The sequence below is a fragment of the Rattus norvegicus genome, chromosome 9 (genome assembly GCF_036323735.1).
Source record: "Rattus norvegicus strain BN/NHsdMcwi chromosome 9, GRCr8, whole genome shotgun sequence".
NCBI classification, from domain to species: domain Eukaryota; kingdom Metazoa; phylum Chordata; class Mammalia; order Rodentia; family Muridae; genus Rattus; species Rattus norvegicus.
The window spans coordinates 81,893,065-81,964,562 of NC_086027.1; the positions used below are offsets into that span (position 1 = coordinate 81,893,065).

Here is a 71,498-nt window from a genome sequence, read left to right on the forward strand (position 1 = left end):
CAAGGAAAGGCTGATGACCCTGTTTCTGGGCTTGTTCAGAAGGGTCTCCCCTGAGCTTTCAGAGGCTGCTTTTGTAGTGGCCTGAGTCACTGGTCCCATATTAATAAATCACCCAGCTACAAAGGGGTCTCTGTGGGTAAAGAACATGGGCTGAGGCTGGGCAGTGGTTGTGCACATTTCATGCAGATCTCTGAGTTCGAGACCAGCCTGGCCTACAGAGCAAGCTCCAGGCAGCCAGGGCGACACGTTGGCTCTGTCTCAAGAAAAGAACAGATCTTGGGCCGAGAAAATGAAAACCGAGTCAGGGTACAGGGTGGGGGAGCTAATTTTTTAAGCCGTGTGTAGCAGGCAGGACTCTAGCGTGATGTTTTGTTTGCACCGGAAGCCCCAGTGAAGTCCAGGGACTCTCCTCACTCATGCTCTGGCCATGGGACATGGGAAAGGCAACCATTTTCCTCCCCACTGCAAGGCTGAGCTTGACTTCAGTCTGCACCTGGGCCCTCTGGCTGTGGTGAGCCTCTCTAGTGGGTTGGCTCAGTCCCACCAGACTCATCTAGCACATCTGGAGATGGTGAGGGACACCAGGGACCTTGGGCAGGTGCCAGAAAGTTAGATTCCTAGAGAACACCCCCTGTCAGGAAAAGAGTTACTTCAGGGTGGATGGAACAGGGGGTGTCCTGCTGCCTCCAGATACACTAATTCATCTAAGTCCCATGATACCACGCACAAATGCAGTTAGCAGTTTTCATTTTACAGATGAGGCAAAGGTTTCCAGAAGGCCTTGTTGCTCAGAATCAAGATTGCTGTTCGTCCTGCATTTACCCCCTGCGCCTAGTGGGGACAGTTTAATCTTCAAGGAACAAGGTCGGGGAGGCTGCTGGGAAGCACAGTATCAGAGGGATGTTTCAGGGACACCCGTGTGCTACTGGCCCTCAGAGAACCACCTTGCTCAGGTTCTTTCCAAAACATTTTATGGAAGGCCCTTGATGCCCCCACAACCTGCTCTGCTCATTACTAGTGCCCTGTTCGCTGAAAGAGGGAGCTGGCTGGGCTGGGCTATTATTTAACGTGTCCCCTGATCACTCACTAGAGACCCAAGCCTCTGAGGTTTAAGCCTGACCATTGTTAAACACTGAGGCAATACTGCCCACATGTGGCAGCATGTGGAACTGCAGCCAAACTCATTTCAGCTTTTCAATTAGATAAAGGGAGGCCCAGGAACCCAGAATAAGGCAAATGGAGGTGCTCCCTCATAGGAAGGATTCTCAAACTTTCCCACAGACTTCCCGAATTAGGGGATGTGGGGGCAGGGACTGAGAACGTTATGTATATCTCTTGTGTGATTTCTAGGGAAGAACGATGACCTAATTCACAGGGCTTGGAACTATTAAATATACGAGGCCTCTTGTTCTTACTAAGAACTTCAAGGCAGTAATAAGAAAGTGAATCAAAGACAGTGAGTCAAAGCTGGGAGCTCCAGGTGATGTCACAGATATATGTCTACAAGGCTGGCCCTCCTCTGTGCCCTCTGGACTTGCAGACACCCTGCCGTAGCTGACACGTCTGCTAAGTGTATATTTGGTACACTGGGAACACTGGGAGAACTCGCTTGTTCCTCATTACTAATTGTATGACTTTGTGCCCATTTCTAACTTCTTTTTTTTTTTTTTCTTTTTTTCGGGGCTGGGTACCGAACCCAGGACCTTGCGCTTCCTAGGCAAACGCTCTACCACTGAGCCAAATCCCCAACCCCCCATTTCTAACTTCTACACACCCTTTAAAACCTCATCTTTAAGTCCTGGGATGATGTCTATCTGAAAGAACAGCTTTCAGGGTAGAAGACCATTTCTGCCACACAGTGTTGGTTAAACGTAGTAATGGCCGCATCCTAAATTGAGTGATGCAGTGCTTGTGTGTGGAGCTGAAAGAGACAGTGGCCTTTGTCCTGCAGTATCTACATTTCAGTGTTATAAATGGCCCCACAGTCAATGCTTGACCAACTGATTGCATGATGCGACAGAGGCATGCCCTCCAGCAGTTGGTACTGGAAGGCAATGAGGAGCTGCCATTGTGCTGTCTTGGAAGACATCTTGGGGTGGTAATGGAGAGTTGTGATGAAGAAATAGAAATTAGGGCTGGAGAGATGGCTCGGCGGTTAGAGCACTGACTGTTCTTCCAGAGGTCCTGAGTTCGAATCCCAGCAACCACATGGTGGCTCACAACCATGTGCAATGAGATCTGATGCCCTCTTCTGGTGTGTCTGAAGACAGCTACAGTGTAGTTATATATATATATATGTATATATATAATATATTTAAAGATATATGTTCTTTAAAAAAAGAAATAGAAATTAAAGAAAAGGAGCGTTCGTGCATGCATGCATGTGCATGTGCATGCATGCGTGTGTGTGTTTTCTAATGAGTTGGGTTCAGAAAGAGGGAGCAGCACATGGAAGGCCTTCAAGCCTAAGGTGCGCCCTGAGCCTGGAGACCTGCACACGGCTGAGGACGTGTGTCATTCATAGGGTGCAGGTGGCAGAGGGGCAGCTGAAGAGGAACGTTGTCGGGGAATCTATCCAGAGGGATGTGAGTGCGTTGCTGAAGGATTTGGACTTTGGGCTGGAGGTTGCAAGATAATTTAGGCCAAGAGTGGTAAGACTAGATATGTGTTCGGAAATCGAACTGTGGGACGTCCACCTGAGAGAAGGAAGCATAGAGAGGAGGGGTGGAGTTGAATGTGTCAGGCAGAACTGAACGCGATCCAAACGAGGGCGAGGGACGTGGTGAGAATGGTTGAGTCCACAACTCTCAGGGAGCAGCTGACTGCTGGGAGCATTGGATGGAGAGCTAAGTGGGGAGTCTGGACTGATACCTAGGGGTCTGGCACGGATCGCTGGGTGGATGTGATGACAGCATCGGAGACGAGGAAGTTCTGAGACTCAGGCTGTGGCTCAAGTGGTTTGAGGCAAAAGGAAGAAGTCAATATGGTAACAAAGCCACACAGTCTTGGACCAGCTGCCTGTCATACACCGAGAATGGGAGAGAGAATAGATTCCAGGTTCTGGTCCAGTCTGTAAGTGTCCAGTAGGTTGCATGATCTGAATGTGCCATGTGGGTTATATCTCCTGAACATGAATTGTGCGGAGTAGCCAAGATGCAGAATGGCCACAGGTTGTGAGCAGAAGTTAGAAGATCGAGGCTTATGACGGTCACATAAAGACCTGCAGAGCCAGGAGGAATGTGGGGCGGGCTAGGTTCATGTGGCTCTGGGGAGATGAGCCCCAAGGACAAACGGCTGGGAGGAAAACCCCGGCTCCTACTCCCTTCAGACATTGCATGGGCTATAGTAATCATACGATGAGCAGTTTCTGACGGAGAAGCCGAAAGACTCTTCCAGGTGTTTTAGGAGCAAGCCGCCCACAGTGCCCTCCTCTGCTCAGCCTGCTCCCTTTCAAAGCACCCGCTTCCTCTCTGCCTCACTGCCTACACCTTCCACACTTCATTGTGACCTAAAACATGGTGTTTAGGTCTCTGACTCTGTGACCTGGAGGGCTGAGAAGCCTTGGGGAAGACTGTTGAGGACCAGTGGCCAATGAGAAACAAGGCCCCACTTACCACATGACCGCAAGGTCTGGCCTCAGGCTCTCCTGAGAGCCTCAGCATTGAGTGGTGGTGGTGGGAGCAGAATGGATGATCAATTATCTTCATCTCCCAGGCTGTGTGGGACCTCCTAGACGTGTGTGTGTGTGTGTGTGTGTGTGTGTGTGTGTGTGTGTGTGTGTGTGGTGACAGACTTAAATGGCAGAGTTTGAGACTGAACATGGGCCATGGAGAACTAAGTAGAGAAACCCAAGGGCTGCAAGGGAAGGCTACAGGGAAACCGAGGCAAAGGGTGTGATTGAATTTGAGCAGTCAAATTCAGACTTTGCCCTTCCTTGGGCATAAACAGAGGCAGAGGAGCCTGGGAGGGGCCAGAGGTTTCCACGCATCAAGAACGTGTAAAGGACTAAGGTACATTCTAGAACATTCTCCTTAGCATTCCCTCCAAGCAGAAGAGACTCATGATTTGTCCAAGGGTGGTTTAGACGACTGTGATCACTAATGGTGGGAGATTAAGTTACAGCTATGGTAGAACACATGCGTGCTCATGCTTTTGTGTGCTTTATGTAGAATTTGGTCTCTGGAGTCTTTCAACAGCTCTGCAGGGCTGTGCCCATGGTGCAGATACAGAAAGCCGAAGGAGTGAAGGGTCTGCTGGAGTCGGGGGACACTGGTGACCTTCCTCCTTTCAGGGACCCCCCTGGAGGACACATACCGGTTTGGATCCTTTCTCCTTCCCCTCCTGTTGGCAGCCTGAGTGCTCACAGAGCCCTCTGCCCCAGGAGGAAGGCGATGCAAGCTAACTGAATGCATAATTTTATTAAATAAATGCTTTGTCACGACAAAAGACAAAGATCAGGGAGTAACATAAATTATGAGTTGAATAAATAGAATACAGCAATCTTCACCTTGTAATAAAATGTGAGATCTTGCAGGTTTTTCTTTTTTATTTCCTTAAGTACAAAATGCTAAAGAGGAGCTGAGCCCTCCACATTGGGGTGATTTTTTTTCCCACATTTCGTTTTTTGTTTTTTTCCCACAAACTGGTTTGCTATTGAATTTTTTTTTCAATCCGTTTCACCAGCAAAAAGTATAAGCATTTTTTTTTTTAAAGTCGAAAACAAAAAAGAAGAGAGAACAGAGCTATGGTGCCTGAACGCAACACTACAAAGAGCTAATAGTAATAATGTGCTGTGAATATTGCTGTCGTAAAAAAACAAACAAACAAAACAAAAGCCAAAAACAACCGGTAGGCGTCTCGGAATCTGAAGGAGTCTTGTCTGAACTGTGCTATCCGTGTGACAGGCTATCTGTGTGACAATGACGGTCGGAGATGGGGACTGAGGCTGGTGACTAGGGACCAGAGAAGTGGGGTGAATGGATGCGGGGTGACGAGGGATCCCCCCCTCCCCTCTGACCCTCTACCTTCCTTTTCCCCATCCAGAAAGACTTAGAGAGGAGGTCAGAGCCTGTGAAGTGGTGAAAGTCTATACTCCATTAAAAAAACACCAAGAAAGTCTGCTCAAAGAAATAAGAACGGGGAAGAGAGGGTGGAGTAACAAGAGTGCAGGAAACACTGCACTTTAGTGGTTTAAAAATAAAGACAGTACAACCCCTAGGCTCCTTGGTAGAGGCTGATGAAACCTCTTTCCCTTCTACTGTGCTTTAAATCGTAACCTCCATTCTCTTGAAAGCCAGAGGGCTACAGGGTCTCTTCTCCTTGGCTCACTCCTCTCTCTGGCTGTAATTTTTCACCTAGAGTCCTCAAGGGTTCTGAGCAGAAGGACTGCTGCCCTGCCTGGGATGGGCAGGTGGTTTGGAGGTTGCTGTGGCAACCCTTGGTGGTGGGAGAAGGATGGTGAGGATGTTACCATGGTGATAACTCATGGTAGGAAGAGGGTCTTGGAAGGAGAAGAGGAGTGAGCACAGATGGCCTCCTCAGTCTCCTGTGGGGCAGCTGTTCCCAAGCCTTGTCTGCTTAGGCCTGGCCGTCAGAGGAACATAGAGTCTTTTATTCTCCAGGTTCCCTGCTTTGTTCTGGCTGGTCAAGACTGGCTGGGGTGGAGAACAGGTCCTGGTTAGGCCTCTCTCAGTTACCTGGCAGTAGATGGAGAAGAGAGCTATCTTTTCCACTGCTTGAGTGAGGCATTTGTCAAAAAGGGGTGGGAAGAAGCCCTTCATGGGAGGTGGAGGTGGGGACAGGCAACACTTAGACCTACGGCTGTGGATAAACCCAACATAGAGGCCTCTAGTGGAGCTAAAGGCTAGTCTTGATCCAAGAAGCTTCTTACGCAGGGCATGATGGGACCATTGCAAGCCTGCCTTCTCTCCCCATAACATGGACAAGGGCATCCCTCTTCTCTCGATGACCCCATTTCCATGGTCTCTATATCCTGGGTTCAGTCAGACCTCCCGTTTGGAAGGCTTAGTCCCATCTGACTGTTAAAGGCAAGCTTCCTCTAGGAAAAGACTTGCTGTCTTAGACATGCCTCTCCGTATAAGCAGCGGGGAGACTCACAATCTTGGGGGAGGTAGGCTGAACTGGGGAAGGCTAAGTGTCTATACAATGTCCTCTATCTGTGGCTCAAAACAAAGAGCCCATGTAAGGGGCAGAGGCTCATTCAAGGTCCAGCAAGTAGTGGGGTGAAGATACCACCCCTCACAGGAGTTAGCTCCAGGCCTGGGAGGGGTAGTAGGTAGGCAGTTCCTGGCTCAGTCTTTTCTTGGGGGTAACAGTACCCCAGTATCCACTTGGCAAATCTCAGTCTGATGACTGCTCAAGATCCAGAGGAAAAATGGCAGAAAGAAGAAGACTCATGGAAAAGGTTTAGGATACTGGCCTAAGATACACAAGTTCAGGTTGGGGGCTGGGGATGTCGTGCAGGGTGATGGTTAAAACTGACCCTGCAGGTCTGGTAAGTCCTTATATTGCCAACTCCATCAGGCCCTTTGTCTTGTGAAGATCAACTGCCTCCTTTATTCCCAGCCAACTGTCCTGTCCAGGCAATAGGAGACAACCCCTCCTAGCTCCGTAGCCATCCATGTCCTATGAGTTGACATACGTTTGTTTCTTTGCTGTCCCTTTTTGTTGCTCCACGTGCCTGTGTTGGAGGGGACCTCTACTATGGCATGCCATCAAAAAAGAGGAAAGAGCTGTGTCCACAGCCAAAGGGGGGCCTCCTGTACCAATGTCCTAGTCCCCTCTCCTGGCAGGCAATCTTCAGTCTTCAAAGACAGTCCTAAGCCCTTTGTGAAACACCTCTTTGGTGAAGAAGCCAGTGGTCAATGAGATTTTTCTCTTGGATCAAATTCTCTGAAGATCTAGGCCTGAGCTGTCCTGGGCTTTCTACCATCCTCTGTCCCAGGGAGGATGCTTGAGTTGGGCAGAATCAATGAAGCGCTTGAAAGATTCTTTGGCCTCAGTCCCTCCTTGGAGGGCTGAAGTTGGACTGAAATTGTGCTGTCTTTCACAGGCGTCCTCTTCACCCTTCAATACCCATTCAGGCTATTGATCCTTGTTTCCAACCATGCGTCTCCAGTCTGCATCTTGCCTCAATTACCCACCATCTGGGCTCTGTGACTTGAGCTGAGCTCATTTCTACCTCAGAGCCCCTTTCCCCCCATTTTCCTTTCAAATTCCAGAGAGCTGATTAGCTGGGAGACACCAAGGAAAATTCTATGGGTATTTCTCTCTTTCTTGTCTCTTTCTTGTTCTCCCCCAAGAGTTCATCCTTGCTATATCTTCTATGTCTCTCTGTGGAAGGCGCTCCCCACCCTCTACTTCCTCCTCCTCTGTCATCTCTCATGGCAGTTTCTCTCTGATCTGTCAGTCTGGCATCTGAGGGAGACTTCCAAAATGCAATTCAAAAAAATGCAGATAGAGTAAAAGGCCTGGGCAGGCCAGTGGGTTGAAGATGGGTCTGGTGGGTTTATGTGGTGTGGTGTGAGACAGTTACTTTCCAAAGGTTGGAAGGCTGAAATGGACTGCACAGTTGATGCACCCTTGGGTGCTGGCAGCTACCTGGCTTGGTGGGTACATTTAAACACAGGCTGGGAATCAGGAGAAGATCCAAATGTGCCCCACTAAAGAGCCACATCTGTAGTTCATGAGAAAGGCTGCCAGAAGCAGGCCAAAGCAGGCGTTCTGGGTTGTAGTAGTGAAATATGGATTTCTCAGAACGAGGAAGATCTTCAGGGCCCTAAAAAAAAAACTACTTCAAAGAGGTAATGCAAAAACTTTGAAAGAAAGGGAAGGGGGAATAAAAGTAAAGAAAATAGATTTATATGCCTATATAAGTCTACATGGAGCCTTGTAGGTAAGTACAAACCCCTTCGTTTTCTCCGCCTATCCTCCTCCTCCACAGAGGCTGCCGGGCCAGCTTTGAGTCTAGTGGAATCAAGGGCCAAAGCCACATGCTTCTGAATACTTGTCACCCTGGAAAATCAAGTCTTTCCAGTGTTGGGGGTGGGGCATACTGATTTCTTAAAAAAAAAAAATTCCAACAAGAGTAAAATTTGTACACATTCTGAGTTCACTCTTCTGCTCAGGGGGAAAAACCTATCTGCAATCACTTGGTTTCCTTTGTTTTCAGAGGGATGGAATGCATTTTCATCTTTATAAATTTGGGGAAGAAACCACCCTGCACTTGGGTAAGAGGAGAGGAGGGTGAGGGGTCTAGCCATCCACACTGCTGGCCGGAGGAAGCAACAGACCCCAGAGAGGCACTGACACACCTTGTTCCTTTTCTCCCCACGATTAAACTGGGTGTCACTGAATGCCACATTTTTGAGTGTCCCAACCTTTCTCTGACCCCAGGCTAGAGTTGAAAGCAAAGGGCAGATCCAGCCCTGGTTGTGAAGCCCTGTCTGCCTTGCCGTTTCTCTCTTCTCTCTGTAATCCCATCTGTCCTTCCTTCTCCTCTACTCCAATGCTTTCTTTCCATTCCTCGCTCCTTCTTGCCCCTTCTCTTCTTCCCTTCTCTGTCCGTTCAACTTGCTTCAAATAGGAATACGTTTCCGGGGTCGGGATGGGGAGTGTCTCCTTAGCCCTTGCTAGAGATTCCGAGGTCCTCAGTTTCCTCAAATATATATGTATATATATTTCCCCTAAATGAGATGAAATGAGTGACGTCCTGGGGTGGAGGGAGGCGCTGGCTGGAGTTGGGGCTGGGGGGTAGGAAAGGGGGAGGAAGGGAGGGGACGCGTCACTCAACGTTACTGCTGTCGAAGGCGTGGCACTGAAAGTCCCCATCGACGTACTCCATGCCCGGCAGCTTCATCCCATACTTGTCCACACACCAGCAGATGCCACGTTTGCGGCCACGAGAAGGCTTGCACTGGGAAAGAGGCAAGGGGCAGTGAGACAGCTGTACCCTGAGGCTCTCTTCTTGTTTGACTTCTCCCCCCAACCCCACCACCGTGCTTGAGGGTGACAAGGGGTACACCTTTAGCCAACTCTTGGGGTTTGCTGACTCCATTTCATGGGAGGACCCAAAGAAAACTGTTCAGGCATCCTGCCCTGGGGTAGGTCCCGCAACATCCCTTTCGTTATTCACTTTGGGATTACGAATAATCTCCCGTTTTCCAGGGATCCTCAGGATAAGACCTTGGCCATCAAAATAGGAAAGGCCACTCCGTGGCTCTACCATGTGCCAGATGCAGTTTCACATGGATCATGTGGTGGGAATTGCTCGAAGAGCCTTGACAAGATAACCACGTATTTCTCCCCACCAGTGTAGCTGAGACCGCTAGTCCCCATTTTACACGAGAAACTAAAGGCACAGGAGCTTTAAGTAATTGGGCCAAGGGTTGGTTACACAGATAGAAATGGCAGGGTCAAGATACACCCCAGGGGCCATAGCTTGTAACTGTTAACTGAGATTAGGGGTCCCTTATATATACCGTCAGAGTCAACCAATTAGAGCAGTTGGACTCTACTCCAGACCTGCCAATCAGAAAGCCTAGAGGTAAAGCCTGGTACAGGGGCACGTACCTGCTTTCTCTTGTAGAATCCTTTGCGGTCACAGTTGGGCAGGTACACGGCACGGGGCACCATGCGTGGGCTGGCTTTGAACTCCTGGAGGGAAGCTTCCATGTGTCTGCGGCAGGGGCCCTGTGAACACAGGAGGGATGAGAGGCATGGCCCGGGTGGAAATCACTAGGCGGTGGCCTCTGATGGTTCATGTGTGGCATCCAAAGGGACCCGGGAGAAAATCTATCACATTCATCTACTTAGGATGCACGTGGTTAGGTAGAGAGCCCTGGGTCACTCGCCCTTAGATTTTCTACCCTTCCAAGCAATGAAGACACACAGGTTCCATTCTCTAGATCTCCTCTGGGGACTGGCCATCGCTCTAGGGGTCACATACCTGGTGCATGCTTATAGTTATACTAGGCACCTTCTTTGAAGGAGAACTACCTGTTTCCACTAACTTGGATCAGCCCTCAGCCCACATAAATAAACTCAAGGTCTCAAAAGCATCCTTCCAAATTCTCAGCTGAGACGCCATGAGCGATAGGTTCTTTGATAGGTCTAGCTTATGCATCCTCTATAGCCACAATGCTCAGACGTAGGGGGAAATCAGATTGGGATGGTGGCCAGGGCCGGGAGACGAGAAGCCCCGAGACTCACTTGGTCAGATTCCTGTCTCATCTCAGGTGCAGGGATGACTCGGGGGTGGGCAGTGTTCTCCGCGCCCCCCACAAACTTAGACTGGGTCAGCTTCTTTCTGCGATCCTTCTTCACAGCCTCGGCCTTCAGCTCGGAAATGCGAGTGTGCTTGGGCCGGAAGACCTTCGGGGAGTAGGTCTCCTCAGCCATCTCGGAGGTGGTGGGTTCCTCATGCTCCCGAGAGTCTCTCTCTGTGGGGAGAAGGAGGCCGAGAATCAGCTTCTGAAGCCAGAGAGCAGTAGATAGAGACAGGAACTGGGAGGATTGGGATCAGAGGAGTCACGGGATGCTAAGAGAGATCCAATGAGGTCTAAGAAAGCAAGAGGGAGGCGGGGATAATCTTGACCACGCTTCACTAGTGCGCAAGGGAAGGCAGGCTAGAGAAGGAGGCAGCAGGAGGCTCAAAGCAGGTGAAGGTTATGTAAAACAGCTTGCGGGCCAGTGGTGGGCTCCGGAGATGAAGTGGCTAGAGACAGAAGGGTTGAGCTGTCAGGACCTGGAGAGCTGGGCCAAGGGAAGAAATCAGGGCACAGTCCAGACATAGGCAAGAATAGCCAAGTGTGTCTGTCCTCTTAAAAAGGTCTTTTTACTTTCAGAACAGCTGGGCCGAGGGGTGAGAGATGTTTGGTACTGGGTATCCAGGGAAAGGAGCAGCAGAGGGTGAGAACCATGGTGAGGGCTGGGAGATAGAGAGGCAGAAATGTGGGCCCTGCAGAGGAACAAAACAGATGGAAGAGAGGGGCCTCATCCTTCCGTATTAGCTCCCAACTGGCTCTGTGCTGTGCTCTGGACCCTAGGAGGCTCCGAGTTACTCAGCTCTGAGAGGGGCCGACAGCTGGCTGGGGCCAGACCAGTTATATATAGGAGCAACTTGGTGACAGTCTATACTTAACTGACTTATGACTTAAAAAAAAAAAGAAGTAGGACTTTGTTCATGTGTCTGTTAACGCCACCTGCCTAACCAGTCTCAGTACACATTTCCAGTAAGTTCTTTCTCATAGATGCCCACCTGTTTCCTCTCAGCCCCTGACCATACAACCTCCATAGATGACGAGTGGGGAGACCTTAGATTGCTATCTCCATGCAGTGTGCTTCAGGTGACCCACATCAAGACCAGATATAGGGGCAGAAAGGGTTGGAGGACCAGACCCCATCACCTTTCCTGTTCAAATACTCAAAAGAGGGGGCTTTGGGATACCCAAAATTAATTGAGCAGGGTAAAGGAAAATCCCTCAGATACCCAGATATGGTGGCAGTTGAGTATCTCAGATGTGAGAGATAAAAGGAGAGAATTCAAAGAAGTTGAGATGAGGGGGAATTTGTGAGGAAAGAGAAGACTTTGTGGAATGTCTTCAAGCTCCCAGCCCAAATAAAGGTCTGGTGTGAGTGAGCGGAGGCATCTGGAGATTAGGCCTAACCTGGTTACAAGAGCCAACGGCATCAAACACCCAAGCATTTGTTCCTCTGGGACTTGTGAAGCTTACTGAACCAGGCGTTGCTTCCCACTAGGAGGAAGCCTCTAGGGCTGATTTCATCGATCCCGATGGGCTTGGGTGTATATCCACAGAAGAGGAAGAGAGACAAGTACTGGAAAGGAAGAGGAGGGGCCAGGAGTACGTGTCAGTGTTGGGGCTAGCTCTCCCTGCGTCAAACCTCTTGGCTGTGGACTTGGAGGATGCCTGACTAATTCTGTGTGGATAGAACAGTAGAATCTGATTTTTTTCCTTAAGGGATTTTTGCAAACTCTGGGCCTCACTAAGCAAAGTCTAGGCTCCCGAGGTACCCGCCTCCCTAATTTGTAGGCTTCTTGCTTGTGAAGGACAGGTTTAAAGCTTCCCAATTCTTGGTGTTGTTCACCTCCGTGAAAGCTAGAAACCCATTACTTGGGCAGAGGGAGAGTCAAGTATCAGAGATACTAATCAGGGTCTTGTGGTCATCTGGAGGCTTCAGAGAGACAGTGGGACCTTGGAGGTGAGCCAGAGCAGAGTCAGGACGATTAAGGAGATGGAAAGCAGGCCTCAAAACAGAATTCCAGTTAACTTTGCTCAGCTGCCTTGTGGCCGAATCATAAACAGGACTTCAGTTTTTGGAAGGTTTGGCTTTTGGATAAAACAAGAGGCCACAAGTCCCCTGGCTACCCCTGAGTCATTTCCCCAAAAGAAAGTAAACGGCAGCTGCTGACAGGATTGAGGTGGGGTACTGGGGAACACTCCAGGACCGGAACACCGGAAACCTGCTTGTTTTAGAAACAGGCAGGGCTATACCTCCAGGCGGCCAGTAGGTGGCGCAGGAGACCAAAGGCACTCAACTTGTGCAACGTTAAAATCTGGCACTTGGATGTCTTCCCCTTCCTACTAGTTTAAGAATCACATCAATCCTTCCCCCGTTTTTGTGTGCTTCCAGCGTGCATTAAGAAGGTAGGGGTGGGGCAAGAAGGAGCTGTTCAGGAGTGGAGGACTGTGGGGGCAAGCCTTAGTTGTTGTGTGTGGCAGAGTTGCTTTGTCATCATGTGACTGGAAAGAAGAAAAACGCATCCCAATACCCTCCTCCCTCTAGATGAGCCTGGAAAGGAATCTGCAGAAGATAAGAAGTGTGGGGTGTTTTTGGTCAAGGACTTTCACTGCAGCAATAAAAACCCTAAGACAGGGGTGCTATATTCTGGTATTTACTCTGGTGTAAGTTCTGAGTCTACCCTGGCTCTAGCTTTGTAATGTGCCTACTCTGTCACAGGAGTCAACACTAGTCACCCTCCCTTCCCATCACTCCAGGACCATGGGGTACATCAGCCTCTCCCTGGGAGCATGCACAGCTTTATGGTTGCAAAGACTCCCTAGTTTTGCAGACGGCATCACAACATCATGCACATACCCAAGCTCAGCCTCTCTAAGTCCACAGTCTGGAGGCTGATGCTTTCCTGCAGACGTCTGACTCTTTACCAACACATGGAGACACATGTTCTTAGGATGCCTTCCCATTCAACCTTGCTTCCTAGTCCTTCCAACAGATGAATCCGGAAAGGACCTGTTGCTACCCGAACTACCACCTTCCAGCCTGGGCTTTTTGTCATTCTAGTACCATGAATAACTTGGTCCTTCCATTCTATTGGACTCTTGCTTGACTTGACCTCACAAACAGAAGTCTGGGGGAGTGTTAGCTGTGATGACTTCTCTTCCAGAAGAAAACCAGCTGTGCTTGGAGATCATGGCCCCTAGGCCACCTACAATCTGAGAAGTTGAGTCGAGAAGTGTTTCTGTAATCTAAATGGGGCAACTTACAGTTTAATGGATGCTGGGGGAGGCCATGTCAGCCATGCTCCTGCCCCAGAGCATGATCACCTTGCTATAGGAAGGCACTGGGAGGTGAAGAGCCAAGCAGTGCCTGAAGAAGGTGCCCCTGGTGTGTGAGGCTTCTGTTTGGCTGAGGCTGTGCCGTCCATGAGCCAAAGTGACTATTTAAATGAACAAATACAAAAAAAAAAAAAAAAAAGCCAACCCAGAGGTCATAATTTCCAGTTCTCCACAGATGCACTGTGCTGGACAGTGCAGATATAGAACACTTTCATCACCACAGTAAGTTCTACTAGATAGCCCTGGCCCAGGACACCGATCAGGACAAAAATAGCCAGGCTAAATGCTCTGCCCGTCCCTTGTCTGGTCTTGTTTCCCAGCCAACAGGCAGCCTTCTGCTCCTTGCTGCAGTACTAGGCTTGGGGGAAAGTCAGAACTGGCTGCTCAATGAACCCCCAAAGTGTAAGTCGCGCTCCCCAAGTCTCATGGCTTCCCAGCTGCAGATGGATGCTAATTAGCTCAGTTGTACCTTGTGGGCTCATTTGCATCTATAGAGAGGGAGGAGGAGTTTCCCCTGGCCTTCTTGCTGGCCCACAGCAGCATCTGCCTGGCCCCAAGCCCACTCCTGAAGATCCCTGAAGACACCATTTTCTTTTCCACTGTAGTCAGCAGTGGAGGGAGTGTCCAGGGATTTTAACAACCAGGAGGAGGAGCTGACTTTTCAAGATGAAAACAAATGTGGACAACTGCAACCTAAGGTGGGGGGAGGGCCAGAAGGGCTCATTTAACTTCACAAAGCTTAACTTTAAATTTTGAAATAAGCTTAAAAGATAATTTGCTCACTGGAATGTTTTAAGTATGTTTGGCACAGCATTCCATAAACTTTATGACACATATACATATATGTCATATATGTATATATGTTATGTATACAGTGACTAAATTGAGATTTTCTGTAAAGGTAGAAAGATGCCATGGATTTAAAAGACAGCGGGTGAAAGAAAGTGGATGATTCAGTATCATTCTTTGGGTACATGTTGAGATGATCATATTTTCTGGTTAACATACACTACTAAGTTCATTTCCTCCGCTTCTTCTTAACCTTTAGAAATGTTGGCTGCTAGAAAAAGAAAAGTATAAAAGTTGTGGTCTCTGGAAAATTAAACATTATGTTTGTGACTTGTATTATATTTCGGTTGGATGAGCTAGTCTAAAGATTCCTGAAGGAGACACACCTTTCGTGGGGAGCAGAGAGATGTTAGAGCTCTGATGTATAGAGAGTTTAGAGGGCAAATAACTGGAGCCCATGTAAGTTCACAGACGGGCAGGGATATTGTATGAGGCCCTGTTCTGAGTACAGTTTCACTGAAGGCCTTCCTTCGGTTTTGGAAGGGACAGGCCATTGATCTGACTAACAGTTTAGGTTGAGGGCTAAAGTGTAGGAAAACCTGTTTGGTTGAGCCTAAAGGCTCAGCTGGTAGGCCCTTCTGGGAAGATAGGCTTGCATTATTTGCTTGCTTCCTCAGCCTCTGGGGCGGGTTAGGATGAGTCTGGGCATAACCTCTGATTAACCTGAACTATAACGTCTCAGCCAAAGGCAGGCCTGCTGAAAAGCCTAGGATTTCCCCGTATGCTCACAAGCCAGTGGCTCTTGAGATTTTCTCATGAGACTTTATGGCAGATGGTCTCTCCTCTTTCTTTCTGATGTAGAAAGAACAGTTACTTCTGTCAATCTATTCTATCCCAGGTCTCATCATCCAGTTTGCCAACCCCGGGGAAGACCTGTGCCATGGAGACAGGTTACCGTGGGCAGTAGACCACTGACTGAAATGCTATGTTCTCCAGAGAGACAGGAAGCAGGGCAACCACAGGGCTGCAAGGGCCTGCCTGCCGCATTAGGAGAACTCCTTGTGTTTAGGAAATGAGGTTTGGCCCATAGACATGGAGACTGTGCTGAAAGCCATCCCTTCAAACCCTCCTTGCTCCCTTTCTCTGACCAAACCACTGGCCTGAGCCAGCTCTCTGTAAGAGTATGTAGAAAAGGAAGAGAAGAAGGCAGGAGAACAAGAGGGTACTGGGGGTCCTACTTTTGGGACACTTCACTACTCTGGTTCAATAGAGCACCCCTAAGTGGAGGGTTTTCTCTTCAATTTCAGTACACCTACCACTGGAGGGTAGCATTAGTCAATGTTGGCCTGGAGTCTGGGTTGCAAGGTTAGACCAGGCCTAGGCAAGAGCCCTAGTGACTACTGAAAAAGCCAGAGATGGCAGAACTAGCAGGGCAGAGTGCCTCAACCCCTAGGGGAAAGCCAAGTTCAAGTCCCGACCACCACAGATCTTGTCCTGGGCAAGAGGCTTCCTGTTACAGGTCCCAGTGTCTTTATCTGTCAAGTGGGACCCTTGACCATGATGGTAACCATGGATTCCTTCCAGCTTTAAGGATCTTTGAACACTCTAGAGACAATTCCTGGAGAGATGCTAGGTCACAGCTAAGACACGTGACTAGGCAGGGACGTCCACTTCTCCAGACAAACAAATGTCTGGTTACTCATCTGGATTTATGTTTATAAGAAATACATATGTGGAATCATAATAGAAATCATGGCTGGGGGAGGGAAGCGGGCATAAGCACCAGATTCCTTGGCTATTTGCTTGTTTTTGCAGACATGTGACTAGTCTCACTGTCTTGAATAGCCTACCCAGCTTGGAATTTAAGGATAGCCTTTGAGAATTGCTATTTTCGCCTAACTGGCAAAAGTGCAAATTTACAAGGAACAAAACCCCTCCCACTTGCCCGCTGTGGCTCCCGGTAACCACTCCCCTCCCCTCTCTGCTATGGGATGTCTCTTGTTCATACTTGATTATGTACAGAGTCCCTCCACCTTCTGAATGTGGTGGCTTGGAGGGTATAATCTCTTCTTTAAATTTTAATTTTTCTCCACATTAAATACCTTAAGGTTTTACAGGCATTGGCTGCTCAAAGTAAAACTTTTTTTTTTTTTTTTTTTTTGTAAATCTTCCCTTTTGTTCCTCCTCCATGAATTAAGAGCAGGGCCGGGTTGGCAGGGAATTGCTTCCGGATCCTCGGTTCTAACCAGCTCAGTGACTCTGACTGGAGGGTCACTCTGCCTGTGCAGCTGCAGGTGGCCGCTTGCTTAAAGCGCGAGGGCAAAGGCAGAGCTGCTCAGATTTAAAACTCCGCCCTCAGGGGCTGCCTCAGAGTTGGGGCGTGGACATGAGGGAGGGGAGGGGAGGGGAGGATAGTGGAGGCAGAAAAAAAAGAAGAGACTTGGAAAGAAAAGCAGCTTCACTGGGCCAGCTGTGCTGCCGCCTCTAAGCCTTGCTGACGCAGCAGAAAAGTTGGGGGCAAAGGCAAGAAACGTCTAGTTAAAGCACCACCCCTGTCGCCCAGCTCCGGTTTTGGTTGGCTTCAGCATAGCCCTCACTCACAGGCTTGCTTCAAAGGGAGGGCGTGAGGTGGGAAAGTCATCTGGCTCCTTCAATTTTTCATAATCTTGTTCAATCCAGACATGAATTTGGCCAAAAAGTCTTACTCTGGATTAAGTTCAGCGTGGCATTTGGATCGGGCTTGGAGCCGAAGCCAGCCTGAAGGAGGCCAAAGCCATCAAAGAAGCAAAGGCTGAATTAATTTTCATTTACATAATGTCCCCCCTTCCCTTGCTTCTCCAGTAGCACATTTTATGTTGATTTTTGCCTTGTTTCTCAATGACAGGATCGACACTCACAACCCTCTGCTCCCCACATCTCAGATTTCAGGTCTCCGCTAGCCCGGGAGTTACTCCCCAGAGCCTCCAGGAGGCTCCCACCTCTGAAACCACAGGCCATTTTCTAGAGAATGCCCTCAACAAATTTTAGGCCTTTTTTGACTCACTGAGGCTCACCTTTCTTTATTGTTCTTGGCCCTAGAAACCCTTGTCTCCCTAGTCCCCTTAGCCTCACACACACTGCCCTCCGTTTCTATATCTATCGCTGGCCCCTGCACTGGCCAAAAGAAAATGCAGAGCCAGGCGCACTCCAAGCCCAGGACGACATCTAGGCGACTCCCTCTCCAGTTGCCAAGCAACGCACCCAGCAAAACCCTAGCCTGCCTGCTTACACCCCCCTCTCCCGAAGCTTTGGCGGCCAGCCACCTCTTCTTCGCTCCTCACTTCTCAATCTTGAAACTCACTGTACTGGGGGGTGTTATATAATGCAATAATATGAATATATGCTATATATTTGGGGTTGCATACTAAATGCACAGTATATGTATATTATAGCTTCCATTCACGGGGGAGAAAAGGATTTTCCAAGCTCACAATATTCAGATTTCAATGGTGGGGGAGGGGGCCTGGGAACAAGAATTTCTCCTAAAGGAGACCACCTCCTCTCTTCGTTATCCATTTTCCTTTCCGTAAGAATGACGTCACCGTTAGCTTTTTTTGGGGGCGGGGGATTTAACTAATGGCTCTCGGGTTGAAGGATCTTCTCCGAGAGCCGGCTCCCATTCGGGAGGAAGGTATTAACCTTTGCCACTGTGGACAGCAGCCAGGGCGCAATTGCAAGCCACTGGGCACCTGCCTGAGGCGGGCTGGGGTGGGACTGAGGGCAAGGAGAGGGGGTTGCTTCGGGTTGAAGAGGCTGCAGAGAATTCTAAAGCAATCTGGAGAGGGACAAAAAATCGTGCGTACGTGTGTGCATGTATGTGCACGCGCGTGTGTGCACTGGGTCCGCTTGGGAAGTTGGATGCTGCCTCTTTGCTGGCCCAGCATTTGCGCGCGCGCGCGCGCGTGCGTGCGTGTGCATTAAGCGCACACCTTCTATCCCAGATACTCCCTATCTATCGCTTGGCTGGGCAAATAAAAGTGGGCCGGGATACTGAGGAGTCATAACTTGCATAATTCGGCTGTGATTAGATTGCTAGCCACCCCTTTTGTCTCCAAGCCATGTAGCTATATAATGGATTCCTACGGTTTCGGTAGGCAGAAATGTAATAGAAATAAGCGCGAAAATTGATCTTTAGGGGCTTCCGCAGTTTGTACTCCTCCATCCCCCTCATGGGTGACAGCTCAAATCTACAGTTTCCGAGGAGAGAGGCTGAGCTCACGCAAGCTCTGCTGCCTACTAATGGGCACTCACGCACCCTCCCACGAGGTGAAATCCATAGGTCTTTAGTTTGCGTTCAAAAAAAATTACAACCCTACCTCACGTTGGAGTAATGGAGGACGACAGGTGGTGAGAAGGGCTTTATCTTTGTAAGGAACCAAATAAAACATGTAGCCAAGTCTAAAGACCTCTAGGAGAGAGTCAATAGCTTTTAATCTCTCCTAGCCCAGATTTTGTGCATTGTTGGTTAAGCTTAAATAAATATATAATATATAATATAATAAAAATATGTAATAAGGTAACTCCCCAAAGAACCCTAGCTCGAGGCAAAACTGTTCTGATTGAACAAGAAGCTCTGTCAATCATTTAAACCACACTCCAGGCACAGAGAATTTGGAGGCGGGGCAAGAGGGGGCAGGGCAAGCGGAGGGGTGGTTCCCAGAGCGTAGTCTTCTTGTCTCCACCCCTTGAATTTTGCATTCTGTGTTTCCAGGGCCTCTTACGCACTTAGCCACACTCACTTTTAGTCTGGTTTAAGTGATTGGTGGAGGGTGAGGGTGCTAGGGTGGGGTGGAGTGGGGAAAAAGGGAGGAGAGATGGAGAGGGCCAGCATCCAGTGGGAACTTGAGGCTGTCTTCATCCCACATCCCTCTTCACCTCTCAAACCTATGTCCATCTTTTATCCTAAGTAAAATCTGAATTCAGGAGGGGAAAAAAAGCATTAAATTCAGGGACGAATATTCGGCACAGAACACCAAACTCTTTCAGCCCATACCCCACGCGCTACCCCAGCACTCCTGAAGTATTCTTTCTCTTCCTGGGAGGAAAAAAAAGAGACATTTTACAGTCTAACGTGTTTTATCATCGATCATAGTCAATCATATTAATTCAAAAGCAGCAAGTGTACATGGGGGTGAGCTCTCAATACCGTCACCCAAAAGACATTAGTTGTCAAAGATGTGGGGTGTGTGTGTGAGTGTACGCGCGCGCGCGCGCGCGCGCGCGCGCCCCTGAGCAAGTAGGAATGGAGGGAGAGGTAAATCTGGAGGCACTGAGATGGGGGTTGGGGTGAGGCTTGGAGGGAATCAAGGTAGAATTAGCTCTGAAGATGGATAACGCATCTCTAGATTCCAATTAGAATGACCTTTAACACAAAAGAATCTTTAAAGTTTAGGGAGAAAAGTATGGGGGCGGGGTGGAGAAGGGAGTTGATAATTTAACCTGTTCTTTTTCAGAGTGGATTCTAGGGATTTGGACTTTGAGACTCAGAAGGAGCTCGGAGTCAGGATTGCCACGAGTTAGGAGTGGGGGAGGGTCAGGCTGGGGTGGAGATTGAAAGGAGATGGAGTGTAAACTGGTACAGGCCGAGTTAGGCAGCAGCTTAGGATAGCAGGCTCTGCCAGGGATTCAAGTCTGAGGTGCAAGGACCCACCCCATCTACTCCCAGGAGCTACCAGGGTCTAAGCCACTGGCGTGCGCAAAGCGCTCGAGTTCCCAATCTATCCCGGGTCCCCACCCATCCAAGGTGCCTCCCTCCCCAGCTCGCGTGTGGTGCAACTGGAATCCCGGTAGCGCTCACCTATCTTGGTTTGCTCGCCGTAGCTCTTTTCGTTGAGGCAAACCCCGCGGCCGTGCAGCAGGGCGTGCAGCGGCTTCTCCTCATCCTGCCGGGGGAGACAGCGCAAACCCTGGGCGCAGCGCTCAGTGTAGACGCCACACGACTGTCCCTCCGCCAGGGCGCAAGTCATGCAGCAGCCACAGCCGGGCTCTTTGACCAGCTCACAGCCCAGAGGGCTGGGGGGACACATGGACAGAGCTTTCTCGTCGCAGGGTTCACAATGCACGAAAGAGCCCAGGCCTTGAGCCGGCACGGCACAGGCGGCCAGCAGCAGGAGGACCACGCTGATCACCATTTTTTCCGAGTCTGGCTTTACCTCGGGGCGGGGCAGGAGAGCGAGAGTGTGTGGAGAAAGGGGCCAAGAGGGAGCCTGGAGATTTTTTTTTTTTAAAAAATATCTCTTGCAGGTAAAGCAGGTGCTGTCCTCCAAACACTTGCAAAATATGAGGCAAGGAGGATTCAGGTGCCTGCACGCAAGTCCCAATTGCAAGGATTAAAGACTTGCAACAGGTTGGGGGTGAAAAAAAAAGAGGCGCGCCAGGTGCACGCAGTGAGTGGAGACCCAGGCGGGATCGGGGCAGAATTGGAGGGGTGATGAAGAGAAACACAGAATCGCTCACCCCAAAGCTACAGAAATAATGATCTTGGAGGCCTTGAAACGGGGAGAGGTGAAGGAAAAAAAATGGATTTGGCTTAATTTTTTTTTTTTTTGCCTTTGCTTAAAACCTAAAACGCACCCCCACTTCTCTCAGCTGCCAGCTGCGCCGCTGCGCAGAACAGGTAAGAGGCGTCGGCGGCGCCAAGAAGATCGGGAAAATGTTGAAATCAAGGGAGAGGAAAAAAGAAAAAGGCAAAAACTCAGACCTCACCAAACCTGGACCCCAACACCTCTTTTCTCCTGCTCTGCCACCACCTCTTCGAAACCCGCAGGAAGTCCGGAGAAGGGTGCAGACCGAGGAGGGGGATAACAAAAAGGAACAAAAAAGGGGGGAAAAAAAGCCCAAACAGCTTTGCAGCTCTTTCCTAGCTCTTTTAAAACCCCCGGCAGAAGTTTCCAAAGAGACTGCGGGCTCTGGTCGAGCAGGCGCTTTTAAATAGACGGCCCCTGGCTGCCAGCCAGTTGTAGCTGCAATTTGAGCTCCCCAACACCCAACCCATGCAAGGATGCCAGGGAGCTTTGCAGCGCAAACTCACACGGGGTGGGGGTGGGGAGAGGCCTTCTAGACACGGGGGCTCCCCTTCGCTCCCTGCACAGCGCCCTCCTCCCCACGGAATGTACGGAAAGGGCTTGGGGGTACGGGGCGAGCTACAGAGGAGAAGAGGGAGAAAGTAGAGGGAGGGGTGGATGGCTGTAATCGTCAGGAGCTGGGTGAACACAATGGGGCGAGTGGGTTTTCTGGACAACTAGCCCGGACACTGGCTGTTAGGAGTCACATTTTCTTATTAGCCGTGTATACCCTACCCAAGAAGTCATTTCCAACTTAAGAAAAAAAAGTGTCTAAATGACTATTGAAGGTTTGCCTGTCTGTGTGTTTGTGTTTGGGGGACAAGTAGTGTACAGTAGCTGGTGAGGGGCGTTGAGATGAATTTAAAGGAGAAAAGGAGGGTGTGTGTGCACACACACCCCTCCCCCCATCAGAAGTCCGGACAGAGGGATTATGGCACGGGCTTGTCGTTGTTGTTCTGGTGGGATACTGATTTTGGTTATACTCAATGGTCATTTTCTTTCACCTACATAGATGACTAGGGAAGCTCGTGTGTGTGTGTGTGTGTGTGTGTGTGTGTGTGTGTGTGTGTGTGTGCACTGTGTACTTTCAAGAAAGGATAACCCCCCCCTTCTGCCCCAGCTTTGTTGGGAGCAGTGACTGAGTCCCTGGAGAAAATGCTGTGGGTGGTCAATTTTATCTGGTGACATAGACACCTTCAATGTCCTTTTAAATGGAAGGAAGGTAGACTAAAGTGATAACCTTCTTGGGGTTGACAACAGGGCAGGCAGATCCTGGAGCGAACAGGTACCTGACTGCAGGAGACCTTGTTTTAAGATTAATGTGTGCAGAGGTATTTGAGACGGCAGGACCCTGGGGCCTCCACATGAGAAGTCCTCACCCAGGACTTCATGCCTCACAAATCCCCAGACCGCTGGTCAGCACTTGGGACCATTCTCCCCGTAGGAAAATGAAAGAAAACTTAATTTTTGAAAGAAGGAATATGATGGCTTTAGCTCTTTTTGTTTGTTTTGAAAATTAAGTTGACCTGATAGGTGGTCTGTAGACTGCCCACCCATGTAAAAAAGACATGACCAAGAGCATGATGGTGTCTGGGGAGTTCTTGCCCTTCTTGGAGTCTCTTCTGCCCTTGCTAAGTGCTCTGTTCTTTTAGGAAAAGGGGCTGCATTTCATGACTTTTGCCACTAGACTGCACCCTTATCTATGATAAGAATTCTTGCTGGAGGACTGCTTTTGAGAAACTATTTCCCTGGCTGGCTCCGTTGGGATCATCTCACCCGGTGGTGTTCTCATTCCCGATCCTGATCAGAGTGTCAGTTCTCTGTGTGCCAATAGGCACATTTTTTAAGCAAACCCAAAGTTTAAAGTTGTGCTTTTACACTCATTGCCAACGCAGTTTTATTGTGTTGGTGGCTAGGAGAGGGAGGAAGAGCAGTGTGCACCAATGTAACAAAAAGGCGGGCGGGGGCCGGGGGATGGTTGGCTCCCAGAACCTATCTCTACTGTCAGAAGGCCTGGGAAAGCAGGGAGCAAATGAATGTTAAAAAATAGGTTGCGGTATTTTAGAAGGAAAAGAGAGCAAGTGTTATTTTCTCATTTGAGTCAAGTTCAGGTGGGAAGTGGTAGAAAGAGGCGTGGCGTGGGGATGGGTTCAGCTCACCCTGGTGTAGCATTTGCAATGGGAAAACTAGGTCTTCTGTCCAGTTCCTCAAAAGTTGCTCAGTTCTCTCAAAATATGGCCTATAGTAGTCGATTTTTTTTTCTTTTGCTAGCTGACTTCTCATGGCTGGAGAGTACCCCGTGTGTAAGGACCAGTAAAAGAGGAGATGGTTTGTAGGGAAGAGAGGGGGGCAGAGAGAAGAAAAGTGAGAGAGGATGGGGAATTGGTCCTTGAAAGGTGATAGTGAGGTCATGGGGAGAGATCAGTGAAAGACTGTGTATGTTAAGCAACCATGTTGATCTCTACTTCCAAAAGGGCAGAAGGAACTCAGAGACAGGAACACAGGGTGAACACAAAAGAAAGTACAGGCTCCTCCAATCCTGGCATTGTCTGCAAGGATTTTTGTCCAAAGATCTGTGACTAGAGAGGTGAGTTTTATGGTGAACAATCTACATGTGACGTTTAGTGACAAGCATTCTGGGTGTTGGGGCATAAGGGCTTCCCATGATTCCATTCTTTCCATTCTATTTGAAAAGCTCCGGGCTCTTTACGATAACCTTCAGAAGATGGGGGGTGGGGGACTTGATATCAACAGAGTTTCATTGAGATGGCTTTCTCTGGACACATTCAAACCTGGTCCCATGCCCAGACACCTCCTTTCCCACTGGCTTAGCTTTGCTGCCATGAGTGTATTGTGTGTGTGACAAGCCTTTGGACACAATGGTCTTAGTGATGCTTGAAATTAAGTATCATCTACCATGTTCCACCTCCCGGGAGATCACTCTTTCCTTTGACAAAAAGGACCTGCAGCTTCAAGAACTGCAAACGAATGAAAGATTTGTGCTGTTTATCTGGACAGTGTTCAAAGGGCACAGGGCACGTTCTAGTTCAGGAAGCTTACCAGACCTCCATAAGCTGGCTGCTTCTCGAAGGTTTTGGAATGATTTCCAGGGCAAGGGTCGGGAGAAGCAAGTCTAACTACTGTCTAAGAGAGGCTTCTTTATGGCGTTGGCTCCAGTCTCAAGATCTGGTCATTGGCTTTTTGCCCCCTAGATACATGCATACAGAGAGACCAGGACATGTCAGGCAGACTAACGCCACTGTCTCATCTGAATCCTACACTCCGATACTCAAAAAAAACAGGCACCTACTCTTCACATCCTTCCACAGTAACAGGACAGAGTCAGGGCGGAGAGCAGCTCAAGGCTGCCTCGGTGCAGTGTCATCACTGAAGGCTAGGTGGCAGAACAGATACATCACTGAAATTACGCCTCCGCCTCCTTTCACGCAGGGGAAGAAGAAGCAGAGGAGTTTTAACAATGGGATTAGGTGCATGGGAGAGGCATAGGCTTGACAGAGGGGCACACTTGTGACCCCACACCCTGTGAGTTCACTTTTATGCTGTCCAGCCTGCCCACTCTTCCTGGTGCTGGTACCATACATGCTCGAGTTATTAAATCATCCTTCTAGCAGTTAGTTGTTCCTCAAGATTTACCCTGGAGACCAGGTTCCCCCAGCCCTAAAACTTCGCCCATGCGTAATTAGGATTTGATCTTCATTAAAGAGCCCAACACGGTCTCCCTTTAGCATGTTTTAAAATGTTAGTTCGTCTATTTCACACAGTCCAGACATAGCTCAGAACCTCTTGCTGTCGTGGCTCGGGGACTTTCTCAAGAATAACTCGGTGTTGCACAGAACTTCTCAGGGGCTCCGCCCTCTCCCATCGTCTTCTGCCAGACGCAGCCTCTCTCCTCAGATAGCTCTGTGTTCCTTTGCACAGCCGAGTCGTAGGTTTTATATGACATTTCTTATAGAAAGGAGGATGGTTTTGAGGGTCAAACCATGTGCTGCTTTTAAGTTCAAGTTTTATAAGCGAGGCTCGCTGCAGCGGGCAACTTAACTGGAGTTGAAATTGACCCAGAGGCTGACTGTTATGAAAGAGCAGAAGCCAGCTGTGACTCAGAGTGATTTGTGTCCCTGTATGAGCAGTCTATGCATCCATGGCTTTACGAATTAAAGTTTAGGAGGTTCTGGAGCCGATCCAGGCAGATAGGGGCCGAACAGAGCTCCATAAATATAGTTTGGGCCTGGAGCCCTCCTGTCTTCTCAGACCACAGGATCTGGCATGTTTCTACAATAGGCAGCTCAGAAGCCCTGTTAATTTCGGAAAATGAGATTAACAAGGAAAAGTGATCCGTTGTGACTTCGAAGACAGGGTGGGGAGGTCCAGCTCTAGCGGAGAGAGAGAAGTGGGTAGGGAAATGGAGTAAGAGGAGAGAGACAGAGGGTTAACTGCTTGAAACAGGTTTAATGAGAGTGAGCTATGAAAAGGCCAAATAAAATCAGAGAGTCTGGTGGAGGCTAGGTTCGTCAGAGTTCAGCGGGGAGAGTGCGGAAAGATCAGCACACCGGGCAAATTTGTGTGAACCTGGAGAAGGTGGCCTCTCTTTTAGTTATTAGAAAATGGTTACAAGATAACAGATTTTGGAGTCTTAAACATAAATTCTGGGAAGATGTCTTAGCAGTTACCAGCATGAGCTCCTCTTACAGTGGTCTAAATTGGATTCCCAGCGCTCATATCTGGTGACTCCACTTCCACAGGATCTAGCGCCCTCTTCTGGTCTCTCCAGACATCACAAACATATGCACCCCCTATCCATTTGTAATGAAAATAAGAATAAGTCTTTAAATAAAATAAATTCTCTTATTGTTAGACTAAAAACTGTATACACTCTAAATTTGCCCAAATATGTTAAAGTCTTAGTTCCCAACCAAAAATCACTTAACTTTTAAAGAAAACTCAAGTCAGCAACTCAGCCAGAAAAAACATCAAACATTCTAGCACAATACAATCTGAAGATTGTATTATTTCCTCATTTGATGCTGAGAAAAGTTGGTAGGAAAATATTGTTTTGGTTTTTCTTATAATAAAATCATTTTGCTTCTGTAAGAGAAGACTGTGCGTGTACAGTAAAGTCAGTGTGCTTAACTCGGAACTCACGATAGTCTTAAATTCAAAGCCCTGTCAAAGCCTTCAAAAATGCAAATAAAATCAACCAAAGCACCCAACCCGACAAAACAAGTGACAAAACTAATTAATCTGTTGGTTGGTGTTAGGCTGAGGTCTTGCTGGAAAGTACGTATCAATATTTGTGATTGCAATTTAGCTGTTACGATGTAAAGTTTTTGAGTACACAATGATTAATGTCCTGATGGATAATTAAATCCTCATCACTCCTTAAGCAACACTGGAGTCCTGCCTTCTACAGTGGTTAGCTCTTTGCTTGTTGTTGTTGTTTTTCCAGACAGGGTTTCTCTGTGTAGCCTGGCTGTCCTGAGACTTGCTCTGTAGACCAGGCTGCCCTTGAATTCAGAGAGCTGCCTGTCTCTGGCTCCTGAGTGCTGGGATCAGAGGTGTACTCTCCCACTACCTGGTTTCACACTGGTTAGTTTTAAAGTCAGTTTGCAATGCAAAATTTGGGTATAGTCAAAATTCCTACCTGGAAATTTCTTAAGTGAGAGAAACAGAGCCAGCGTTCTTACAACCTGACTCTGTCACACAGCGGTCACGTGTGCCTTTCCTGCTACCTCAGGATACTGACAATGTGAGTGGGGAGTGAGACTTGGCTTTGCTATTTTGTTAGAAGGAAATGTTCTACAGCAAGATTAGAAGGTGGGAGCATCCAAGGTGATCTAAGGTGCATTCAGTCTTCAGGCTCACTAAAAAAACGAAACAAAAATGCCCATCCTTATGCAACTTGCAAAGAATGCACCCCTGGGCTTCTCCATCTGGGTCATGTCCCCAAACACATGGTGGAACTGAATGTGGGAACTGTGGAAGATGTGGCGATAGTCAAAGATTTCCAAAAGTGCAATGATTAAAAATTAACTCAGAATCAAATGTGTAATGAATGCAATGTGCCTCTGGTGGTACTCCTCATGTTGCATCATGGGACTTTACCGCAGCTCTTCTGAACATACAGCATGCAAACTTTACACGGAACATACCATATTGGCACACACACCAGTGCACACTGCATGAAACACATCGGCTCAGAGTGTTAAGCTGACTTTACTGTGCACACAGTTTTCTTCTCTTACAGAAGCACGATGGTTTAATTATGGAGAACAAAGACTTTTAGTGTTTTCCTACCATGTTTCCTCCTTATCCAATGAGTGTATATTCAGATTGTGTTGTCTTAGAATACTTTATTTTAAAAATGACTGAGTTTTTGGCCTGTGTTGCCTTTAAAAAAATTGTTAAGTGGGTTTTGGGTCGGGATTAGGAATTTCCATCAGTTTCCGAAATGGCTGTAAACACACTGTTTATCATGTATTAATATGGAGTGGTGCTCTTAGCATTTACAGTTGTAAAGTAAAAATATTGCAGATTCCAGGTGTTCTTCACTATCAAGGGCTAAGATTTAATTCTTTATGTAAAAACTTTATGTAAAAAAAGGAGCAAACATCATTTCTACGTAGAGTTTCTTTTGTCTTTTTAAAAAGTTATTTTATTTTATGCACATTGATGACTTGACTGCATGTATGTCTTTGTGAGGATGTCAGATCCCCTGGAACAGGAGCTATAGACAAACACTTGTGAGCCCATGTGGGTGCTGAGAATTGAACCCGGGTCCTCTGGAAGAGCAGCCAGTGCTCTTAATCACTGAGCCATCTCTCCAGCCCCTACTTTTGTCTTCTATTACATTTTATTTCATGTGTGTGTGTGTGTGTGTGTGTGTGTGTGTGTGTGTGTGTGTGTGTGTGTGTGTGTGTAATTCGCAGAGTACCTGTGGGAGTCAGAAGACAACTTGTAGGAATTGGTTCTCTTTACTCTGTGGGCACCAGGGATAGAATTTAGGTCATCAGCCTTGGCAGCAAACACCTTTACCTGCTGGATCATTTCACCAGCCCACTTTGTCCTCCATAAATGATAAATCATGTCCATACCAAACAGCTGTTTTCAGATTACTTTCTCATGGTTTATTATCAGATATTTGATTTGTATACTTATTTTATATACCCATACACTCAGGCAAAAAGAGGCCACCAGGATGAAAAGTTTAAAAAACTCTGCTGTGCATTGAGATGGGGAGACACAGCTCGTATCTTAACCCAGAACTTATCTCCAACTGATAACCACTAATAAAGGAAAAATTAGTTTCTCCAGTGGAATTTCACTGAGTATACAAACCTTGCTTAAGGGCAGGCCCCATGCCCAGCAGTAGGTGGTATTTTTGGAGGTTTATTGTCTCATACAGCTTTGTCTGGCCTATTTTTCTTTAACCTTACAGGTCTTTTGCATATATATCATGGTTTTCAATTTTGTGTTTTCTATGGGATTTCTCTGTGTGTGAATATGTGTGTATATGTGTTTCTTAGTCCCTTTCTTTGATTGTTTCCCTCCCTATTTAAAAAGTTTGTCCTGTTCTAGTTTGTTTTATTGGTTATTACTATTATTATCATTATTATTATTTAGATGACTATTTTCAAAAGAGGGGAGCAAGAAAAGCATGGATTTGGGTGGGCAGGGAGGTGGGGAGGATCTGGGAAAAGTTGGGTGAGAGGGTGGGAAAGAAACTACTATAGACCATGTTGAGAAACAATGGTCTAATTGCTTGGTGACTAATCTGATTAACCAAGATCGGCATCATGCACATATTCCATGATTTCTTTTTTGGTCCATAGTCATCAATATCTTTGTCTTTAACAACACAATGAGTGAAAGACTCAAAGTTAGGCTCACAGCTTCTTAGATCCCTGAGCTTCCCAGAACTTCAGGATGCCTATCTATAGATCTTTGGCTCCAACTTCTGGCCTACTGATGGGACTGTGACGTATTCAACTTAATTAGGCAGAGAATAGCTTTTGAACCATTTTGGACCTGTTTCTCTGGGAGCTCATTTTAGGCTAGTCACTGCCAAGCTGAGATGTGGACTCTGCACAGTTGAGAGAGACATTGTGGACAAAACCACAAACTAAACACAGGTATCTAACATGATTAGACTGAGTTGTTATGAACTCTATCTATCTATCTATCTATCTATCTATCTATCTATCTATCTATCCATCATCTATCTATCATCTATCTATCTATCTATCTATCTATCTATCTATCTATCTATCTATCCATCCACCCTCTATCTATCCCTATCTATCTATCTATCTATCTATCTATCTATCTATCTATCTATCCATTCATCTACCTATCATTTTTGTGTGTGTATCACATATAGATGAGACACCAGGGGACCAGAAAAGTTGGCTACCAGTTTGATGGTGAATGTGTTTGTTTATAAACCCATTCACTAGAAACTTACGTTCCTGTAGACTTGGAACAGATAAATAAAACAATTGTCCACCAAGCACACATCATCCAACTAACTATAGATATCTATCCATCCATCATCCATCCATCCATCCATCCATCCATCCATCCATCCATCCAAGGATGGAAAAGGTGAGAGGAGAAAGGAAGGTGGGCTTTCCCCTGAGCCTTAAACTTTGAATATCATTGTCCTTTTTGGTTAAAGCATCTCAACTTTAAGGAAGATGAAACTGGCAACAAAACTACATTATTTATTTACAAATTTTAAAGACATACTTTCTATTGTTAGAATGAAATATATATACACACTATAAGGGCCAGGGAGATAGTTCACGTGGTAAAGAACTTGTTTTGTAAGTATAGGGACCTAAAAAGTTGGGTCTTGTGCCACATGTCTATAATCCCAGTGATAGTAAAATGGAAAGTGTGGGCAGGCAGATCCCTGGACGTTCATTCACCATTATTTAGTCTCCTCTCCGTGGGGAGGTTCTAAGCTAATGATAGACCCTAGCTTAAAAGATGGAAGACACTGAATAGTATATAAAATTATTTTCCGACTTCCATATGCATATGCACATATCTTTATAGCTGTAGACACACATGCACTCTCTTATATAGAAATATTATGAATACACACACACACACACACACACACACACACACACACACACACACAAACTTCAAGACATGCTTGGGTTCACCAGAGTGAATTCAAGTTCAGCCTGGGCAACTTAATGAGACCTCACCTCATCCTCTGGTGGAATGATTTCCCAATGTATTGGAAATACCACATTTTGTTTATTCACTAAGCAGCTGGAGGAAATGTAGACTATTTTTGTTTTTGCCTTTTGGTGTTCAGTTACTCTGCTGCTATGGGGCTGAAGAGATGGCTCAGCAGTTAAGAGAACTTTCAGTTCTTGCAGAAGACCTGGGTTCAGTTCAGCATCCACATGGTGGCTTACAACCATCTCCAGTTCCAGGAGACTGGTGCTCTCCTCTGACCTCCACTGGTAACAGGAAAGCACATGGTGCACATATATACATGCTAGAAAAACACTCATACACATAAATAAAAGTAAATAAATAATAAATAATAAAAAACCCACGAAAAACTCATGCTGCTACAAACATTTATATACAAAGTCCTGTGTGGATATGCATTTTTATTTCTCTTGAGTGACAGTCCTATTGCTGGTTCATAGGGTAACTAATTCTATGTTTAACTGAGGAGTCATCTCACTGGTACTGACTGGTTTGCCGCCAGAAGCAGCACCTCCATGTCTTTCCTGAAGCAATATATACCAGGACTCCAATTTTCCATGTTTGCCAACACATTATCTTATTTTTCATTACCATCCTCCTACTGGGTGTGGCACAGTATAGTATTGTGGTTTGATTTGTACTTGTGTGCTAAGAATCTTTTTATGTATTGAACATTCTTTGGAAAGAAGTTTGCCTAGATCTGTTATCCTTTTAAAACTGGGTTACTTGTCTTTTGTTTTTGAGTGATATGTGGGTTCTTTTTGGTTATATTTCTTCATCTTTCTGCTGACTTTTGTTTGACATAAAAAAAAAAGACTTCCTGAGGACCCATCAACCCTTTTGAGTAACTCAAAAGTCTACTGCTTAGGGATTCACATTTTGTTTGTGAATTCTACCACCTTTGCCATGTAAGGTAGCATGAGCTCAGAAGCCTTGTCCTATGTCTCTTGGCATGGTCTGGGTTAGAAGCAGCCTACAGGTCCCACCAGCACTCACAGGGAAGGGATTGTACAAGAGCTTGAGTCCTCAGGGGTTATCTTAGAGTTCTGTCTTTCACAGTGCTCAATAGGGCAACTCCATTTTCATTCTCGGGTAGGCCATCAGTAAAGTAATAGGGCTGACCTGGAAGAGAGATGGTCTCAATTACGAAACAGACTACGACAAGGCAGAAACACAAAGATGAGGGAAGAACATGGGTAAGAAAGAGATACTGAATTGCTCTTCGTGATTCTTTAGTTCCGTAGTTACATAAAAGTCCAAGGAGGCCACCAGCAAACCAACTAAAGTTTTTCCTGAGTTCATGTTGGCACTGGGCACTTTGCACTCTACTTTGTGTTACCCAGGATACATAAGTGAGTGTGGTACCCGGCTGCAGGACACTACAGTTTTCTATGGAAGAATGGATACAAAGCAGCATCTCCTAAGACAGATGCAAATAGCTTGCCATTTGTGAGCTTCTCAAGATACTTTGAATGGTGTCCTATTTCTCTGGTCACTTAGGCTCCTCACCTGATCTCACGACTGTCCTAGAGAATATGACCAACTCCAGAGATGAAGGTACAGATCGTCTCTGTAGGATGTGCGTTGACATTGGCTGACATCTGGTCAACCTCACAGTAATAATAAAGCCACTCAGAGCAACGGTGCAGAAGAGAGGCTTGACGGGTCTCATGAAAAATTAGGTTTTCCACTTCTGACTTCCAGGGGTTATTTGCAGTGTGAGGGAAGTGAGGCAAGTGGGGAAAGACATTCAGGAAAATTGATGAGGAGTGTTTGGGCCAGAGCCTTTTGGAATCAGTTCTTGTCCCGAGGCTGGCCCAGACCGGTCCAGCTTACCCTGATGCCTTTGAAGTGTGTTACCTGGATGAGGAGCTAAGCCATCTTGGCAGGGCAGGGAGGGAGGCTGTGTGGTCTGGCAGAAAGCAGAGCACAGGGGCAAAGGGACTGAGCTCCAATCTGTGGCTGACTCACAGCACCTCTGGCCAGGCACTGCATGGTTGGGTCCAGCTGGAAAATGGGGAAGAGGCCCAAGTCAGGATCTCACTGAGAAATCCAGATGTCCTTCATGAGAACAAACAGGGCAGCTCTCCGTTCTTTCTCTGGTCTCCTTTTTCTCCAGGCATGTGGATCTAGGCCTCCGTGAGAGAGTGTGTGGGTATTCCATTTATTTTTCTCTTCATCGTGACTCCTCTTCAGGGCCTGAGTTTGATCTCTTGCTGTCTCTCTGTCTTTGAGAATGACTATCCTGAGCCCTCTGTGACCCTGCCATCAACTTCATCATCTTGCCTTTAACTTTCTTAAAGATCAAGTGAAACTTGGGTTTCCTTATCTTCTGTGTAAAGTGTCTGGGCCAGCGTTTGCTCCTCTTCCTTGGAAATAGAAATGTTGGGGCAATGAGAGAATTGAAGATACTCATCTGGCTCTGGAGTCTTCAAACTAAGGGTTTTTGTTGCTGGAATAACTACAGAGTTGCTCGCTCCCCCCTCCTTCCTTCTCTCTCTCCTTTTCTTCCTCCCTTCCTTCCTTCCTTCTCTCTCTCCCTTCCTCCCTTCCTTCCTCCCTTCCTTCCTCCCTTCTTCCCTTCCTCCCTTCCTTCCTCCCTCCCTTCCTCCCATCCTTCCTCCCTTCCTTCCTCCCTTCCTCCCTCCCTTCCTTCCTCCCTTCCTCCCATCCTTCCTTCCTTCCTTCCTCCCTCCCTTCCTTCCTTCCTCCCTCCCTTCCTTCCTCCCTTCCTTCCTTCCTTCTTCCCTTCCTTCCTTCCTTCCTCCCTTCCTTCCTTCCTTCCTTCCTCCCTTCCTTCCTTCCTCCCTTCCTCCCTTCCTTCCTTCCTTCCTCCCTTCCTTCCTTCCTTCCTTCCTCCCTTCCTTCCTTCCTTCCTCCCTTCCTTCCTTCCTCCCTTCCTCCCTTCCTTCCTTCCTTCCTTCCTTCCTTCCTTCCTTCCTTCAACAGGTGCTTCCTGTATTGGAACAAAGGGGACACAGTCCAGTCCTTTAAAGTAAGTGCTTTGCTATGGCCTTGGATTTTTTTCCCCTGTACTACCCTGTGTCTCCACCTACTGTTCTCAGATTGGCGAGATTTCTTCTCTTGCACTTTTTCATTTTCTGACATTCCTTTCCCTTCCCATCCCTCCTTCTGAAGAGTGATCTGCAGAGTAGACTGCCCTTTAAGGCCACATTTCTTTGGACTCTGTCTGCAGAGGAAAAGCCTTGTTCAACTGCTGACTTTGATCCTGGCCCACAGATAGTTGAGGCCAGAGCTGGGCCAGAGTTACCCCTGCAACGACCTTCATGCTATTTGGGACTTCAGGCTTTGTTTTTTTTTTTTTTTTGTCTTAACCTGTAAAACAGGAATAATTTAGCTTACAGTGCAGACTTGGAGGGCTTACAAAGCAGGACAGTACATGCCAGATGCTTAGCACACAGCACAGTAAGTGGATAGGGAATAGGGACTTCTGACCTAAAGTTCTAATTCTTCATGGGTGGTAATGCTGCTTGCCCTCTTAGTGTACTCTCTGAACTAGCTGCATTTCTGTTCTTTGTCACCCAAAGAAACTTTATTCAAACATCTTCCTAGGTTTTCTGAGTTTGAGTAGTGTCTGGTTATCACGGTCTTCTTTCCATCATTGATTTGTCTTCACTGAATGGCCATTCTCATGGCCACACATTAAGTACTTGTTTTTCTGTTCATTTCCATGTTAGACATGTATCATTTATAGCAATCTCCCAGGGTGTCAAACACTGCTACTCATATTGTACTCCGAACACTTCTATTTTTCTTTTTTCCCAGGGAGCCTTGTGGCTTCATCTATTTTCTTTAAACCACCTGGGTTCTAGGAATGCTGAGATCATTTTCACCTCCTGACTCGAAAGACTCTGAACTTTCCAGTGGAGAGGCCTGGGGACCTTCCAACTTGATTTCATTTCAGTTTTTTCTCAATAGTAGGTGTTGACCCAAGGACTTCATACATACTGGGCAGAAGTCCTAACCCTAAGCCAACAAGCACTTTATCACTAAGCCATATGCCTGGCTCCTCATTTGTATTCCCATGGTGCTTGGGATGGAACCCACAGGCTTGGCCATGCCAGAAAAGTGCTCTACCAGTGAACTATGCTTCCTGTGTTCATAAGCTACTTGAAAGTTTTAAGCCATATCTTGTTCATGTAAGACACTGATGTTTTGGGTCTTTATCCTACCCTTTTGAGAAGTCATGAGACATTCATAGGCATCATCTCTTTTGTATGCTCAACAATACCTGGATGGTTAAGTGAATTCATTTGGTCCACCTTGAAACGGAAGCCAAAAAGGCTGGTTGCAATGGTAAATCACTAAGACAAGTTAGCTTTGGGGACCTGGAGGAAATGCATCCTTCCTTGACCTTTCTAGGCTCACGGCCAAGCTGTCATAGGCACCTGAGTTCTGGGGAGAGTTCATTTCAGAATGAGTCAAAAAATTGAGAGAGACTTGTTCACACATGCTCAGCAGGGGAGGAGCCTGGAGGAAGATGCTTCTAGGAGTTCTCTCAGGGAGCTGGGAGATCTTTCTTTCAGGCAAGAGAGATCACTAGCTTAGAGAGCACAGTCTTCCAAGTTGTCTTTGGGGGATAGGGTTTCCAGATTTTCTGAGACTATCTTTCTATGGCTATTGTCAATTTTTACTGAGTACAAGGTTGGGGGGCATTTGTAATAGGCAGAAAACACTCCTCTGGGAATGAACCGAACAGCATTGTACAGGAAATCTCTGTGGTGTTACCCTAGAAACTAGAAAAAAAATCAGAGCTATTTCTTTGATATTTTTTTTCCTAGCACCTGGGATTTAAACATCTTAGATGAGCCACTAGTGTCAGCTCTTCTGAACCCAAACTTCCTCTCCCAGGACTGAAGCAAAGGGAGACTTTAGAATGGGTAAGATAATAATAACCATTTAGGATGTTAAAGACCTTTGACATTTTGTGGGTTTGAGCATCTCTTCTTCCTCATCTTTGAGTCATGGACCACATTCCTGAGTGAGATTTGCAGCCAGGCAGATGGTTGGAGATCTGAAAAGAGTCTTTTGTTCCTTAGGTAGCTGGGGTAAATTTCAGATGACTGTGGAAACAGGAACGATTCAACCGCTCAAGGTTAGATTTAGAGGGAAGTGTTCATTGCTGTGGGACTAAGTGAGAATTCTCTATGGGGTACCTAGAGCTAGATGCCTTAGGGATAGGAAAGCCAGGTAAAATGTAGACTGCCTAATTAAATTTGATATTTAGACAAAAACCAGATTTTAGCATATACCTGTCTCATTCAATGTTTGTGACATACTTAAATAAAAATTATTTGTTGTTTATAAAAACTTCAAATCAAACTGGGTATCCTGTATTTTGTTTGTCGACTCTGGCACCCCTTCCTGGAGTCTTGGAATCTTCTTGTTTCCATGGAGATGAGATGTGCATACACTTGCACATGGGAAGAAAGATACCGAGGCAGATGGGCAGGGTGTGTCAGTTGCTCATCTGTGTCATGAAGAGAAGCCAAGGCTGGGTTAGAGGTCATTTTGGTGTTTCTAGTTTTTCTATTTTGAATGATTGTACAATTACCAACTTTGTATTTCCAAACCTTTCTCAAGCCCCAGAGGATTGTTGGAGAATTCCAACATCCATCCAAAATTTGACTGATTACTCTTAATTAAATTCCCCACTAGGTCATTTGGAAAAATGTACAAGGCAAGAGTCTTAGAGAAGTGTGCACCCCACCCCCACTTCTTCTTCTGATTCCAGACTGCTCTCATCGCACTCTTTCTCCTCTTTGGAGAGAGAATATGAGGAGAGAACTGCAAGAACTTAGACATAATTGGAGGAAAGTAAATCACATCTCAGAGGCTCTAACTCCAGTGCGAGAGGGCAATCCAGTCACGGCTTCATGAGTGTGGCAAGCGAAGGTTTTGGGCTGGGACTTATTGAAGGCTGGCAGGGTCAGTTCTTGGTAGGAGGAAGGATGGAAGACTTACCAGAGTGGAGTATAGCTGGCTCTGGGTTGTGAAAGGGGGTGTGGGAAGAAGACCTTTTAGCTGCTGGCTGAGTCCTGGAGGACAGAGGAAAGGGGTCAGCATTACAAGTTGCAATGGAGTCTGAACAGTTGGCCAGAGTTCTTTGATTGGCTTGGAATGGTGGCATCTGGATCTTTCTGTTTAAGACACATCCCCTAGTATTTTTGATGCTAGTGGTCAGAGGACTTGCCCAGAGTTAAGTAGTGTCAATTGAGGGACAAGAGTGAGGCAGGCTGGCTACAGTTTTCTAATTATAGTGAGCTCTTCATGTTTGAAAGGTAGGACTCCTACTTTGGAACCAAATGTTCCTGCATTACCCAGAGAAGAGACCTCCCCTTCTTTTCTTTGCTAACTTGTCTGGGGACTTGTGGGTCCCAGCTCTAGTTCTAATAGCACAATATTCCAGGAAAAGGCCATGTAGACTAAAGAGAAGCTGTCCCAGTCCGTGGATGTGGTCAAGCTGGAGGACTCATGCAGAAAGTCAGGCTTTCTTTTGCTTTCTTTGTGCCTCTATCTTTTGGCCAACCTGAGCATCAAGCAGCCCTCTGTAGATCCTCCAAAGCATTCTCTTTTTTCACATCTTTAACTTCATTGTAGATAAGGACATTGACAAAGCCAGAGAGTCCCTTTGTCTCAGGGTCCTCTTCTTTAATGTGGATCACACCTCACCCGTTCCTTAGTCTCACTTAGATCATTCCTTCCCTGAAGCCTATGCTGATGGAGATTAGACTTAGAGTTAAGAATCTCTTTATAAACCTGGGCATTGCTCACACCTGTAGTTCTTGTGCTTGGGAGGGAGGCTAAGGTATCCTGTGAGTTTGAGGCCTGTTGGGGCTACAGAGTGAATTTCTGACCATCTTGGGCTACAGTATAAAATCTGTACCAACAAAACAAACAAACCGAAAACAACAACAAAAGCTTGTTGCAAATATTCTTGGGATCGTCTCTGACTTCTCCATTTCCTTAAATTTGGGTAATCACAAAGACCTTGAGGTGTAACCTTTGGAAACGACAAGAATTTAATGCTCATCGAATTACCCATAGTGTGTGATGCAAGTTGTTGAGATAATGGATAACCTTTATAGGATTTGTGTGTGTGTGTGTGTGTGTGTGTGTGTGTGTGTGTGTTTGTGTAACATCTGTGTGCTTTCTTATGGAGTCTAGAAGAGGGTGTCAGTTCTCATGTAGTTGGAGTTGTAGATGTGAGCCACCCAACACAGGTGATGGAGACTCATTTCTGGTCATCTGTAAGAGCAGGAAATTGTCTTAACCACTGAACTTCACTCTCCAGCCCTGAGGATAGATATTCTATAGTGCATTCTTTGCTGCCGTGTGAATTTCTCTGTGAAAGGAGAAGAAGGGAACTTTTAAAGATTGTCATTCAAGAGAGAAAGATCCGAGCCCTTTGTTCTCATTTTCTGAGAGTACTGATAGATGAGCAGTGGTTGTGTGTGAAGAGGCAAGTTCTCCACTCTTTCCTTTGGGAAGGTCCAGGCAGGATATAGATCGTGTGCCCAGTGCACTCTATTAACCCATCCCTTCCTGTGGGGATATGCTGCCCAAAACTAGAGGAGGAAGAAAAGAAGAAGAGATGGGAAGGGAGGGAATGGAGCAAGAGAGCAGAAGAAAATTGCACCGTCACAAAACAGTTTGAGCTCTTCTCTGCCTTGCCCTCATAATTAACTGGTTGGTGTAGCTGGAGGGAGGGCTTCTGGTAAGTTGTAACTTGTTGGACTCTAAACTGGCTCAGTATAGGAGCATAGCATGGTTCTCTGTGGCCAGTTTTCCTCTTGTCTTGTTTGGATTCCTTACCTAGGAAGGAGGGTTGTAAGAGGTTTAAAGACTTTATTGTTCTCCTCCCAGAAGCCTTTCCCCAGGGATGGTGTGGAGACTCTGGGAAGGACTTGCCTGAAGCATGCTTCTCCCCAGCACTGGTTCAGGGCCAACTCCTCAGAGGCCTTGAGGGAGCAGTGGGAAAGGGACAGAAAAATGAAGAAGGGACTAGGGTCCTGCAGGGCCAATTGCAGTCTGAATGGACGTGCCAAGACATGGAGTCTCTTAGTCTTCCAAGGCAGTGTGCCTACATGTCCTGGAGGGGAGTTGGGCTTCCAGTGAGGCAATTGTATTCAGATCCTGATTCTCCTAAAAATCTACAGCTACTTCATTGCTCCAGCTTTGCTCACTTATCCAGCAAGTAGGCAGAATAGCAATACTAACTTCTGAGAGAACCTCTCATTGCAGCTCCAGCATGGGGTAAGCATATGCAGGCACTTGTGTTATTCTTATTCTTCTGGGAAACCACGTGACTGATAGACAGGGCATATGTGCCTTCGTGACCCACTCACAAAGCTGATTCTCCAGATCAGAGAGAATTGGAAATGGTGGCACTGCCTTTGTGGCAAAACAGAGTGGGGTCCCTGAAAAACTACCTGAAGGTGGCCATCTACAGAGCTGATGATGTCATAGGTAGTCTGGATGACAGATCTCCTGGACCAGGGACTTTACTCATTCAGTCAGCCACACCCGTCACCATTATCACCACTCTAGAGCAGTGTCAGCTAAGTGAGCTGTAGAGGTTGGGGAGGAACAGAGAGGGTCTTCAAGGTTACTTGGCTTCTCTCTGAAGGAAAATGCATCTGATATCTCTTTTCCTGAGTGTTCACCAGGCCCTAGCACACTCTGTAAAAGTTGTAGACTTCACAGAAACCCTACAAGTGAGAAATATCATGTCACTTCTGTGAGAGTGCATCAGAGCTAAGAGGAGACAGCTTGTAAGTGCACCAAGGAGGGCTGGAATAAAGAACTTCAGAATTCCACAGGTTGGGTTCTTTATAATAAGATCAAAGGGACGTGTATACAGTCATTTCTATGGGGATTATTTTGCAGAAATCTTAAGAGTTTTGCTACAGTTATTTATATGTGTATATGTATATATGCACAGGCATGCATGTACTGTGGTATACATGTTGAGGTTAGAGGCTAGCTTTCTGGAATTGGTTCTCTCCTACCATGAGCATCACAGGGGTCAAACCCAAGTTGGCAAGTGCCCTTTTCTGCTGAGCCATGTCTTGGGTCCTATTTTGCAGAAATCTTAGTAGCAGTCAAGAAAAATTGTTCTCTTATGGCTGGGGGCATTGTGGTATGGAAAAGGAAAGACTAGACTCCCCTTGATTATTGCTCTTAGATTAATTAGCGCTCGCCAAATGGCCCCATGGGTGAAGTTCATCTTTCAGACCTTTAGTTAGCTATCAGAAAGCCCTATAATCTTAGGGCTCTCCTGCCTGAGCATCTTCTTCATAAGCTTTTGGTAGCAAGATCTTTTCCACACCCCCTCTTCTCGGCTTCTTCAGATTTCTAGAGATTTCTTTTTACTGGTTACTGACTCAGTCTCTGTCGCTCTATCTCTGTCTCTCTGTCTGTCTCCCTGAGGGTAGACTTTTCAGAATAGTCATCTTGGAGCAAGCCCTTGGAGATCACAAGGGACTAGTTACATTGTTTTACTTCTTGTCAAGTCTGCAGGCCTGCCACAAAAGACCAAACAAGCTACTCTGTTCCCCTTTGATTCCTCTCCTTATCTTCATTTGGGTTGTGAACTCATTCCTTTCCCCCCAGACAGCTCCAGAACCCAAAGAATTGGGGCTCTCGCTCTGTTTTGCAAGAAGGTGGGTTGCCTCCGAGGCAGGTCACGAAGGTGCTCCTTCACCTTCTCTTTCACCCTCTTGGTTTCCGTCTTTCTCTAAGCTCCAGGTGTCCCTTAGGAACTCCTGAGAGAGTGTATATATGTTTCCTCCTGCAGCTGTAATAGCTACAAACTTACTTCCTTATTCTTCTAGAAGTCAGAAGAGAAAGGAGTCTAAAATTAAGATTTCAATGGGGAATGTCTATTCTGGAGGTTCAGGGAGGAACATTAGCTCTCACACCAATGGCTGGTTTTTAACCAATGGAGGCGTCAACATCACAGTCTCTCTGCCATGGTAATCCAGACTCCAAGATGGCCCCAGTGAAACTTGCAAGGAATTCTACAGGAGAGTTTCTTTACCTCTAGCAAGTACTTACTTTTTTTTTTTTTTTTTTTAAATTTGGCAGGGGTGGATGTAGGCTTGTGAGTCTTGTAGGCTACATGAATCTTGTGTGCCTCCATTCTCCCCACAGGAAGGAATGTTTCCATTCAGAGGCAATAGCTGTAGTGAGTATGAGTCAGAGAGCATGTGGAAGTGGCAGGTGTGTCTTTTGAGACTGGAACTTTGTAGTTTTTCTCTTCTTATCTGTTGAATACTCTGAGGACAAAGTATCATGTCACGAGCTCTCTCAAGCAGCCATGGAGGGGTTCACATGAGGCGCTGAGGTCCCTTACTCTCAATCCCCAGAGATCATCTTCCCCCCAGAGCTCTGTGTATCCATTGTGTAAGCAAACCCCACCGGCCAAGTCAGACCCTTAGGTTTTGGAGCACCACCTACTACCTTTACTTCAACTCTGTAGTTTGTCTCTACCCAGACTCCAAGTAACTACCTCCCGATTTCTATCCTTGAGATAATAAATGTTTATTTTTGTTTTTAGTTGTCAGGGATTGAAACGATTTGTTTTGTATTTATAGTTGACTGATACAAAGGCAAAGAAACCCAAACAGCTTGTTCTGAGCTCTGACTTTGCCTAAGGGGGTGCTAATCAAACTTTGACCCTCTTGCGCACACATTCCATTCCATCCAGTTAGCCTCTTGCCCTGGGGCAGAACACCCAACTATTCTGTAGGTTTCCACACTCCTGAGCTACTTCCCACGTGGGACCTTCCCCACCCCCCTCTTTCTCTTTGTTTCTTTCTGTTTCTATCTTTCTGACTCTGTCTCTCTGTGTCTCTGTCTTTCTCTTTCTGTCTCTGTTTCTCTGTGCCTCTTTCTCTGAAATCATTAGTGGTCATAAATGACTCTCTGGAGCCCAAACTCTTCCCTTGGCCCTTCCCCTTCTCTCTGTCCCACTCACAGTGTCCCCTCCACCCCCACCCTCCCCACCCCGCTTAAATTTCTCATGATGTCTGGCAGAGCCATCAAGCCTGCTCAGACCAAGTGACTTTCCTTTTGGTTCAGTCTTCCTTGCTCTCCTCTCATTTGAGGCAAATTGGTGAACTGATGCAGCGTGAGGCTCTGCTTGGTACCAGGAGCCAATGATTGACACTTTTATGTATGGTTCCTTGTTCTCCGAACAAGACTTTTTTCTTTTAATAGATAAGGAAACTAAGGTTACTTGACTTTAAAAGGCCAAGGGGAAGCCAGTGGTAGACTCTGCCCTTGAGCCCCCTCTTAACCTGTGACTTTGAGTTCAGTGTTTTTCCATCACACCATATTGCATCTGACTCATATTTCTATGGAATTTTACAGTTCAGAATGCTCCTGCTCATTTATAACTTTTACTGAGCCTCACAGCAACCCAGTGAGACAGAGGGAACATAAATCGCTCAACCCCATTTTAAGATGGGAAACCTGAGATGAGAAAGAGGATTTTCACAACTGCCAGTGGTCAGAGTTGGGATTCCCAGCCTTCGTCTGTTTCTGGACCCACCATTTTTCCTTACCCCCCCTTTTTTTTGTACATCTCTCTAAAGCAAGTATACATTTTGGCGAGATGCCTACCAAGCACGATGTGTAGGAGGAGGACTTATTTATTGGCAGTACTGGGCATGAAAACCAAAGTCTTGGGCATGACAAGGAAGAAGTCTACCACTGAGTTATCTCATCAGCCCAACTTTTAAATAAATTCATTCATAAAGGGTACAAAAGGGGGCTCAGATAACCAGGAAATTATCCTGGATGATTAAATGAGATTTTTTTTAATATTGAAAATAAAGTTATTTTTATGCAATTTATTATGTTTATGGTTTCCCTTTCCTTGTCTCTTCTCAAATTCTTCTCACTTTCCCAAACTTTCAAAAGAACCAAAACAGAATATCCAAGGCTCCATATTCAATCTCTAGTACTGAAAGAAACAAAACCAACCAACCAACCAACCAACCAAACAAAAACAAACAAACAAACAAACAAACAAACAAACAAACAAAACAGACCTTAAAATTGTGTAACGCGTCAGACATGGGAAGAGGACTGATGGATGGTGGAAAGGGTCTACTGATCACTGACTGCGGAGGCTGGGGGATGAACTATAACAGACGATCTCCAAGCATGACACACACTTGCTTGTGACAAGGGAGTGTTTATTCTTAGTGCAGGCTGATAGCTACGGTGGGACATGGAGGGCCTAGATAGTCTGTCGTGATTCAGTGCTCAGGGCATGATTGTTACCCTGGCCTCTGAAACAGAGCACAAAGTACAGTGGCACTTGTGTGACTTGTCTTTGGTTCTTCTCACTTTGAGCCCTTTGTTTGAGCCCTCTATGTTCAGAATTCTATCCAATGACAAGCTTAACCTGTAAATTGGTTCTTTGAGGGCAAGTGATACATGCTGATGCTCTTTAGGCTGGTCTGAGGCCTCCTAAGTCATTCTATTCAAATACTTGTCCTTAGCCTAGCACCAAAATGCTAACCACCTCCCCACAGGATTCTCCCCTCTCTGCAGGATCCCAACATTTTCCTGCCTTGAAGTCACCAGCATTCCAGACCCCACTGCCTTTGTTGTTGAGGACTTTTTCTGTCTTCTAACCTCATTTAAGCCAGATCACTAGATTTGACTTCCATCTTGTGAACAAAGGCCATGGACAGTCAGCTTTAACCCGGGGTCATCATGACCTTGTTTCTGAGCACAACTTTTCATTTAGATTCAGAGTGAGTCAAACTAGACAACTGCTGGTTTGAAGGATTTCAGAGACCTGCTTGGACACCTCCACTGGTAGCCCCAGAAGGTTCTAGAAAATTCCCTGTTGTGATAAAGACAAAATCCCCAATAGTCCTCTCACAACACAGAGAGGTGGTAACTGTACAACCTGAAAAGGTGTGAGGGGTTGCCAGGGAGTGGTGGCGCACACCTTTAATCCCAGTGCTCAGGAGGCAGAGGCAGGCAGAACTCTGAGTTTGAGGTCACAACAGTCAGGGCTACATAGAGAAACTCTTGTCTCAAAAAAACCGAGAGAGAGAGAGAGAGAGAGAGAGAGAGAGAGAGAGAGAGAGAGAGAGAAACAGAGAGACAAAGAGAGACAGAAAACCAGAAAGTGTCTGGAATTTTCTTTTAACTGGTCAGATTTTGTGTGGGCACATACACCTCTACTTGTGAGCAGGAGAGAGATGAACAGGAGGAAGGACCAGAAACAAGAGAGATGCGAGATCTGGAGGATGCTAGAGGATCAATGGTCAGTCAGTCATGTGAGTTAAATACCAGGCCAGATTACTTCAAGTGGAAAAAAATCAGTCACATTGGTTTGGCCTTGCATTTTTTTTGAAATGCTAATTGCCACTAAATTGGGTAAACACATAATTTCCAGGTAATAAATGAGGTTAAATATTTATGTTCCATTCCGGTTAAAGGGTAAATCAGACAGGAAAAGGAGGGAAATGTTGGGGTCAGAGTTAGGGAATTTCCTGTTTAGACAGAATGGTGTCTGGCTACTTGGAGACAGTTGATTCTTTGGAGGACAGGAAGTCTGGGAGGCCTGCTGGACAGGACCCTAAATTTACACTACTCAGATACAACCCCAAGCCACCTACCTCTCAAGAGGCTTCTGGTTTTCTTTTCCTAGAGATAGCTGTGTTCAGAGCATTGAGGCCGAGAAAGTGATCTCAAGAGTCTGAACCACCCTTTTATACCAACCCTTTCTAGACTGCGACGGGGAAAGGACATTATCAGGTTCTTATCTGATCGCCCCTGCCTTCTTCTCCAGATCATACATCTGTCAAAGGAGGAAGAAGCGGCCTTGGCCATAGCTCCTGTGATGTAGATGGTGCTCCAGGTACAGGACCTGGGCTATTAGGAGCTCACACTCCAGTCTCTGGCCCCAGTTTCTAATGTTAAGCCTGCACTGGAAGGACGGCTGTTCACTCACTTGATATCATCCATGTTTAGGACTCAAGCAGGCTCTATGGTTCCCAGAAATGTTCAGCAAAGAAAACACTTAACTATTGCTTGAAACTTTATGAAAGCTCTAATCTAGACGCATAGGGAGTTCTTGAGATCTAACACAATTCCCTTCAGCTGTACTTGAGCCTGATTCTTTTTGGTTCTGTTTTTAGTTGGAACAAAGAACAAGTAACTTAGCCTCATGTCTCCTACTTCAAGGAGTGTCTGGAATTTTCTCTTAACTGGTCAGATTTTGTGTGGGCACGTACCCCTCTACTTGTGTATTATGTATGTTTCTAGGGATTTAACTCAGGGCCTTGTTCATGGTAAACAATACTCTATCACTGAGTTATACCCTTTGAGAACCTTATACAGTATTTTTTAAAGTCATATTCTTTCCCCTTCTCCAAGCCCTCTCAAATCATCCTTGTCTTCCTGCCCACCCAACTTTATGCTCTTTCTTCCCCTTCCAAATCACTCTCTCTCAAATAAAAAACAAAACAAAAAAAGACAAAAAAAAAAAACCCACCAAACCATAACAAAGAAAGCACACATACACTAAAAAGACAAAACAAAACAAAACATGGAGTCAGTTTTGCATTACTCCTGAACATGAGGCCTGCCCTTAAATATGGTTGATTTACCCAGTGTTACTCATGGAAAGAACTGGTTTCTCGTTTCCCAGCAGCTGTCAGTAATAGAGTGCTTCCTGGTTAGGGGCGGGGCTTGGCTCTCTGGTTACCTTTCCAGACTGGGCTTTTGTCAGGCTTATAGGTCTTTGTCATGTAGGTCTTTTGTATACTATCAGAGTATCAGGCCTGGTATGTCTGGAAGATGCTATTTTCTCTGTCTCCTACAATCTTCCTGTATCCTCTTCCACATAGATCCCCAAGCCCGAGGAGAAGGGTTCGATACAGATACCCAATTTAGAGCTGACTCCAGGTCTTTTGCCCCCTGGATGATTTTTTTAAAAATTTAATTGTTTCACCTTGTAAATCAGAAAGGTAGGCTTTCCCAAAGCTGATGGAGAAACAATTCCTGCAAAACAGCTATTAGAAGAGGTGTGGGTGAGTCAGTGACATAAGAGTTCTTGGTTGAGGGCTCCCTTAATACAGGGACCCAGCCTAGGTAACAGAGCGCATAGATCAGTTATGGAACGGTCCCTGTAATGAAGGGGCTTTTGGAAGATGGCAAAACAGACAAGCCCCAAAGCAAAATTTCTACTTAACAACCACGAGCAAATCCTCGATAATCCATAGCATTGCTAGGAAGAGTATAATCATGATATTATTATAGCAATGCTAGCTGACTTTTGCGAGGTATTGGCTATGTGCAAGAGACCTTTTCTCAGACTTTTCATCATGTGCTTCCCCCTTATGAGAGAAGCTGCAATTTTGTCTTACCGAGGGGGAAAACGAGTCATGAGGGGGAAAACGAGTCATAGAGACACTGAAAACTTGCTTCCCTTCACACAGGAAGAGGGCAGAGGAATTTAGAATGTGAATCCAGATAATTTAATATCAGAATATGAATGATTATCTTTTAGAATTTAATTAACAGTTTAAATAGATTCATTTGCATAGTGCCTTGTCTGCATGAATGTGTGCACACCGCATGCATACACTGCTTCAAGAAGTCAGAAGAGCTCCCCTGGAACTGTTGTTGCAGTTGGTTAAGAATCACCACGTGGTGCTGGCAACCAAACTTAGGTCTTCTGCAAGAGTAGCGCCGGCTCTTATTGCGGATCCATCTCTCTAGACCTATGATTAAGTCTTAAAGGGAGTGAAAACAAGGGGTTGGGGATTTAGCTCAGTGGTAAAGCGCTTGCCTAGCAAGTGCAAGGCCCTGGGTTCGGTCCCCAGCTCTGAAAAAAAAAGAAAAAAAAAGGAGTAAAAACAATTTTTATCATTATATGAGGCAGATTCTAACATTTGTAAAGTATCTAGTGGAGTATAAAGAGGTAGAAGACCATTTACACACCAAACTCTTTGCAACTATAAAGCAGGGCTATGGTATCTTCTTCAACTTAAGTAGGGACTAAAGAGAATCTTTAGTTTATGTTTAGAGATATCTGAAAAGCTCCCGAGTCTGAATGTGGTAGAGAGAGCTGGAAGTTGAAAAGCCAGTCTTTGCATTGCTAGAGGCACCTAGATAAGACACTTCCCCAACAGACTGTCTCTATCTGGAAATGAAGGAATATGGGACTTAATCTTTTGGTCCTATTCATCTCCAAACACTTTAGTTTGTATTCTTCTTATGTAAAAAGACTCCACGGGGCACTAAATTACTCAGTGCAGCTCAGAATAGAGCATGTCCAAAAGCTTTTGGTATTTTTGAAGGATGTTGAGGCCAGATGTGCTGTAATCACAGGCTTGTAATACCAGGACTTGAGGTCAGCTTGGTCTGCACAGTGAGTGCTAGGCCAGCCTGGTCTACAGGCTGAGACGCTGTCATTTAGGATGCTTATTTGTTTAAGTTACTACTAAGGAGGATGAGGAGGGAATGCCTAGAGGTGCTGGCAGAGAGAAGGTGGAGCATAGAATATGAGGATACGGTGCCGAGGTCACAGCCACCTGCCTTATCGATGAGGAACCAACTTTCAAGTCATTGGGTTGGGTTGAGGACTGTCCTTAGCCATTGTATTATGGAGTCAGTTGGGATGTGTTAACTTCAACTCATAAAACATTTTCCTGAAACTTGTTTATAGAGTCAAGGTATCCAACTGGGCCAGGGATGGTGGCTCATTCCTGAAATGCTAGGATGTTGAAGCATTAGGATTGCTAAATGTCTGAGGGCAACCTGGGCACAGTGGGACTGGGTATCAAAACAAACCAACAAACCAATGAACAACCAAACAACAAAACCCCACAGAAGTCCTACTGCATGAACGTTTTTAGGAAAAGTCTTTACTCGAACTCCAGTGCACTGGTTCCTCTGCTCTCCTCTGTGCATTGGGTTTGGTACAGTTTGCCTTTGTCTTATGGATTCAAGATGGTTTAATATGGGCAGCCATGGTTATGTGCCTTTTTGTTCTTGTCCACCCTCAAGACAAACCACTATCCTGTACAAGATGGGTTATTTAACTTGAGGGGGTCCCTATTTAAAAAAATAGGAAGAGTTTCAAGCAGGTCAAACCCCAATATTAAATTATATGGCCCTGGTAACTTCTGGGGTTATGTGTGTGACTAGAATAGTCACAGCCTGTGAAGTTGATCCTCTCATTGGTGTGGCTTGGCCCCATCATTGCATTTCCCAGGGGAATGCCTTGGGCCAACTGGATTAAATTAGGGTTGTTGTTGGTTCTCGGAACAACTCTTAAAGTAAACTGATGGGAATGTCTGGTTGGTTTGACTATCTGGAGCCACCCCTCAGAGTTGTAGGGAGGCCACCTTCTACCCAATCTGTAAGTGCTCCATGGTAAAGACAGTGAGGCCAGCTGCTCATCCTTGCTGGGTTTCAGTGGCTCTGTACCTGTTTTGGGAGTAGATGGATCAGAAAGCATCTCCTTGCCTTTGGTTGCTTGACTGAAAAGACATTTGCCATAGGCTCAGGGATTTGAACCACTGTCTCCCAGTTGGTGGTGATGTTTGGGAAAGTGTAGAACCTTTAGGATGTGGAACCTTGATGGAGGAAGTATGCTCCTGGGAATGGGCTTCAAGCGTTTATGGACTCACCTCACTTCTTGTTCACCATCTCAGCTTCCTCAGTTAAACTTCCTTCCCTGACAGCCTGTTACCATGTACTTCTTGCCATTATGGAGACTGTATTAGTCAGGGTTTTCGAAAGAAACAAAACCGATAGAATGACTCTCTCTATATAAAAGGCAATTTATTAAAGTGGTTTATAGGTTGTGGTCCAGCCAGTGCCAACAATAGCTGTCTCCTATTGGAAAGTCCAAGAGTCCAGTGATTTTTCAGTACACGAAGCTGGGTGTCTTAGCTGGTCTTCAGTACCTCAAAACCCAGGAGTAGGCTCTAATGCCAGTGAACTGATTGAGGGCAAGCAGGAAAAGACACAGGTTTCTTTCTTCCTAATCTTTTCTATAAGCTGCCAACCAGAAGGTGTGGCCCAGTTTTAGGGTGGGTTTTCCCACTTCAAAGGATCCAATTTACTAAAAATCATTTTTCACAGGAGTGCCCAGTGATTTGAGGTTTTAGTTAATTCAGATGTAGTCAAGCTGACAGCCAAGAATGGCCATCACAGACATTCTTCTGCAACCACCACCCAAAAGAAACACTTTCTACCCAAAGTTGCTTCAATCATGGTATTTTATCACAGTAACAGAAAGTAAGTAATACACTGCCAGAGGAGCATTCAGATGGGCCTCCTCCATCACTTCGGTTTCCATTTTCCCCCTCTGATCCAGGCTTAAATATGCTTCCTTCCGAGCAGCACAGAGCCTAGACTTCAGCCAGCGTGGTGTTGTGCAAAGAACTTGAATTTACCTGGAAAAGATTGGAATCAGCCTCTCCACTTTGTTCCCACTAGCTATACCATTTTGAACATACATCTTGATCTCTCTGGGACCAATTTTTCTTTAAAGAAAAGCACGCCTACAGTTCCCATTACATAGAGCTGATGACAGTCATCTTGGATTGCATATATGAAAATGCTTGTCAACGTGGTTATGATATAAAAGGACTGCTGGTAGTTATTTTTACTTTTGGGGACAGCATTTGTGGGCTTTTATATTTTGAGTGCTTATTTACAAATCTCCTTGAGATTTCAAGTGAGCAACCAAAGAATGGGAAGCGAAAGAAATAAAGAAGAGAGGGGGATTTGGGAAGGTCATGAAAAGACTCTCAAGTTTTGAAAAGTAAGAGTTTCTTGATAGGTCTTCCATACAGAGAACAGACCTACTGGTCTAAACAACAGTTTTGGAGGAAAATCATCACCGGCCTTTTCTAACATGCAAACCCACTGGATCTCCCCCCATTGTCTCTGCCTTCAACACACCCTTCTCTTCTTCCCATCATCCAAGTATCCCCACACTCCTCTAGGGTCTCCTTTATTATTCCTGTAGTGCCCTATCTCCTATGTCTTGGGAAGAATTACCAATCACTAAGAGTCAAGAATGGAGAGAACAGAGCTAAGTTTCAACAGGTGCCCAGAACTCAAACTTTCCTCCTACCCAAGACCCAAGCATCCGTCATTGCTGACAGTTGTTTGCATGGGGAGGTCTTTTCCAAGTCTGGAAATCCCAGGTGCTCCAGCAGGAGGGCAGTTTGCCTACAGCACATTCACACATCTAGATGCTTATCTCGACACGTGCACCTGCAGTTCTGAACGCATCTGTACATAAATTAGACATGCCCATTATACCCAAAGCTGGTTATTCCAACAGCATATCCCATCATGCCTCAGCCTCTTTGCTTTGCTTACTACCACACTGAAAAATGAAAGTGTGGTTTTCCACCATCTCACAGAAAGACACACCATAATGGACAATGTCAAAGATTTGGTTCTGCTGAGATGTTTACTCTTAAATGTCTAGAAGGAGGAATTAAATATGTTACTTTGTTCTTCTAGTTCCAGTTAGTGTTCATTAAAACAACCCCAGGAGTGGATTTATAAATGAGTCCTCAGAAAGATCACTAAAGGAGACTCAGTACTCTCTTTGGGCCACCTGGTCTACCATTTGCGCTATGGCAATTTGGTAAAGCATTGTAATCAGAAAGGTATTTTGTTTGATAATGACACTACTATAGTTTCATGAGACAGAATTACCCAAGAGCGTGGTTATGGTCTAACTAAACATGACCTGTTCTTGTCTAAGCAAGTGGTGGATGGGAGTTCCAAGCAATGCCAGGTGGGTGCTCTTTGCTAGAACTTAGTGGAGGGTAATCAGCATGATGAGTGGGCTCCTGAAAGTGGTCTTTTTCTTGCTCCCAGATACCCAGACCTGCTCTGGATCCAGCTTTTTCAACCCTCAGAGTTTTTCTTCTGGTCCTGAGAAGAACCCATACCAGTCCAGAAAGCCATCTCCATTTCCCAAATAGATTTTGCTTATGTTTGTGTGGTTTGTCTATATTTTCAAGTCTCCAATGTCATTTTAAAAAAATTCCCAATCAAAGGAACTCATATAAATTTATGGTCCTTAAATTGTACTAGGCAAGAATACTCCCACCCATAGTTCAACCAATCATTCTTATATTAGATTTCTTTTAAAAAATGATTTTAAGCTCCATGGTTATTTCTCCAATGACAAACCAGTAAGTCCAACTGGAGTGGGCTTCTTTATCAGGATGACAATAGATACACATGTTTCACAACTAGAATCCCCCTCCCTCCCACTTCAACCTGGGGTTTGAACTCTAGGGTCCAGTATGAGGCACAAAAAACCCAGGCATTCCATTCCCACAAGGTGCTAGTGTTATGTGGGGGAAAGTCTAGGACCTGGTCAAAAGATCCAGGAAGGTTCTTCCAGGAGATAAAGTCAAGGCATAACTACAAGATCAATAGAATTTACCAAATAAATGCCATCATGGTGTTCTTTCTACCTCTCTCTGACTCACAACACTGGTTGATTATCTGAAATACCTTCACTTCTGATGAACATGTGACAGTGTCAGGAAGCAGTAGCTTGCCTTCCCCCTCACAGTTGTCCTCATCGATAGACCAGCACACTGTATTGGCTAAAGGGGTTCTGAAGAACCATGTTAATTTGGTACACTGTATTTCAGCTGACTCTATTTTTGACATCATATTAACTATGGTTTCCCTTTTCAAACCAAGCACAAAGCATTCCTTTACCACCTGTCTGCTCAGAGTATCATTTTCTTGAGTATCTTTGCCACAGTTGCCTGGACTGTCACCGATGCAGCTCTGGCTGAAGTCCATGTGATTTGTGTTGTTCCTAGCTCCTTGCCAAGAAATGTAGCTGGGTTTGAGGGGGTAGGGAAGACAAAACATTGACTGATTTTATTGGGAATGATTTTTCTATGGAGGGATAATTCTTCTGTTCTGCCTCCCCTCTTTCCATCTCCTGTCCCAAACCCACAATCTCAGGAGTTGGTACTAGTTGTTTCAGAGGGCTGGATGAAGCAGAGGAGGGCCTAAGGCAACAGTGACTGGCATTCGTGCCCTCACTACCCACATTATTGTACATCTATTAGGCACACTGAAGGCTCACTGATACATTCTCAAAAACAATCTCCTTTGATCTCCAAAGAACCTTAGGAGGTAGTCACTACTATTAAGCCCATTATACAGATGAGGAAAATGGGCTTAGAAAGGTTACTATTTGGATTCTTAGTTACACAGCTGTACATCAGGGCGGGTAGAGACTTGAAGCCAGGCACTCTCAGTGAGGACATCTCCACAGCTCAGCCTGCTTATTTTGAGTGTACTGAATTAGCTTAGGGCTGATGTCCTTGGTGTGAACAACTTGGGGGCTATGCTCACCCTATCGATACAGTGAGTTACCTTTTTCAGGGGTGGTGGTGCTGATGATCATTCATATGTAAATAATTTTTCTTCTTCCTTCTTTTTCTTCTTTGTCTCCCTCCCTTCTTCCCTTCCCTTTCCTTCCTTCCGTCCTTCCTTCCTTCCTGTCTGTCATGTTCCTTTCTTTTTCACTTCTTTCTTTTTCTTTTCTTTTTCTTTCTTCTCTTTCTCTTCTTTCGCTCTCTCTTTCTTTCTTTCTTTCTTTCTTTCTTTCTTTCTTTCTTTCTCTCTCTCTCTCTCTCTCCCTTCCTTCCTTTCTTTCTTTCTTTCTTTCTTTCTTTCTTTCTTTCTTTCTTTCTTTCTTTCTTTCTTTCTTTCTTTCTTTCTTTCTTTCTGTGAGGCAGGGCTTTACTGTGTGACCCAGGCTCACCCAGGACTCTATAGACCAAGTTGGCCTCAAATTCTAGATCTTTCAGCTTCCACCTCTTGACTGCTGGGATTATTGTCATGAGCCCGGTATAAACCCTTATTTTTACCTCTTCTCTCTGTCTCTGTCTGCCTGTCTGTGTCTGTGTCTGTGTCTGTGTCTGTGTCTGTGTCTGTGTCTGTGTCTGTGTCTGTCTGTCTGTCTGTCTGTCTGTCTGTCTGTCTGTCTCTCTCTCTCTCTCTTTCTCTTTCTCTCTCTGGCAAACAGAATCTTAGGCATTCTCATACTACAGAGAGTTGTTCTACCGCTTTCAGTTATGGTTTGTGCAGTGTTTTCTCAAACCCTGGGAAAAGTCTTTCCCAATAGCACTGGGAAAATACCCTGCCAAGTTCTCTTCAAATGTTCACCTGCTGTGCCAAGCTCTTTACCGACCTAGAACCATGCGGAGGTGGGAGTGCTTTCTGCAGCTCTGCCTTATGTGAGGGCTGTCCACAGCCCTGCCAGCTGTTGGGCAGGTTCCTCCCTGCCCCCACAGATGAGCGGGTTCCCAAGTGAATTTAGGTCTTGTTGTGAGTAAGTAGAATTTTTGAGCAGAGGTCTAGCTCTGATGTGAAAAGACATACATTGTTCATAGTTCCAGTTTTGGTCATCACTAGGGTAATTTTTAACATGGAAAGCCTTCTCTTTCCTCAGCAAGATCATGGGATCATGAGTTCAGTTTTAGAGAGAAATTGTTTAACATTCTCATTTCCCAGATGAGGAAATGGAGGCCTAAGAAAGGTTAGACATTTATCCAAGAAAGGTTAGACGTTTAACAACGCTCACGGCATTGGCAGCACTCTGTATCGTTTGGGGGACACTATTGCTTACAGAAGCTAATCAAGAGTTCCAAAAGAGCCCCACAGAAGGAGGTTTGGGTTACTAGGGTGTGAGGCTGGCGTAGTCTTAAGAACCTTGGTTATCAAATAGATTCTGGGATAATTCAGTGTATCTATCTTTCATATGAACAGTATTTTCACTTGCTTAGAATCTTACCAAGGATAAGGAGGTTGGAATCCTCACAGGCAGGAGATGTAACTAAATGGTGAAATATTTACTTAGTGTTTGCAGAGTCATGAATTCATAATGCAGCACACACACACACACACACACACACACACACACAGGCACACGCACACGCGCCCACTCCCACGTACACATGCATGCACACATGCATGCAGTTTTGGGAACTGTTTGGGGACCTAGTAAGCCTTCTTATTCCTGAGTATACTCCAAAGGAGTCTGGATGTTAGGATGCCACATGGTGACATTGCAGTATGATTTGTAGGTGTCTAGGGACAGAGAGTGGTCCCTAAACTCTATTCTGCTCTCAAATTCTTAAAACCACTGGAAGTTGGGACTCAATCTTAGGCCCAGAGATGTTTCTTCACATTGTTTTTAATGGGGGCTCACTGTCTCTGCCCAGATCACTAGATTCATTGGGCCACTGGACTTTCCAGCCGGCAGAAGTCAATCATGCTGGAAACTATCTCCAGGGAGGCAAACACAGTCCTTCTGGAGCCCTGTGGTTTGGTTTCCTGAGGCCTAGGCTGTCCTTCCTCCTTGGGGCAGTGTTAACTCTTCTCTTCATTGTAAATCAGCAGTTGTGGATGTATCCACACTGCACCCTGCTTTTCATCAGATCACCCAGCCCCATCCTCTCTCCACTAAACACAGAATTCCATGACAGTTTTGGTTCCCAGGCAGTCTGGTTGTACTTGGGAGTCTCCATCACTCACAGGCCCTGTCTTCCCAGAGAGTTGCTCTGGGAACAATGCTTGTCAGAGTTCCACCAACTTCACGAGAAGTCCTGGTGATGAGGCCAAGCCGATAGTCACCAGAGGCAGCCTTGAGCACATGCCGGGCATCTTAAAAGTCAACATGCCTTCCACCCTAAGCCTTCATTTGCCCTGTTCACTTTCATTCTTCTCGGTGGCAACCCGGAAGTTTTCCATGTCTCGCTGTCTGTCATGTGATCTTGTGACAGATTGAATACAGAGGCAGCAGGAATGAAAACCCAGCTGTCTTTGATCAAACTGAAACAAAAGAAATTTGAAAAAAAAATACGGAACAATGCCACACTTCTCACTAAATTCTTTAAAAAAGTAATTTTTGTAACAAGTCAAGTCAACCCTTTATGTTAATTAATAACATTAGAATTTCTTTGAAATAAGCTGATAAATAGTAAAAGCCTTCTCAGTATTAATTTCCAATGTTATATATATATATATATATATATATATATATATATATATATATATATATCAGCAGTCATAACACACCTGAATAAAAGTTCTTTGAACTCTCCAGTAAGTTTTAGATGTGTGTGTCCATAAACATGTATGTATTACTGGATTCTGAATTTATAGGCTCATGCACTTTAGGCACATGCATGACCTCTGTGCTATATTTTTAACTATTTTTACTCTTTTGAGACAGGGTTTCGATCCATTGGCTTGGCTGGTCTGTGTAGTGCAGGCTGCCCTTGACTTTGTAATCTTCCTGACTCAGCCTTCAAAGTAGCTGGGACTGCAGGCCTGTACTACTAAGCATGGCTACTTTTTAGAATTTTAAAAGGAAAGTTTAACAACTGCAGTCTAGTCTGGTGACAGCTGTTGGCATGTGACTCCAATGAGACCAGTCAGATTAGATTAAGAAAGGATTTCCATTCCTTGTCACAGCAGAGCTTTCTCTGTTGTGTCCTGGTGGACACAAAAGCTTTAATGAGCATTGACAATGGTAAACTATTGCAGCCATGAGTGTTAACAGGGCATAGTGGATAAAGGGGTGGCGCTAAGTGGTTTGAATGTGAAATGTCTCCTGTAGGCTTATGCCTTTAAACATTTAGTTTCCAGCTGGTTACACTGTTTTGACTCTTGACCATGGGGATCAAGCTGTCATATGTAGGCCAGTGGGAAAATCTAGACAGTAACAGATTGGCTCCAGTTCTGGCCAGAATCTTTTGTTTCTTGGTCTGCTGATATGAAAGAACCCCAGTTATAGCCTCCTAGTACCATGAACTCTACTACATCTTTTCAATTATAATAGATTGGACTCTCTCAAACAGTGAGCCCAAGTAAGTCCTTCCTTCCTTAGGCTGTTTCTGCCAAGTCTTCTGTCACAGCCATGAGACCAGTAATTAATACTAGCAGAAAGAGAAATGATTATGGAGTGTTGAGGTATCACCAACACACCCATATTCTATTATCTAAAGCTACCCATCTCTGCTCTTCTAGCAACATGATCAAGTTACTCTCTCATCTAGCTGGAGTTGTATTTTCATGACTTTCCTTAGGGTCTCCCTAGCTGATGTGACATTTAGGAAGTGAGGGTTGGCATGGCTTTGTTGGTCCCAAACACTGGAGAATTCTTTTGCTGATGTGTATTATCTATAAACCACTATATTAGATAAGACCCAGAGACCTCTCCAAGGCCAAAGAATCACAGGGAAGGAAGAATGGGGCTGTGACAAAGAGGAAGTAGCAAGTGTGTACCATGGAGGCCTCACTACTTTCAGATATAAGATGGATCATATGGACAGAATGGGAGACAGATCAGCAAATGTGGATGCTGAAGTCCTTTAGGCCTTGTTGGTGTTCTAGCAGCTGGGCTCCACCAGTGACAGCCCCTTCCCATCCACGTTCTCCAGCACCCCCTTTTGCTATAGAGTATTTCCTTTGTATAGCAAACTGTCCACATGTCTTGGAGTGGATGGACTCATGGTAGGTTTGTTCCTTGCTTGGCAAGTGAGGGGACCCAATTTCAAAGCCTTGGAACTGTCACACTGGAGGTTCACACTGACAACTTGAGAAGCAAAAGGAGATGTCATGGAGCAGAATCCTTACTGCCCCTCAGGAAGTGCTTCTGATACCTTTGCTTTCTGATGACAATTGTGTTGCCTTCTGCCTTGCTGCTTTGTTTCAGAACTATCAAAGGATCTTGTAGGCGAACTGAGCTGGGGTGAGGTGGATGTAAACACTGTATAGAATCACCTTCGTGCCTGTTCAAGCTAGTCTTCTGACTATCGAATCAGTTTCCTTCTCTACTGGAAGTGAATTTGGTGTCAAGGGGTTGTTCACCAAGGCCTCTGGCAACAGTACCCTGTGCCATGGATGAGCTGTGAGTGTGCACATTCACAGAGGCCTCCTAGTTTGGAAATCATAAGAGGCAAAACAAAACAAAACAAAAAACAAAACAAAACAAAACAAAACACCCCCCCCCCAAAAAACAAAACAGAAAACAAAAAACCAAACCAAACCAAACCAAAAAAAAAAAAACAAACAAGTGAAAACTTGATTTTCACTTTTGCCTTGATAGGCAGGAGGCGAATCCAGGAACCTTAAAGGTTCTGGACTTTAATTTAGCAAATTGCCAGAAAGACACAAAAACATCTCTTCCTAGAAGAACAACATTGAAAGGAAGCCACTTGAATTTTTCAAAACACGATACAAAATACACTAGGCTTGAGATAAGACCCTAGAGAGAATTTATATTGAAGTTAGGATCATCAGAAAGAATTTAATCTTCCCAGTTCTGGAACAAGACCAAGGCTATATTCAGCAATATGCGAAGCCAGTTAAAGCAGAAAATGTGATGCCCTTATTAGTGTTAGTGTCTGTTTTCATTTCACTGTATGTGTTTTTCATATTTAGACAATGTCTCGAGAAATTATTTCTATCATAGTTTAAAGATGTCGCAGGGAATAGTAAAGAACGTTTTCTAATCTTCATTATTTACTCCGTTGCTCTCAGGGGTCCTTGAAGCCAAAGAGTGTCTGTTAGTGAATTAGGAGAAAACCACGGATAATTACTCTGTCAGCCTCCAGGGCACCACAAGTTGCTTTTCATTGTAAGAATGCTGAGAAGTTGCCACAAAATTAAACCAATTAGGATAATAAGGGGAGAGGGAGAAGATTGAATTTATTTCTATCTGATTTAGCTTATTAATTTCTCAGGGGAAAGGGATTTTCCTGCCACTGGCCTCTGTGTTTTAACCTATGAACCCCTCAAGCTCTCAAGGCATATCAGAAATTTGATTCGTCTCTCCCTGTCTGTGGTGTTAAAGTCTCTGTCTTTGGGAAGGAAGTTTGAAGGATGGCAGTCAGTGAACAAGTTAGTCAATAAGTTTGTTTGAAACCTCTATTGTGGCTACTCATGGTCATAGACATCTGTGACCCAGCACTTGAGAAGCTAAGCAGGAAGACTGTTCGAGACCAGTCTGGCCTATCTGAATCTATTTATATCTGTCTGTCTGTCCATCTGTCTGTCTGTCCATCTGTCTGTCTGCCTGCCTATCTATGTATTTTACATGTATATGCCTATCTCAAAAACCAAACCAAACCAAACAATAAAGAATTATAGGAAAAGATGGATGTGCGTATACAATTGTATTACAACACTGGAAGGCCCAGACTGGAGGTTCATAAGTCTGAGGCCACCCAAAGCTATAGCACATCCATGTTTCACAAATGCAGAAGGAAAGAAAAAAAAAGAAGAAATATTCTTCTATTTGCCTAGTATGTCTACACTGGCAGGATCCAGTGTGAATAGAGCAGAGCTCCTGGCCTATAAAAGCTGATATTTCAGAAAGGCTAAAATGATACTAAACACACAAGCAAATCCATCAATAAGCTGATGCAGTACAAGTGATGCAGAAAAATGATGGCCTACAGAAAGGAGGCAGAAGTCACCTCCCCGGCTGGGGGTGTGGCTCGGTTGGTTGAGTGCTTGCCTCGCATGTGTGACACTCTGGATTTAATCCCCAGCATTACATAAATTAGACATAGTGGCACACACCTCTAATCCCAGCATTTGGGACATAGAATCAAGAATTCGATGTCACCCTTGTCTATACCGAGTGTGTTTGAGAGAAGTCCTTGTGAGTCGAGCCGAAGTTGGGGAGGGAGGCAGTGCTGTTTCATCCCCCTCTTCCTCATTTCCACTTCACTGTGGCCTGTGCAACCACCATCATCCACACCCTTGCTCTGCCTGAGGACCAGGAGAAGCTCACTGTGCACGAAAATGTTAGAGAAGAATTGGTTGAGGTCTCAGGCCTCCTAAGCTGTCAGTTTTGATGAACCATGAAACTACTGGCTCCTCTTTCCCAGCCCCATAGAAAATATGGCTTTGGAGCAGGCTTAGGGCTTGGCCCCATCACACTGATCTTGCCAAGTCACTCAGTTCTTCCCTTTGCAGCCAATGGGAACCTGCATCTATGGGCAGCTGATAGGAATAGGAGATATAGAATGCCAAGGGTCAACTGGACGGGATGAGTTTAAGATTAAGAAGTACTCTGCAGCCCAGAGCCTCATGAGAGCTGGCCCCTCATGCACTTAATGTGGAGCTGCAGTTCCAGAGGGCCAGGGGTCCACCTGCTTCTGCTCCATCTCGTTAGGTCATAGTCCTCCCTCTCCCCAGAATTCCATCCCAAATCAGAGTCTTGAACGATGATTTTCATTGTAAGCTCTTGAGCCCCACCCCAAGTCTTTGCTGCAATGTTGTTTTCAGGGGGGTGGGGTGGGGGAGCCTATGAAATTGGAGCAGGTGCTGAGCAAGGCAGTGTACCAGCCTGTCATCCCAACTAAGCCTGATTACGCCATCGCCACTCAGCCTTGGGCCTCTTTCCAGCTGCTCTCCTGTACTGTACATGAAGGACAGCTGAAAATCCACAGTCAATTTTCCTTTACAGCTTCTGCAGTCAGAGTGTGTCCGCAGGCAATGTTTGATCAGGATCCGGCTGGTTTCATCTGTCCAGGGATTGGAGGAAAAGTTGACTGAGAGATTGTGTTCTGACTCCAAGCTCTAAGGGAAGGGCAGCCATGACTGACTTTCCTCATTTTTTTTTTCTGCTCATTTTTATAGCTGACATACTAAACATGGATCTTGACATAGAGTAGGCACACGGTAAATATTTATTAAGTAAACAAGTCAATGCATAAAAGTAGAATTGAGAGAGAAGCCCTTGGCACTGCATCTCAGGCGCATTCGTTTAAGCCCATGTTTGTTTAACAAATGCTAATAACGCTTGCTGTGTTCTAAGAGCTTCACAAATATTAACTCATTCAACTCTCATAATTGCTTGATGAGATATGCACTATTATTAATCCCATTAAAAACACAGACTCAGAGAAATCATGTTACTTGCCAAGGTCACATAATCATGAAGTGGTAGAGCCAGGGATGCGTGGGGGATGGGCTCCCCTTACTCCCTTGAGCTATGAAGAGAATTACTGGTTACCAATTTGGTATCCTGGGAGCATCTAGAATGCTGATCTGTAGCAAGTACAAGGTGTGTAGGGCTTCTCCTTTATGGCCCCTCTGTCTCCTGCTCTGGGGTCCCTTCCAGTCTCCTCTAGATAATACCTGCCCAGGTATTTTCTACCTTGTTTTTCTTCCAGTACAGATGGGCTTGCTAGCCTCTCAGAGGTCCCATGAGTCTCAGCAGCCCAGATGAATTCCACAGTAGGGATGTGGCTGAGAGAACCTCCTCTCTGCCTGGCTTAGATCAGATATGGGGAATATATTTATATTTGACTGCTACAGCTTTCCCCAAAAAGCTTCTGGAGAGACCTCAGCAGCACAAAGTATGTTGTCTCCTGATGCCCTATAGGGTCCAGTGGGCACTCTCTTCTTTGCTGGTATATTTGAGGGAAATGGATCTCTTGTAAAGACAGTTGGAGAGACAGCTCTGAGAAAACTCTGGGGCCCTAGGAAAAATGATATTGGCAAAGACTCTGGAGGGCTGGCTTCTTATAGTTACAGGCAGAATAATTTGCAAAATATAACACAACAATAACAACAAAAACAAAACAAAACAAAGCAAACCACCAGAGACTTCGGACACTCTCACAGATCACAGGGGGCTGCCTGCAAAAGCAGCAGGATGGGGGAAGAAGGGACAGAAGGATTTTACTCTTCCTTCAGAGTGCTTCCCATCCATCACCCTGCCTCTGAGCACTGCAGCTCTTCCAAAGCTCAGAACAGATACCTAGCCCCTGATCTTCTTTAAGACTGTGGAAGTCTAGCCCCTTCTCTTACATAGGAGAAAATCCAACTTCATGTAGATTTGCTGCTAATGACAAAAAGTTCCCATGAGATTAGGGGGTTGAGGCTTTCTGCACGTAGCAAGAGCACCATGAGGTTATAGCAGACTCTACAACGCCAAGCTTTTCTCTTTATGAGTCTCAAAGCTTCATTCTCTGCTCATCTCTTCAGAGCATAGATTTTTCTTCGACTAATTCTTTTTTTTTCCCTCCCTCTGGTGTTTACATGAACTGGTTGAACCCATCACATGGTGACGACTGTGTTTATATTTTCAGAAGCACCACCCGGGGAAGTTCTGTTTGCATAGAGGTCACCCCATCTCCTGGGCTTGGCTGCAGCCCCATGCTGGGGTTTCAGTAGCAGGATCTGAGTGCATGCCAAGGCTACCTTCCTTGTTCGCTCTTCATTGTTTTCTCTGCTTCTTCATTTCTAGACTCTCTAGCCCTTCTAGAGAGTAGGAAGAGGAGGAAGAGGAGGAAGAGGAGGAAGAGGACAGGGGAGGAGGAGGAAGAGTAGAAAAAGGAAGGAGGAGGAGAGGAAAAGGAAGAAGAAGGAGAAGGAGAAGGAGAAGGAGAAGGAGAAGGAGAAGGAGAAGGAGAAGGAGAAGGAGAAGGAGAAGGAGAAGGAGAAGAAGAAGAAGAAGAAGAAGAAGAAGAAGAAGAAGAAGAAGAAGAAGAAGAAGAAGAAGAAGAAGAAGAAGCAGCAGCAGCAGCAGCAAACTGGGTATCTTAGTGATGAAACACCATGACCCAAGGCACCTTGGGAAGGAAAGGGTTTATTTTAGCTTACAAGGAGCAGGCCACCCATCCAACACTGTGGAAAGTCAGAGCAGGGACTCAAGTTGCTAAACTGAAGCAGGGGCCATAAAGGAGTGCTGCTCACTTACTTTCTCCTAATAGCTCACTCAGCCTGCTTTCTTAGAGCACCCAGGACCTCCTACCTAGAGGTGGCACCACTCACAATGGGCTGGGCCCTCTCACATCAATCATCAATCAAGAAAATGCCCTATGGGCCAATCCTAAGGAGGCATTTTCCCAATTAGGATTCCTTTCCCTCAGATGACCCTAGCTTGTGCCAAGTATGAAAAATAGCCAGCACATTGAGTGATGGAAGGTCCGTTGTCTTCCCACCCTCTTCAACCTAGCCCATATCCCACTCTTTCTGTCCTCTTTCTTAGATTCTCACTTGTTGAGGTATGGTGTGTTGCTATGTATTGTAATGCTAAATGCTGTACCTGAAGGTCTGGGCCTATGAGGTTCTTCTCAGGTTTACAAGCTTTTGTTGTGCAAACTTTGTGGCCTAATTTAAAACTATTGGTTAAATAAAATTGGCTACAATCACTAGAGGTAGATGGGTTAGGAGTGACTTGGTTGGGGGCAGAGAAGTGAGAGGAAGGAAAAAGAAGAAGAGGAAAGGAGGGGGCCATCTTGAGAGGAGATTGACCATGAGCACTTGGCCAAGAGAAACAGCAAGTATTTGGGGTACACTGCTGGGGAGGTAACCAGGCCAGCAGTTAGAAGAGTAGATTAGGGGTTACCCTCCAATAATTGTCAAACTCAAATAAAATAACCACAGTTTGAGTCTCATCTATTTTTAAGCTAGTCAGGGATAAGTTTAAATCGGTTCTACAACATTTGCTGGTCCCTAAACTTTGATAGAAAAACAGATGAACCCACCCTGTGACACATGGGTAGCTATTACTCAGCCAGCTGGGTTTAGAGTCAGGTTGCTGTGTGGTTGACCTCTTCACTGGGATTCTCTTCAGGAGGATCAAGACCATGGACTTGGCAGATGAAGGAAGATGGACATTGAGACAAATAAAGATGGAATCATATCTTCCCTGACTGCCCCCAGTGTGACTTTGGACAGCACCTCTGAAGGTTGGTTTTATCATCTTGAATGAATATAGTAGTCTTTGGCACTTATGATTGCCAGGAAGAATAACCTAGGGCAGAGGTATAGAGTGTTGAAAGATGCTGCTACTGTGGCTGATATGGTAGAAAGAAGAACTGGCAACCTTCCCATCCTTGAGTCACACCTCGGAGTGGTGTTAACGGTTTTTCATTGGTGCTCCAAAGAAGAGCCTTAGTAGAAACGTCTTCTCTTCCCCCAGTTCTTCATTTCTATGAGTTGTGACACATTAGAGACACGGAGTCATTGTAATTTCTCAGATGTTTTTTAATCCTCTGTGTGGTTAGTGTCAACTGTCAACTTGAAAGACTCTAGAACGGTCAGTTAGATAGGCCTCTGGACATGCCTGTGGGGGATTATTTCAATTAAGGTAGAAGAACTGCCCACTCTGTGGTAGCACTTCCTGACTGCATCCTGAACTGTATAAAGTGGGCAAAGTGAGGCAAGCACTGGTTAGTTGCATTGCTTTTTTTCAGAGCATTTTATCAGCACTGGAAGGAGAAACCAAGACCCTGTTTCACAGCAGCATTGCCCCACTGAGAACTGATTAGCAGGAGACCATGCTTGCTGGGAAATCTACAGGTGATTGATCATTAGCCTTTGGTAAGACAGAGTGGCAATAAACCCCAGTGTAGCCCTGGCTCTCCACAGAACAAATGTAAAAGAAATTGAATGCTGGTTTAATAATGGGGACCCATTGGCCACAATGGCAGGTTATTTCATTATCCCCATTGAAAGTTCATTTCAGAATAGCTCCAGATCAGGCCCATGGGCTGGAGCTGTTTCTTCTCCTGGTGTCTGGGGTTGTGTGGTGGCTGCGTGGGCTGCTCTGTCTGAGAGCAGGAAAACAGGATGGACTTAGGAAATGAGGCCAGTTTGAATGGGAAGGAGAGGAGGGTGATTTATGGAGAGAGGCATTAATGACACAGAGACAGGTATGTGAGGGCATGTGAGTGGTCTGAGTTCAAGTGACTTGGTGGGGAGGCAAGGCTGCTTCATTGTTAAGCTTATTGGTTTAAGAAACATCCAGTGAGGGCTGGAGAGATGGCTCAGCGGTTAAGAGCACTGACTGCTCTTCCAGAGGTCCTGAGTTCAAATCCCAGCGACCACATGGTGGCTCACAACCATCTGTAAAGAGATCCGATGCCCTCCTCTGGTGTGTCTGAAGACAGTTACAGTGTACTCATATAAAATAAATAAATAAATCTTAAAAAAAAAAGAAACATCCAGTGAATCCCAAGACTTAGAAAGACTTAGCTGATGGGCAAAGACCTGCCCAGAGTATGGATGGTAGCATCCTGGGGACTGGGGTCCCAGACTTTACAAAAGAGGAAGAAGAATGCCAGCTAATGCCAGACATTCACCTCTTTTTTCTGCTTCTGGCTTACTGAGATACAAGTAAGCAGCAGCCATATACTCTTACTACCAGAGAGCTACTTACCACTATGCCTTTCCTGTCACAATGAATGGTACCGTCTCCAGCTATGAGCCACCGCCCATCCTTCCTCCCTTAAGCTGTTTCTTATTGGGTATTTGAACACAGGGACTAAAGCAGTAACAAGGGTTGTGGGACACACTGCACACGTAAGGAAGGAGAGCCCATGCAAGTCAATCTACTGTGGGAAGGTGCCCCCAGGGAATGCACTGTGTGATTCTGCACAGATGGCCCTTGTGAAAAGGTAGGATGACCATCTTCAAAGCTCATTACAAAGTAGTCAAACAAGCCATTCCTTTTTGGTTTTTCCTAGTTCTTCAATAGTGATTTGCATGTTACCACAGCTTGGTGTGAAGGTTGGTTGGTAGCCAAGGAGTAGGAGAGAGAAACACACACACACACACACACACACACACACACACACACACACACACACACACACACATACACACACACACACACACACACGGAGAGAGAGAGAGAGAGAGAGAGAGAGAGAGAGAGAGAGAGAGAGAGTTCTCTGGCAGACAGTGGTAGTGATCTTCTTTTGGGAGAGCACGGTTCCAAACACTTGGGATGACCAGAGGGCCTGGTGAAGTCTGCAGCAGAATGTACTGTGGAGACTCATAACAAATAATTCATGTCATTGCTTGTTTGGTATTGTTGAAATATCTCACTTGGTAGCTCAGGCTGGCCTGGAATTTATAGCAATCATCCTTTTGATTGGGATTACAGGTATATATCTCCACAGAGGGCTGAAAACGACCTTTGATCAAGTCCTGAACATTCCTACCTAGGCCTGAGAGGGGGATACAGAATCTGGGGAGGACTCTTGAGTGACAGTCCTTTTAGCTGAAGCTTGTAGCTTGCAAGCAAGTGCTCAGACTCCTGTCATTGGTTGTTACTTAGCTTTGAGATGTATCATAAATAAAAATAAGTTGTTTTCCTTAGGTTGAGTCAGCAATGGTGTGTTTAGGTCCTTTCTGGTTCTGACATCTTGTGCTATTTACTTCAGATATTCTTTAAAAATAAAATCATTATCATTACTATTCATTATTATTGTTGTTGTTGTTGTTGGTGTGGTGGTGGTGGTAGTGGTGGTGTGTGCATGAAACACGTGTGGAAGTCGCAGGAACACCTTCAGAAATAGGCCTTCTCTTTCCCCATTGGTTTCCAGGAGTCACATTCAAATTTCCAGGCTTGAATGACATGTGTCTGTGGTTTTCCCTGCTGAGTCATATCACTGGGCCTGTCTGAGGGATTCTTCAGGCAGCCATGGCACAGTGTTCAGAGGAGATTGGGAGAGTGCAAGCACGTGTTTGGGCTTATGGTTCTTCCAGCAGCAGACACTTTGTGGGCTGTCCACGGCTTCGCTCAGCTAGAAAAGCTCAAACATCTCACATTGTCAGGGTGTCAACACTCTTGGTTTTCCTTTCTTCCCCACAATTTGCTTCCCTCCTAAGAGGCCTCTTTTGCCACAGTCCTCCCCCCGTGGGTGAGCCTCTACCTATCATGTGGCATCAACTCTACCTTTGCAACCAGGGCAACCTTTGCAGGAAACAGTCCTCATGCCAAGTGGGAGGGTGTGAGGGAAGGCGATGGCTTGGAAAAGCTCCTGGAGCTTGATGCACAATGCAATTGTGAGGGGAGTGACATTGAGAACCAGAGGACATGGGGCTGGAGAGATGGCTCAGTGGTTAAGAGGTCCAGAGGTTCTGAGTTCAATTTCTAGCACCCACGTGGTGGCTCACAACCATCTATAATGGGATCTGAGACTCTCTTCTGGCATGTGGATGTACATGTAGATAGAGCACTTGCATACATCAAAACAAAACAAGTAAACAACCAAACATCTGGAAGACAGTGGTTGTAGCCTCAACTCTGGCTTGACTTGCCCAGTTTCTTTAATCAGCTAACAATCTGGGTGTCTTCATCAGAAAAGATAGCAATTTCTATGATAGTCATTGAGGCTTTTTTTTTTTCTTCTTCTATTAATATGTGTAGTAGTCAGTTTTCTGCTGCTATCATAAAGCAGCTGAGGCTTGGTACTTTACAAACAATGAAAAATTGCTTTATTTATCTTCTAGTTCTAGAGATTGAAGAGCATGATACTCTTACCCTTGTGGTTCTTCTGAAGCTATTCCTCCTACATCAAAATGTGACAGATGGTGACATGAGGATATAGGAAGCCAAGGATCAGGGAGGGACCAACTTGGCTCTATGGGTAACAATCCAGGGGACTAACCTGAACTTTGAAAGAACTAGATTAACCCTCTCTTAGCGTGGCATCCCCAGTGACCTACTTACCTTCCAGGAGACTCCATGCTTAACTTCTAGCAATTCTATACCACAGCACTGGAGACCACACTTCCAGCATATGAGCTTTTAGAAGCCAAAGCATATCTAAACACAGCAACATGCCACAGTCCTTGTCCCTATAGCAGGTATGTCTCATTTGCTAACCCCTCAGGGCTTGGAAAACATCACACTTTTCCAAATTGTGGTGCCCATTGCTCTGTGAGCAAGGAAAAACAGTTATCTTTACTGGGCCTCTTACTATAATGCGTCTCTATTGCTTCATACTCCCATCTACAACCCCAGGCCCATCTGCTTATCCATAGATGGGAGGATAATTTCCTATGGGGAGTTGGGTAAGGGAAGACCATGATAACTCAGTTACTGGAAGCTGACTTGGCTAGGAAGGGCTCTCCATGAAACCAAGAAGACGAATGCCAACTACTGATGGTGCCAGTCCATCCTTCTAATTATTATTGTAAAACTGAAAAAAGAAATTTCCAGTCTTCTCTCAGCAGGTGTCAGTCTCTGGAGAGAAGAGTCTTGCATATACCCCCTGTTGGCCTTTATGGTTCCATCACACATGTCTCGGGTTCTAAAGGCCACAGCAAGATTGTGTCAAAGCGAGTAGTGGACTGTCCCACGAAGTCCTATAGTTTTCTCTTTTTCTATCCAGCTAGTGGGAGCAGATATTTCTATGGGGGCTGGAGAGTGAGAAAGGGTGGACTTCTCTCCATCTTGGTCCTTCTAAGTTCATCCCAGTCTCGTGGACTGTAGAAGAGGTATTGAATGGCAGGATGTGTTAGCCCTCCAGTCTAAGGCTGGAAGAGTTCTCTCCTCAGAGATCTTCTCTATAATATGACCATCACCTCTCCTGCAGTCATTCTCTCAACAAAGCAATACCCACCCTGCCCACGAACACCTTTCCCTTATTTAGGCAACATGCTGTTCTGCACATGTTACACTCAAGGTCTATTTTGGCATCACACTGGAGAGAATAGGAAGATACAAGCTAAGTTTTGGCAGAAACAAAACAATAACTAACCCTAGCTAATAGTTAAATTTACAAGTCTCAAGTGTTGAAGAAGGATAAGATTGAAAAAAAAAAAAACCTCAGGACTCCTTCAGTGCAACCCATTTGGAACATGCCGAGACCAGAGAAAGCAAGGTAGAGAGACTGTGTATGTTCAGGGCATAGTATGGTATGGTTCTGGGACATGGGAACATCTATGAGTTTGTTTTACAGAGGAAATTAGGATTTGAAGGACAGATCCATTAAGTATCGTCAAACACTAAGTGCTTTTGTTCGGAGTCACATATGTATCTCTTGGCATCTAGGAAGAACTGACCATAATTTACCCGAGACAGAAAGATCCAGGAACTTCAGTCGTTTATAATTTACCTTACGAGTCAGCAAAAATGTCCACAACAGCTTCGGTTTTCATTGCTCTTATTTTATTTGGACCATAGAGCCACAGAAAGGACGGCCTTCTGTGTTGTATTTGGATGTGGCCTCGACGGAGCTCAAACCAGGTGACTTCAGTCTTCCCTTTCTGGCCATGAATCATATTGAAGGTTTTTCAACATTCTTTTCATGAATCAGGCTTCATCTTAGAAGAAGCCTGCATCGGAAGAATGTGTATGACGTGGAGAAATGAGTGTGCGCTGAGAGGAGGGAAGAGGCATCACTATCCAGGAGAAAACATGGGTTGTAAGGTAATGAGAACAGGAGGAGACACAAGGAAATTTCACCCGAGATGCAATCACCCACATCCTACCCTCAGTGTCTCAAGAGATTCCAAATGCATGTCCTTTGCAGAGTGTGGCTGTTGAAAGTAGGACAGGTGGTACCTACTCTTCCTGGTTTCCAGACTTGAATTACACTTTTCTTATTCTGAATGGTGGTTTTTCTGTTCCTTATTTCCTTTGCCTCTGATTTTTTTCTTTTTTGAAAAAGAATATATCATGTCATGTATTTTAGGCTAGCTTTGGACTTGCCATACAGCCTAGGATGACTTCGAACTTCTGATCCACCTTTCTTTACATCCCCAATGCTGGCATTATAGGTATGCATCATCTTGCCTGGTTTATATAGAGTTCAATATCAACCCCAGGGCTTTCTATAATATACTAGGCAAACACCCTACCAGCTGAGCTACATTCCCAGGGCACCTCCGACTTTCCCATGTACATAAACATGAGTAGGCACACACACATTTACCCACTTACTCTCTTCCAATTTAAGCTGTGACGAGACAGAGTGGTGCCTCTGGGTGGGAGACTTATACAAAGGTACTTCATAAAGGCCTGTCAGGTGGTCTTGACCTTCCTCTAGTCACCTGAGATACCAGAAACCCAGAGGCTGCAGAGTTGGACACGGGAGAACAGCTGAGTTCACTGGTGAACCGCTCTCTTCTTCTTCTAATCTAGTCTGAGGTAAGAAAGAAGAGAGTGCTAAGATCCTCATGCCTTTGAATCCACTCTGAGGATTCCTATAGGGGAGGGTAGGTGGAAAGACTCCTAAAGAGGGTGGCGTCAATGTTGTTGACACTCAGCCAACATGGCTACCACCCTCTTTCTCAGGACTTAGAGTTACACTGACCTCATAATAGACCCCCTGCCTTTCCTGGTTCTGGACCAGAGAACTATCTCCAAATTTGGCTGTGACTCCTGCCATGTCACCTATCCTCAGCGCCACAACAGTGTAGTGGCTGGGACTCGGGGTAGGAGATGCCCTCTCATATCTGAGTTCTTTTTACAGCTAATCATGCCAACGGTCAGGCTCGTCCTTGGCCTACAGACGTTCTAAACGCCCGGTTTCCTGAATTTATGTGCTTAGCGATCTGAGCAAGAAAGCCAGATTCTCGATCCATTTGCAAAAACCATCTCTCCTTGCTCAGGTCTGTAGCCCTTGGCTGCTGTTCCTGAGCTTGGCAGTGACTTTTGTTACTATGTGTGGCCAGTTGCAATGGCAACAGGAACTAATGTTTATGGAGCACTTGATAGGCATCAGGTGCTGTCTGAACAATCCCTGTGCTAACCCACTCAGCCTTGCGCTCTGCTCCACAGGGGCAGTTATTTATTAGCTCTTTTGCAGATGAAGAGGCTGGGAGGCTCTTGCCCTAAGGTCCCTTAAGCCAAGAACGAGCAGAGCCTGCTTCTGAATGGAAGCAATATGACTCCAGCGACCACTCATTCAGAGTTACTATCGTTCTGAGAGAGTGGAGATGACTCAAGGGAACATGATCCCGGTATCTGGAAAGCAGTTCTCCAACATGGAAGGGAGGAAAGGGGCTCGGAGGTCCTGCTGGTGTACCAAGCCACCATCTTGAAGCAGCCATATTGCTTCCCTGTGTGTCCCCAATTACCAGTGTGAAGCCCAACTCCAAGCACAGGAGGCTTGGCTGATTGGCTGTCTTACTGGGTTGCTAAGTACTTGCTTGAGTCAGGAAGAGTTCCTGGCACACAGGGGCAGGAGGCCTGTCTACCGTCATACTCTGCACAAAAGAAGCTGTCTGTGGAGGATGCTTAGCATGGAGCAGGAGTTCTGCTTACTGTTTCTTCCTTTTTATGTCTCTATCACCCTCCTTTTCCCAAGCACACATGTCACCATTCCTATGGTTCTGCCCAAGGGTGTTTCTCTGATGCTTAGCTCTAACACACGGTAGATTCTTTCTTCTTCCATGCCTTGGAGTAGTTGGCTTCCCCAACTCTTTCTCTGGGATGGTCAAACAATCATGGAGGAACTCCAAGACTCCAGGACAAAGGCTAGAATGTTTTTGTACAAACAAATTATGGGAAAAAACAAAGGAAAACCTTAGCCTGGATTTCAAGAAGGTTCTCCTGTTGTTATGAATGTTAAGAAGAGTTCGCACTCTCAGCTTCCAGGATGGGCCAAATAAGAGTGTATGATGGTGTTGGTGGGTGGACTTGTGAGCACAAGGGAACCTTGAAAGCTGGTCAGATGACTGTCAACGTGGATGCAGTACATTTGGCTTTCTTTTTGCCTGTGCCAGCTTTTACCCCAAACTAGCTGGACTCTATCAAAGGGATCATGGCTGTAAGCAAAGCACCCCTTTTCTAATTTCAGCTGGCATGAGAGCAAACACATTGTCCTGGAGGCACACCCCAGCTTACCAACTCCAGACTGTGGCAAGTGATGTCCAGGGCTCTGGCCTGGACAAGAGGGGCATTCTGGGTATTGACATGCAAATACCCAGGGTACAGTGTGTGTAGGAGGGCGGGAACCTTGCCTACAAGGCCTAGGCATTCCCCATGAGATCCTCAATCTCTCTCTAAGGCAGCGGCTTAAGGCAAGGATAGCCTGGTACAGTGGTGCACACTGGTGATTTTAGCATTTAAGAGGTTCAAGTCAAGAGAATCTCAGAGTTTTAAGTTATCCTTGGTTATATACTGAATGTGAGATCAGCCTAGGGCTACAGAAGACCCTGTCTCCAAAATAAATGGTGGAGGGGGAGGGAGTGTGTGACAGGAGAGGAGAGTTCCAAGAAAAGAGACGAGAAAGTGGGCCACAGTGGGAACCAGCTGCTAAGAAACAGTGCTGGCTCATGTTTCAGGGGGATGCTTGAGAATGGACTTGGCCAGACCTCAAATGAAGTCTTGGCTGCCCAGCGTGCCCATCAGAAAGCTGTCTCTTCCATCTCCAGCTGCTGCCATCCAGGGAGCTCTGCAGCCATACTCTGATGCTCTTGTTCTATTCCTGCCTCACTGGTACCCATTCTTGGTGGCATTCTCTTGGCTTCCCAATGTCCTGTGTCCAGTTCGTCCCTCATGTCTTTGTTAGCAGCTTCAAGGTGTGTGGTGCCCAGTGGACCAAGGACATACAGTCCTGTGGGCACATTTGGTGACCTTCTCTTGGCCCAATGACCCAAGACAACTCCTGAAATCTTGTTGCTGCCCCAAATATGGCTTTGGACTCAGTTATCCAGAGGGCTTGCTTCAGTGAGGGTAGGTCAAGTGCTTGATCAACATCTTAATCTTAGTGGTGTCATATGATAACTGTTGGTTCTTTTCTATGTCTTTGGAGGAAGAGGGGTAGAATGATAAGGGGTGGGAATTGGAGCCAAGGACTTCCATTTCCTTGTCACAAATTCTCTGATGGTTTTTTTTTTTTTACTGATAGCCCTTGTGGGCAAGAGCTGGAGTACAACGATATAGTGTTTGCCTGGCATGCTCAAGGGTCTGGGCTCCATCATCAGCTCTTGTAAAATGAAATGAAAGCAACTCCTGAATTCTCTTCTGGCACTGTACTCAAATGCCAGCATGATCGGCAGTCTTCAGTATGTGGGTTGAGATCTCTTTGGAGGTTAAATGACCCTTTCACAGGGGTTTCTAAGACCACTGGAAAACACAGATATCTACATTATGATTCACAGCAGTATCAACATTACAGTTATGAAGTAGCAACACAAATTTTATGTTTGGGGGGAGGGGGTCACCACAACATGAAGAACTGTGTAGAAGGATCAAAGCATGAGAAAGTTGGGGAACCATTGACATAGTTGGTCTTGAGCACAGATACTTGTAATTTTGAACCACTGTCTTTGGTGTCAGGAAGCCTAGAGTGGAAAGGTCATTCCTCCCACTCAGTGGTGGGCTCACAAGAGAGGAGCCACTTCTATAACATCCTTTAGAGACGCTGTTGACTACTGAGGTTAACGATGCACA

The 71,498-nt window shown here is 45.7% G+C and overlaps 1 protein-coding gene across 1 annotated transcript; it reads right to left on the reverse strand.

Annotated features, from left to right (window-relative positions):
- Positions 1–8,540: 8,540 nt before the first annotated feature.
- Positions 8,541–21,123, reverse strand: Igfbp5 (insulin-like growth factor binding protein 5). The gene is made up of 4 exons (NM_012817.2): positions 20,242–21,123; positions 10,231–10,460; positions 9,592–9,711; positions 8,541–8,935 (listed from the first exon to the last, which is right to left on the reverse strand). Exons 1-4 carry the CDS (start codon positions 20,573–20,575, stop codon positions 8,804–8,806), a joined length of 816 nt encoding a protein of 271 aa, NP_036949.1. The 5' UTR covers positions 20,576–21,123; the 3' UTR covers positions 8,541–8,803.
- Positions 21,124–71,498: the final 50,375 nt, after the last annotated feature.

What these genes read in the sequence shown, in the direction of transcription:
- Igfbp5 (NM_012817.2), bottom strand. Translation starts at nt 20,575, where the DNA reads ATGGTGATCAGCGTGGTCCTCCTGCTGCTGGCCGCCTGTGCCGTGCCG. An exon ending in CGGCGAGCAAACCAAGATAG is followed by an intron (nt 10,461 to 20,241) that starts GTGAGCGCTACC and finishes TTCTCCCCACAG; the next exon opens with AGAGAGACTCTCGGGAGCAT. An exon ending in TGAGACAGGAATCTGACCAA is followed by an intron (nt 9,712 to 10,230) that starts GTGAGTCTCGGG and finishes CTGTGTTCACAG; the next exon opens with GGCCCCTGCCGCAGACACAT.